Raw genomic sequence first — 72089 nt, 5'->3', positions numbered from 1 at the left:
TCAAATGAAAAACTTACAAAGAACGAAAGTCGTCTAGCTTGAAGGGGAAAACCAGATGGCACTATGGTTGGCCCGATAGATGGCGCTGCCATAGGTCAAACGGATATCGACTGCGTTTTTTTAATAGTAACCCCCCAATTTTTTATTACATGCTCGTGTAGTACGTAAAGAAATGTGAATGTTTTAGTTGGACCACTTTTTTCGCTTTGTGATAGATGGCGCTGTAATAGTCACAAACATATGGCTCACAATTTTGGTAACAGGTAGGTTTTTTAAATTAAAGTACAGAACGTTGGTACGTTTGAAAATTTTATTTCGGTTGTTCCAATGTGATATACGTACCTTTCTGAACTTACATTTCTGAGAACGCATGCTGTTACAGCGTGATTACCTGTAAATACCACATTGATGCAATAAATGCTCAAAATGATGTCAGTCAACCTCAATGCATTTGGCAATACGTGTAACGACATTCCTCTCAACAGCGAGTAGTTCGCCTTCCGTAATGGTCGCACATGCATTGGCAATGCGCTGACGCATGTTTTCAGGCGTTGTCGGTGGATCACGATAGCAAATGTCCTTCAACTCTCCCCACATCAAGAAAGCCGGGGACGTTAGATCCGGTGAAGGTGCGGGCCATGTTCGACGACCAATCCACCTGTCATGGAATATGCTATTCAATACCGCTTCAACCGCACGCGAGCTATGTGCCGGACATCCATCATGTTGGATGTACATCGCCATTCTGTCATGCACTGAAACATCTTGTAGTAACACCACTAGAATATTAAGTAGGAAATCAGCACACATTGCACCATTTACATTGTCACCGATAAAATGGGGACCAATTATCCTTCCTCCCATAATGCAGCACCATACATTAACCCGCCAAGGTTGCTTGTCGCAGCCATTTTGAATTTCCTGTGCCCAATAGTCCATATTATGCCGGTTTACGTTACCACTGTTGGTGAATGACGCTTCGTCGCTAAATAGCACACGTGCAAAAAATCTGTCATCGTCCCGTAATTTCTCTTGTGTCCAGTGGCAGAACTGTACACGACGTTCAGAGTCGTCGCCATGCAATTGCTGGTGCATAGGAATATGGTACTGGTGCAATCGATGTTGATGTAGCATTCTCAACACCGACGTTTGTGAGATTCCCGATACTCGAGCTATTTTTCTGATACTGATGTGCGGATTAGCTGCAACAGCAGCTAAACACCTACTTGGGCATCATCATTTGTTGCACGTCGTGATTGACGTTTCATATGTGGCTGGACTCTTTCTGTTTCCTTAAATAACGTAACTATCCGGCGAACGGTCCGGACACTTGGATAACGTCTTCCAGGATATCGAGCAGCATACATAGCACACGCTCGTTGGGCATTCTGATCACAATAGCCGTACACCAACACGATATCGACCTTTTCCGCAATTGGTAGACGGTCCATTTTAACAGCGGTAATGTATCTCGAAGCAAATACTGTCCGCACTGGCGGTATGTTACGTGGTACCACGTACTTATACGTTTGTGACTATTACAGCACCATCTATCACAAAGAAAAAAGAGATCCAACTAAAACATTCATATGTCTTTACGTACTACACGAATATGTAATAAAATATGAGGGTTCCTATTAAAAAAAAAAAAAAAAGAAAACGCTGTTGATATTGGTCTGACCTATGGCAGCGCCATCAATCGTGCCAACCATAGCGCCATCTGGTTTCCCCCTTCAAGTTAGACAAATTTCGTTCTTAGTAGTTTTTTCACGTTGATCGTTGTTTCCATTACTCATTTTTTTTGTTACAGAGGGATAGCAGCCCTCTGACCGAACACGCTGAGCTACCGTGCCGGCAAACCTCAGAGCCACCGAACTGAATGATACAAATGCATGCGGTTAGTATATTTCAACGTGCTTGCTTATATTCTCTCTGTCAATGCACTTGGTATTGTCAAAGCAGTTCAAGGACGTGTTCGGTAGTTAACAATTTAATACGAATTGCGTGGTTGCTGTCTATCGAGCCCAAAATTGAACATGTATGTGGGCCGGCCGTGGTGGTCTAGCGGTTCTAGGCGCTCAGTCCGGAACCGCGGGACTGCTACGGTCGCAGGTTCGAATCCTGCCTCGGGCATGGATGTGTGTGATGTCCTTAGGTTAGTTAGGTTTAAGTAGTTCGAAGTTCTAGGTGATTGATGACCACAGATGTTAAGTCCCACAGTGCTCAGAGCCATTTGAACCATTTGAACATGTATGTGTGATGTGGAATCGTTATTGGCTGGTGTCAAAATTCCCTTAAATGTTCACTGCGAATATTTGTAATTTTACTTTCTTAAGCTGCTGTTACGTGTCTATAAAATGCCTTTGAATTAGTCGCATAAACAACGAGTCGCGTCCTAAGAGTTGTTATGAGGCTGATCGTTAAGTACACACGGCACCTAGTATCCTTTAACCTAACCTTCCACATCGAAAAAAAGTATTCTGAGCATCACCGGCGTGGAAATCGGGTATTCACATATTTACTTGCCATTTTTGTGTCAATAACAACATTTTTATTATTTCAGTTGGTATCTGCGAAAAACAAAAGTGATAACTCGTATTGACACTATGCTGTAAACTGACGATTAGAGCTGAACCTAACTCTGAACCACGAATTTTCGCCAGGCAAATGTGACCTAAGACTTTACAGCGATATGATCTAGTATTAATGCTTATACAATACAGACTTCCAGGTTAAGTTTGACCTAAGATCGTTTTCTGTCTTAACCAAAGGTTAAATGCTTTATGCAATCGGTCCTAAGTGTCTCATAACTAAAGTCGCAGCACAGCTATTGCACTTATGAAAGTGACTGACGAACTAAAATAAGCGATGAACACAAAAAAAGATAACTGTTATGTACTTTTTGGATTTCAGCACTGTCGACTTTGACAGTCTGGTTCTTAAACTCAAAAGTGAGAAACTTTTCTTCAGGGTCCGTAGAACAGTTCTACTCATACCATAAATGCCGCCAACAACGTGTAATGAGCGAGACAAACAGATCACAACGGGAGAATATGGTATCTGGAATCCCACAACGATTAGCATTGGCTCAATTACTTTTCTCATTATATGTCAGTGAGGTGTCGACTATTATCTCTCATTGCAAATATCATTTATACGCTGATGAACTTCACTTATATTTAAGTGCAAGCCCAAAAAATCTAGGCACAGCCACCCAGAACGTAAACGCTAACTTACTTGATTTATTACGATTGGCACAGAACATAGGTTTGAAACGTAACCCACTCAAAACTTAAGCAATCCTAGTCTCTTACGAAAGTCACATTTCTGCTCATTGCAGAGAATCTCTTCCACTCTGAATCCTAAACAACGAAGATATCATTTTCTGTTTTTCTGAGAAGAATTTGGATATAATTTTGGACCATCACCTAAACTGGGCTGAAAATACCACCGTAATCTGTAAGAAGCTGTCAGCCTCACTTCATTCATTACAGAAATATAAAAAAGTATTTCTTCTCGATCATAGAAAGAAACCTGTAGAGTTACTAACACCCGCATACTTGATTATGGTGGTCTTATCCTCTAAGGACTTCCGTAACAAAGCTCACGCCAGATGGAACTGGCGCTAAATGTATATATTTGTGACGCACGCTATTTCGGCCATATCACTTCTGTCTATGAACAGCTATCGTGGCGATATGCCGACAAGTGCAGAGATTATCAGGCCGTGCGTTTCCTTCATCGTAGTCTCAGTCACTGCGCTCCTTCCCATATATTTTCAACCCTTCCGTTGCTATCTGAACAACACAGCAGAAATATTCACTCTCAACAAAGTAAATTCCTCTCTGCACCACTACACAACACTTTCAAACCAGTTGTGCAGCGACCGCAAACCATAAAATTACAAAATGAGCTTATTTGGTAATTTTACTTCCATGTTCTCCAAATCAGTTTCTGTAGCAGGAACACGACTGTGGAACAATCTTGCTCAAAATATTAGATAAATTAAAAGCCTTTCAAATTTCAAAAGGCAGGCACTGGCCCACATCTATCGCTACAGGTATTTCTTCTTGTAGCTCACTATCACCAAGTCTCCCTTCCCTACTATTTTACCCTCCTTTCGTTATAGAGTTTTCTATTGAAATTCTCTTCTTGTCTGGGAGCCACTGTCATTATCATTTGAACACTGTCCTCTTTCATTACCCCTTCCACTTCTAATACGAAACAAGCCCTCAGAAGTGCTAAAGTAATCAACATTATTCTTAATGCCTCCATTGTTTTATTTTAAATTCTTCTGGGCCTGCAGCGTTATATATGTCTCTTAAGGGCCGCAGGCATTCAAATAGCTACGTGCCCTCCGCCTCAACTTTGAAATATTATTAGTTTTGGCTGGTTTCATTGTCTAGGGGCTGGGATACGTAGTTGCCGCATTACAGGCCAAATATTGCTGAGTCTATAGTATACGATAAGAATACATACGTGAATGATTTCTACCACTCGGCAATTGCGAATTATGAAAGTAACATATAGATTTATAAATGAAAGATTACAATTAAATAAAATCTGCAGATACTATCTTAACGACTTTAATGACGAGTACGATAGTAGTACTTTTAAGACTGCAGTATATTTCTGCAAAACACTTATTAGTGTCGATGGTCCAGTAATTAAATAAAATATAAGTTGAATAGCACGGAAACAATAGATTCCTACAGCACGCAATTAGTTTGTTGTTGTTGTTGTCTTCAGTCCTGAGACTGGTTTGATGCAGCTCTCCATGCTACTCTATCCTGTGCAAGCTGCTTCATCTCCCAGTACCTACTGCAACCTACATCCTTCTGAATCTGCTTAGTGTACTCATCTCTCGGTCTCCCTCTACGATTTTTACCCTCCACACTGCCCTCCAATGCTAAATTTGTGATCCCTTGATGCCTCAAAACATGTCCTACCAACCGATCCCTTCTTCTAGTCAAGTTGTGCCACAAACTTCTCTTCTCCCCAATCCTAATCAATACCTTCTCATTAGTTACGTGATCTATCCACCTTATCTTCAGTATTCTTCTGTAGCACCACATTTCGAAAGCTTCTATTCTCTTCCTGTCCAAACTAGTTATCGTCCATGTTTCACTTCCATACATGGCTACACTCCAAACAAATATTTTCAGAAACGACTTCCTGATACATAAATCTATATTCGATGTTAACAAATTTCTCTTCTTCAGAAACGCTTTCCTTGCCATTGCCAGTCTACATTTTATATCCTCTCTACTTCGACCATCATCAGTTATTTTACTTCCTAAATAGCAAAACTCCTTTACTACTTTAAGTGTCTCATTTCCTAATCTAATTCCCTCAGCATCACCCGATTTAATTTGACTGCATTCCATTATCCTCGTTTTGCTTTTGTTGATGTTCATCTTATATCCTCCTTTCTAGACACTGTCCATTCCGTTCAACTGCTCTTCCAAGTCCTTTGCCGTCTCTGACAGAATTACAATGTCATCGGCGAACCTCAAAGTTTTTACTTCGTCTCCATGAATTTTAATACCTACTCCAAATTTTTCTTTTGTTTCCTTTACTGCTTGCTCAATATACAGATTGAATAACATCGGGGAGAGGCTACAACCGTGTCTCACTCCTTTCCCAACAACTGCTTCCCTTTCATCTTGTTTCTGTACAAATTGTAAATAGCCTTTCGCTCTCTGTATTTTACCCCTGCCATCTTTAGAATTTGAAAGAGAGTATTCAAGTCGACATTGTCAAAAGCTTTCTCTAAGTCTACAAATGCTAGAAACGTAGGTTTACCTTTTCTTAATCTTTCTTCTAAGATAAGTGGTAAGGTCAGTATTGCCTCACGTGTTCCAACATTTCTACGGAATCCAAACTGATCCTCCCCGAGGTCTGCATCTACCAGTTTTTCCATTCGTCTGTAAAGAATTCGCGTTAGTATTTTGCAGCTGTGACTTATTAAACTGAGAGTTCGGTAATTTTCACATCTGTCAGCACCTGCTTTCTTTAGGATTCGAATTATTATATTCTTCTTGAAGTCTGAGGGTATTTCGCCTGTCTCATACATCTTGCTCACCAGCTGGTAGAGTTTTGTCATGACTGGCTCTCCCAAGGCCGTCAGTAGTTCTAATGGAATGTTGTCTACTCCGGGGGCCTTGTTTCGACTCAGGTCTTTCAGTGCTCTGTCAAACTCTTCACGCAGTATCGTATGTCCCATTTCGTCTTCATCTACATCCTCTTCCATTTCCATAATATTGTCCTCAAGTACATCGCCCTTGTATAAACCTTCTATATACTCCTTCCACCTTTCTGCCTTCCCTTCTTTGCTTAGAACTGGGTTGTCATCTGAGCTCTTGTTATTGATACACGTGGTTCTCTTCTCTCCAAAGGTGTCTTTAATATTCCTGTAGACAGTATCTATCTTACCCCTAGTGAGATAAGTTTCTACATCCTTACATTTGTCCTCTAGCCATGCCTGCTTAGCCATTTTGCACTTCCTGCCGATCTCATTTTTGAGACGTTTGTATTCCTTTTTGCCTGCTTCATTTACTGCATTTTTATATTTTCTCCTTTCATCAATTAAATTCAATATTTCTTCTGTTACCCAAGGATTTCTAGCAGCCCTCGTCTTTTTACCTACTTTATCCTCTGCTGCCTTCACTACTTCATCCCTCAGAGCTACCCATTCTTCTTCTACTGTATTTCTTTCCCCTATTCCTGTCAATTGTTCCCTTATGCTCTCCCTGAAACTCTGTACAACCTCTGGTTCTTTCTGTTTATCCAGGTGCCATCTCCTTAATTTCCCACATTTTCGCAGTTTCTTCAGTTTTAATCTACAGGTCATAACCAATAGATTGTGGTCAGAGTCCACATCTGCCCCTGGAAATGTCTTACAACTTAAAACCTGGTTCCTAAATCTCTGTCTTACCATTATATAATCTATCTGATACCTTTTAGTATATCCAGTGTTCTTCCACGTATACAACCTTCTTTCATGATTCTTAAACCAAGTGTTAGCTATGATTAAGTTGTGCTCTGTGCAAAATTCTACTAGGCGGCTTCCTCTTTCATTTCTTAGCCCCAATCCATATTCACCTACTATGTTTCCTTCTCTCCCTTTTCCTACACTCGAATTCCAGTCACCCATTACTATTAAATTTTCGTCTCCCTTCACTATCTGAATAATTTCTTTTATTTCATCGTACATTTCTTCAATTTCTTCGTCATCTGGAGAGCTAGTTGGCATATAAACTTGTACTACTGTAGTAGGCGTGGGCTTCGTATCTATCTTGGCCACAATAATGCGTTCACTATGCTGTTTGTAGTAGCTTACCCGCATTCCTATTTTCCTATTCATTATTAAACCTACTCCTGCACTACCCCTATTTGATTTTGTGTTTATAAACCTGTAGTCACCTGACCAGAAGTCTTGTTCCTCCTGCCACCGAACTTCACTAATTTCCACTATATCTAACTTTAACCTATCCATTTCCCTTTTTAAATTTTCTAACCTACCTGCCCGATTAAGGGATCTGACATTCCACGCTCCGATCCGTAGAACGCCAGTTTTCTTTCTCCTGATAACGACATCCTCCTGAATAGTCCCCGCCCGGAGATCCGAATGGGGGACTATTTTACCTCCGGAATATTTTACCCAAGAGGATGCCATCATCATTTAATCATACAGTAAAGCTGCATGTCCTCGGGAAAAATTACGGCTGTAGTTTCCCCTTGCTTTCAGCCGTTCGCAGTACCAGCACAGCAATGCCGTTTTGGTTAATGTTGCAAGGCCAGATCAGTCAATCATCCAGACTGTTGCCCCTGCAACTACTGAAAAGGCTGCTGCCCCTCATCAGGAACCACACGTTTGTCTGGCCTCTCAACAGATACCCCTTCGTTGTGGTTGCACCTACGGTACGGCCATCTGTATCGCTGAGGCACGCAAGCCTCCCCACCAGCGGCAAGGTCCATGGTTCATGGGGGGACGCAATTAGTTATGAACAACGAAACAGCTCGCGAGATATTAACTTCTAAACGCACTCTAAGTCTTCACTGTAGAAGCCACGGAAATATCACAAGCGCACAAGTCGGCACTCCAAAGTATTTCTGTCTGCCGCGACCACGCGCAAACGACGGCACAATCTCCAAGTCTCTCTCGCGTGTGCGTCCGTCGCGCCATCGCGTCTAGCACTTGCCATGTCCAGTGCCGTACCCTTCCAAAACTGTCCTGATCCAAAACCGCCCGTCCCCTCTAGAAACAATCCTTCTCCCCCACTTCCATACAGTCCCACCATTAACGAGCACTGTGATTGGATAGAGCGCTCCCTCCATGTCTCCTACGCAGGAGCACAACCAAAAACATAATGAAACATACGAATTTGCCTTTGAATACTTGAAATTAAATAAATCTTCCTACCACTGGAGCATAAACACGCTCTAACTCATATTATTCAATAAATAAACAAGTTAAATAAACATACATATATCAAAGAAATAGAACGAAAGGTAAGCCAGGAGCCTAATGTCTCTGTACTTTGTAAAACACAGTAAATATTTAACCAATTTCTTCACGAATAGTATGTTGTTGTTGTTGTCTTCAGTCCTGAGACTGGTTTGATGCAGCTCTCCATGCTACTCTATCCTGTGCAAGCTGCTTCATCTCCCAGTACCTACTGCAACCTACATCCTTCTGAATCTGCTTAGTGTACTCATCTCTCGGTCTCCCTCTACGATTTTTACCCTCCACGCTGCCCTCCAGTGCTAAATTTGTGATCCCTTGATGCCTCAAAACATGTCCTACGAACCGATCCTTTCTTCTAGTCAAGTTGTGCCACAAACTTCTCTTCTCCCCAATCCTAATCAATACCTTCTCATTAGTTACATGATCTATCCACCTCATCTTCAGCATTCTTCTATAGCACCACATTTCGAAAACTTCTATTCTCTTCTTGTCCAAACTAGTTATCGTCCAAGTTTCCCTTCCATAGATGGCTACACTCCAAACAAATACTTTCAGAAACGAATTCCTGATACATAAATCTATATTCGATGTTAACAAATTTCTCTTCTTCAGAAACGCTTTCCTTGTCATTGCCAGTCTACATTTTATATCCTCTCTACTTCGACCATCATCAGTTATTTTACTTCCTAAATAGCAAAACTCCTTTACTACTTTAAGTGTCTCATTTCCTAATCTAATTCCCTCAGCATCGCCCGATTTAATTTGACTACATTCCATTATCCTCATTTTGCTTTTGTTGATGTTCATCTTATATCCTCCTTTCTAGACACTGTCCATTCCGTTCAACTGCTCTTCCAAGTTCTTTGCCGTCTCTGACAGAATTACAATGTCATCGGCGAACCTCAAAGTTTTTACTTCTTCTCCATGAATTTTAATACATACTCCGAATTTTTCTTTTGTTTCCTTTACTGCTTGCTCAATATACAGATTGAATAACATCGGGGAGCGGCTACAACCCTGTCTCACTCCTTTCCCAACAACTGCTTCCCTTTCATCTTGTTTCTGTACAAATTGTAAATAGCCTTTCGCTCTCTGTATTTTACCCCTGCCATCTTTAGAATTTGAAAGAGAGTATTCCAGTCAACGTTGTCAAAAGCTTTCTCTAAGTCTACAAATGCTAGAAACGTAGGTTTGCCTTTTCTTAATCTTTCTTCTAAGATAAGTCGTAGGGTCAGTATTGCCTCACGTGTTCCAACATTTCTACGGAATCCAAACGGATCTTCCCCGAGGTCGGCTTCTACTAGTTTTTCCATTCGTCTGTAAAGAATTCGCGTTAGTATTTTGCAGCTGTGACTTATTAAACTGTCAACACCTGCTTTCTTTGCGATTGGAATTATTATATTCTTCTTGAAGTCTGAGGGTATTTCGCCTGTCTCATACATCTTGCTCACCAGCTGGTAGAGGTTTGTCATGACTGGCTCTCCCGAAGGCCGTCAGTAGTTCTAATGGAATGTTGTCTACTCCGGGGGCTTTGTTTCGACTCAGGTCTTTCAGTGCTCTGTCAAACTCTTCACGCAGTATCTTATCTCCCATTTCGTCTTCATCTACATCCTCTTCCATTTCCATAATATTGTCCTCAAGTACATCGCCCTTGTATAAACCTTCTATATACTCCTTCCACCTTTCTGCCTTCCCTTCTTTGCTTAGAACTGGGTTGTCATCTGAGCTCTTGTTATTGATACACGTGGTTCTCTTCTCTCCAAAGGTGTCTTTAATATTCCTGTAGACAGTATCTATCTTACCCCTAGTGAGATAAGTTTCTACATCCTTACATTTGTCCTCTAGCCATGCCTGCTTAGCCATTTTGCACTTCCTGTCGATCTCATTTTTGAGACGTTTGTATTCCTTTTTGCCTGCTTCATTTACTGCATTTTTATATTTTCTCCTTTCATCAATTAAATTCAATATTTCTTCTGTTACCCAAGGATTTCTAGCAGCCCTCGTCTTTTTACCTACTTTATCCTCTGCCGCCTTCACTACTTCATCCCTCAGAGCTACCCATTCTTCTTCTATTGTGTTTCTTTCCCTCATTCCTTTCAATTGTTCCGTTATGCTCTCCTTGAAACTCTGTACAACCTCTGGTTCTTTCAGCTTATCCAGATCCCATGTCCTTAAATTCCCACCTTTTTGCAGTTTCTACAGTTTTAACCTACAGGTCTTAACCAATAGATTGTGGTCAGAGTCCACATCTGCCCCTGGAAATGTCCTACAATTTAAAACCTGATTCCTAAATCTCTGTCTTACCATTACATAATCTATCTGATACCTTTTAGTATCTCCAGGATTCTTCCATGTATACAACCTTCTTTTATGATTCTTGAACCAAGTGTTAGCTATGATTAAGTTATGCTCTGTGCAAAATTCTAGCATACGGCTTCCTCTTTCATTTCTTAGCCCCAATCCGTAATCACCTACTATGTTTCCTTCTCTCCCTGTATTCACCTGTAGAGAAGTCTTGTTCCTCCTGCCACCGAACTTCACTAATTCCCACTATATCAAACTTTAACCTATCCATTTCCCTTTTTAAATTTTCTAACCTACCTGCCCGTTATGGGATCTGACATTCCACGCTCAGATCCGTAGAACGCCAGTTTTCTTTCTCCTGATAACGACGTCCTCCTAAGTAGTCCCCGCCCGGAGATCCGAATGGGGAACTATTTTACCTCCGGAATATTTTACCCAAGAGGACGCCATCATCATTTGATCATACAGTAAAGATGCATGTCCTCGGGAAAAATTACGGCTGTAGTTTCCCCTTGCTTTCAGCCGTTCGCAGTACCAGCACAGCAAGGCCGTTTTGGTTAATGTTGCAAGGCCAGATCAGTCAATCATCCAGACTGTTGCCCCTGCAACTACTGAAAAGGCTGCTGTCCCTCTTCAGGAACCACACGTTTGTCTGGCCTCTCAACAGCTACCCCTCCGTTGTGGTTGCACCTAGGTTACGGCCATCTGCATCGCTCAGGCACGCAAGCCTCCCCACCAACGGCAAGTTCCATGGTTCATGGGGGGAGTACTTATGGCCTGACGTGATCGATAGTAATCGGCCACTTTGAGCTCCAATAACTCATGTACTATTTAAGTTACATACCTATAATTCATACCAATTTAGGTTTACACTAATAGCTTTCTAAAGACACAGCGATCGACAAAATGAGATGAAGCGTTTATATTTTGGAAATTCGTTGCTGGGTGTTACTTGTATAATTTGTCGTCAGATACTAAACTTTGAAGTAATAAATATATTGAAAATCTGATTACACCATCAGAATCGTCGTGCAAATAATAGTAATGTGCATGTTTCTTTTTGAGGTATCATGATTCATCTGGGTGCTATTAATTTCTACAATAACTGTAAAATTTCTGCCATTAAGGTTTCACAAAGTCCGCCATCTTTGGCACTCCCGGCATAGAAATCTCCAGACAGGAGCGCCTGCTGTGGAGTACTCAACGACGAACCTGGGTGCACGAATGGCAAAACGTCATTTTTTCGGGTGAATCCATGTTCAGTTTACAGCATCACGATGGTCGCATCAGTGTTTGAAGACATCGCGTTGAACTCACATTGGAAGCGTGTATTCGTCATCGCCATACTGGCGTATCACTGGGCGTGATTATATGGAGTGCCATTGGTTACACGTCTCGATCATCTCTTGTTCGCATTGACGGCACTTTGAACAGTGGACGTTACATTTCAGATGTGTTACGACTCGTGGCTCTACCCTTCATTCGATCCCTGAGAAACCCTTCATCTCAGCAGGATAATGCACGACCGCATGTTTCAGGTCCTGTACGGGCCTTTCTGGATACAGGAAATGTTCGACTGATGCCCTGGCTAGCATATTCTCCAGATCTCTCACCAATTGAAAACGTCTGGTGAATGGTGGCCGAGCAACCGGCTCGTCACAACACGCCAGTCACTACTCTTGATGAAATGTGGTATCACGTCGAAGCTGAATGGGCAGCTGTACCTGTACACGCCATCCAAGCTCTGTTTGACTCAATGCCCAGGCGTATTAAGGCCGTTATTACGACCAGAGGTGGTTGTTCTGGGTACTGATTTCTCAATATCTATGCATCCAAATTGCTTGAAAATTTAATCACATGTCAGTTCTAGTATAACATATTTGTCCAATGAATACCTGTTTATCATCTACATTTCTTCTTGGTGTAGCAATTTTAATGGCCAGTAGTGTAATTGTTAATTTTACTCTATTAAATATAAAAAAAAGAGATAAATGGGAATTCAGGCGTCGCCTGGACACTGTCAGGTTGAAAGAGAAACTGACTGGTTTTATGCATATCTTTTCCTTCTTCTTAGCTTTTCGATATCAACCATTTAAATTGAGTGTAGCACCTCAGCAAGGCGCACAGCTTTTGGGCTTCCCAATGCCAGTCCTCTTGCGTCACGATGCCTGACCAGATGGTGTAGACAGGGTAGTGAAGGAAATGGATCAACGTCTGCTCTACATCTGGACACATCTCGGTTATCAGAATGTCTCCATTTTAAGGTGGCAGCTTTACTTCGGGCCAATTCCAAGCGTAGAATATTAAGTGATCTCTGTGATTGTCACGACAGATTGTTTCCCAAGGATGCACCTCGTATTTCTGTCATTACGATATTAAATATCGAGTCTTGAGAAGGATAATCTGCACAAGTACCACACATGCTCTGTTTTGACAAAATCTATGTATGTACAAGATAACAGCAAATACATCTCGGGAATAGTACTGAAAATGCTTCTGCGTTTCCTGTAGAATATATACACAATAAAGATAGGAACCACATAAAATGTTTCTGTAGCATTAAATTTCCTGTCGCTGTTTGTAAAATTCGTTGCTTGCGTGATGAAAGCAGTTGTTCTGGTTAACAGGGCGTCTTCTAATGAGGTATTGTAGTGCTACGCTGATCTGACTCCCAGTTCCCTGGTGTAGAGACCGTTATAGCAAGTTGCACAAGGTCCACAACCAACTATACGTAAATAATTTTCACCATATTCTGAGCTATCCAAAGTTTTTCACTTGACTTTCGGGCTTGCGTTGCAGTCGTAACCAGGGCTTCGACGAAGCATTGTTGTCTTTACCTCCACTCACGTTCTTCCTGCGCCCGATGCCCGTCTCTCCATTGTCCTCCTTCACGTTTCCTCGGTCCTCCACTTCTGCGGTGGCCCTGAGGATTACAATTCAGGGCATGTCATTGTATGGCAGTTTTACGCAAAGTGTGTCCAACGCATTCCATATTCTTGCCTGTATCTGTGCATTCACCATAAGGACCAGTTTGTAAAAGTTGGTATTTTTCTCGGTGATTGATGTATTCGCCTTCCAGGTTTCTCACCCGTTCAGAAGCACTGATTTTACGTTACTGTTGAATATTCGAAGTGTGGTGTCACCGCCAGACACCACACTTGCTAGGTGGTAGCCTTTAAATCGGCCGCGGTCCGGTAGTATACGTCGGTCCCGCGTGTCGCCACTATCAGTGATTGCAGACCGAGCGCCGCCACACGGCAGGTCTTGAGAGACTTCCTAGCACTCGGCCCAGTTGTACAGCCGACTTTGCTAGCGATGGTTCACTGAATTCTACGCTCTCATTTGCCGAGACGATAGTTAGCATAGCCTTCAGCTACGTTATTTGCTACGACCTAGCAATGCGCCATAATCAGTTTCTATTGATATTGTAAATCATGTACCGACAAGAGCGACGTTCGTTATTAATGGATTAAAGTTAAGTATTTCACCAGATACGTCCGTTTTTCTCAATTCTAATTCCCTTGCCATGTTCCAGACCTCACGCCAGCCTGCGTGAGCTAAACGCGTGCATTTCGGCCTCCTTTACTAACACGGTTGGCTCTCCTGCCAACCACAACACGAAGTTTTCTCTGCAGAGAAATCTCATTGTTTTTCCAGATGGAACGCAGTAGTACGAAGAGTGCGTCTGCTTTCCTGATCCTGCTGCAGACGTTCTCTTCGGCTCCTACAATTGTTTTTACAATGCTTTTGAGATTTGTGAAGTCTTCAACATCCTTTACATTACTTCTATTTATTTGGAACTTCCTGTCGGCAGACGTAATTAGCCGTAGAGATTCCGTCTTTCCTACATTTATAGTTATCCTATGTCTTCCCGCCTACACTTGTATATCTTTCAGTTTGACTTTTATGGGAGAGGTGTTTTGAAAGATGAGACGAAAGTCAGCGGCAAAATCAGTGTCTGATCGGTCTGTGATTTTCCACATTATACCCATTATTCTGCGCTGAATTTATCTTTCTCAATGCGTAGTCCATTAAAATTAAAAAAATAGATGCAGAAAGATCTCATCCTTCTTTTATACCTTACTAAAAAGTAATGCCATTTTCCTTTGGTGCTTTATTTTGCAGCTGTACCCATCATACATTTCCTGCATTTTTTGCTCGCAGCCGCTCGGGGTAGCCACCAGGTCTTAAGCCCGGTCCACACGCAACGATCTGTCTGCGCAGATGTTTGTTTATGCAGAAGATCGCTGCAAATGTGGCGTGTTCAGACGACACAAACCCCAATCTACTACTCGCCCGCCAACTGTCAGTCTAGAAAAGAAATATCAGTGACAGGCGACTACGCTCCCTGTAAAAGTCAAAAATTTAATTCAGTTATTTCGAAATATAGAAATGGAGGAAGTTCAGTTGTGGTCTGTGTTTGCAACTTGTGTTGCGGGAAACAGAGAAAGCGGTCAAAATGGTGTAGACAGTGGCTGCTAAAGTGAAAGCAGTTTTCTCACGTAAATTTACTGCGAGAGTTGCAGGGCTAACCTGTTTTGTTTTACATTACCTCGTGTTCCATTTCCTCCCACACTGACACTCCAATTTCATCTTCAGTTGTACTCCTGCTTGGTCTTGGCGTTTCTTGATCACTAAGAAAGCCAAGCAGATCAAAATACCATAACGTTGGCTGGTATACTTGATCTACTCCTACACCAAATCTTCTAGATTTCCGAACTTTGGATAACTCTTTTCGGTAAATAGTTCGCTGACTGACTTAATTTACTTGACTTGCCTTCATGAACTCATCATTCAGGACAGCGTAAATAGCTTCACATGTGTTGGGTATTATTTCACTCAACGCTTGTTTCGCTATTGCATTTGAAAATTCAGAATCATTGTAGATCCTTCCTGTGGCTAGGAATCTTAATGTTAACGACAGCCGCTCATGAATAGAAATTACCGTTCTCATACAAGTATTTTTTCTCGTAATATGAGGGTTACAAGCTTTAACAGATAATTATAAGTTTCGACATCCATCCGGAAATAATTTCACCAGTTCGCAACGAATTTAATTTTTTATTACCGTTTCTCTGTTTGCCGAGGCCTCAACTGCCCGCAATTTTTCAGTTAGAGCATTGTATGCTGCTGTCTTTTTGTCTCGGTCACTATATTCTTTGCTTTTAATCTTCCACAAACATGGGTGGTTTCTATATATTTCAATGAATTCACTTACAAACTCTCGAGAACACTGATGAGTATCAGCCATTTCAATGCCCTGTGCGCACAAATACAAACACTAGACTGAGCAAGCAGCTGTTTCGCCCCAGATTTGCGGCGATCTCCTGTCCACACGCTCCAACTTGTCTGCGCAGATGTGGTTTGAACCCTCAGATTTGAGAGGTTTCGCTCAAACCTCCAACTCCAACTTCCAGGTTTGCACACACCGCAGGTTGGTGCAAATTTTCTATCCACAAGCAACGGTCTGTCTCCGCAGTTGTGATGTGCGCAGACATTTGCGCAGACAGATCGTTGCATGTGGACGGGCCTTCAGGCGTCTTTGAACGGTTCGGGCGCCCCCCACCCCCTGTCGGACGTTCGAGTCCTTCCTCAGGCATGGGTGTGTGTGTTGTCCTTAGTGTAAGTTAGTTTAAGTTAGATTAAGTAGTATTTAAGGCTAGGGACCGATGACCTCAGCAGTTTGGTCCCATTGGAACTTACCATAAATTACCAAATTAATTTATTATCTGGTAGTGTCATACACTCGGGAGACAAAAATCGTGCGTTACCTCCTAATATTGCGTTGGACCTCCTTTCGCCCGACGTAGTGCCGTACCTCGACGTGGCGTGGACCCAAAAATTCGTTGGAAGTGCCCAGAACAAATATTGAGCCAAGCTGCCTCTATAGCCATCCATAACTGCGAATGTGTAGCCACTGCAGGATTTTGTGCACCAACTAACCTTTTGATTGAGTCCCATAAATGTTCGGTGCGATTCATGTCTGGCGACCTGGGTAGCCAAATTATTCGCTCGAATTGTCCAGAATATTCTTCAAACCATACGCGAACAATTGTGGCTCAGTACATGGAGCACTGTAATGGAAACACGGTCCATAAACGGCTGCAAGTGCCCGTACATAATCATTTCCACTCAATGATCGGCCCACAACTTCATGGACCCAACACCAGCTTGCACAGTACCTTGTTGACAACTTTGGTCCATGGTTTCGTGGGGTCTGTGCCACACTAGAACCCTACCATCAGCTCTTACCAACGGAAATCAGGACTTAGCTGACCAGGCCACTGTTTTCCAGTCTCGATGCCACGAGATTAGATTAGATTAGATTAGATTAATACTTGTTCCATAGATCATGAATACGACACTTCGTAATGATGTGGAACGTGTCAGGTTAATAAAAGATGTCTATGTCTGTACAAGATATTACATTATACAAAATATTGCATGACACTAACGTGTAAGTTGTTTTTTTCCCTTAACTAAGCCATGTCTCCGCAATATCCTTTCTTTCAGGAGTGCTAGTTCAGCAAGGTTTGCAGGAGAGCTTCTGTAAAGTTTGGAAGGTAGGAGATGAGGTAGTGGCAGAAGTAAAGCTGTGAGTACCGGCCGTGAGTCGTGCTTCAGCAGCTCAGTTGGTAGAGACCTTGCCCGCGAAAGGCAAAGGTCCCGAGTTCGAGTCTGGGTCGGGCACACAGTTTGAAACGTCCCCTTAGAAAAACTATACACGACTGTGCTTAAACTGACACACAATATTTTTAGCGCGACGCAATCTGACTTCCAAAAATCCCTACGAAAGAATGGCCCTGACTAACATTAACATATGCGTTTCACAAATCACTTACCTCACAAAAATCTTCGTTACTCAAGCTACTGCAATACAGCGAGCGCCACTACTGCCAGCTAAATACAAGATTCAAACTACTGAAGGCACTAACTACTGATAGGCACAGTTAGCAAATGAAAGATTTTAATAGAGAACAAACAATGTGTTTACCTTTATAGTCATAATATATATATCAGTTCATGACATCCAGTCTTACAAATTACAAAACTCTACCATCTCTCTCCCCACATCTACCACTGCTGGCGGCTCACCTCCAACTGCCCAAAGCTATAATGGCACACAACAATGCAAACCAGATACAGAGTGCACACAGCACAGCCAGTGATTTTCATACAGTGCGCTACGTGGCGTTACCAATAAGAAAACGTAAACAGCCTACTTACATAGCCCCATGCTCCCCACAAAAAAATTTACAAATTGTTTTGGGCAGTGGCCAATACAGATTTGAAATTTTTTTTTTCATAATTATGATTACAATAGCAAAGAAATCAAATGCACACAATTATTGATACAATGTTGGTCAAAAGCTAAAATTTTCTCACAGTCCATATAGACAGTCGTGATCATTCATCACAGTAAAATAGTAGTGTTTTTCTCAAAGACTGAGCAATAAAAGAAAATGCACACGGAAGTAGTAGATTTCCATGCAGTCTTGAAGAAGTAGTGTTGTTCTTCCAACGGAAAGACAGTGCTGACTCTTGACATGCAGACACGTAATGGGCCACAACAGAGCAAACCCACAGCAGAGTCAGTCAAAGTTTTGAAGAATATTGGTAGGTAGGTCAACACAGAGTAGACCCATTGTAGTCCTGTAGAGATTACGGTATTGGTGGGCCATCAGAGGTGCAGACCCACTGCAGTCCTTGTAGAGATGGCCAGCAGCCATCTGTTTGACTGTGCAGGCGCACAATCACCATTGAAGAGTCTTGCGGATAATATAGCAAGTCCATAACCCACGACTTGTCCACTCACAAAGTTTTTCGAATTGTCCTTAGAACCAGCAATGCTTTTAACCAGTCCCTTGCTGAATTATCAACACACTTGCAAACACTATCAGTCCCTACTTCTCACATATTGTCCATATACTATGACCAACAGAAATGTGCGCAGTGAAATGTAAGTTATAGGTTACTTAATTTTGATGAACAGGTGTCAATTACAATTTTACAACATGAGAATACAATAACAAAGGTACAAAATATATCATTAAAGAACATAATAGTACAGATAACATTTGCAGTTCTTTACAAAACAATCGAAATAGCAAATACATCAGTGTTAAAAAATTTACGACATAAGTACATACATAAAAGATCATAATTACTTTTCAAATATTAACTTCACACATGAGCATTAAAATAAAACAGAATGAATAATGTCTAAGCATCTTTATAAAGTAAATAACATATTATCAGAAAAATTCTATAATGTAACTCTCATCAGATAAACACATAAAGACAGGAAGAACACAAATACACAAGAGTACACAAACACATAGCGGAATAACGGAAAGGGAAAGGACAGGGTTTGTTTTCAGTGTAACATTTCGTACTGCAGTCCAACCCAAAACGTCATTCTGTAGATCTTTCGTCTGATCTCAACATTTGTTTCCACCAAAAATATCCTATCCAAGCATGCTTTCTGTATTTTGTTCACATCCTCTTTCAAAAATAGTTTTCCTCCACTGTACACTACTTTTTGGCAAATCATTTTCTTATAGCTTCTCAATGAATTTCTTCCAATTCCTCATAGTTAGTTTCTTATATAGTCTATCCCATCTTAAGCTAACTTAAAATCTACTGAGCTCAGATGCTAAACTAAGGGGCGACGCAATGCAGCAGCACAAAATAATTAACACAAACAGCAATGACTAAAAAATGCAAGTAAGCATAGCAAGTAGCAGTAAATTTAATAACTTATACCTAAACATAACAAAGCTGAAGCAGAAAAAATATTACATTAAAAAATGTTTGATACCTATGTCACATCTTAACACTAGAGTGATGCATCACCAACACATACGCTACCAGATAAGTTACCAAATCGTTAAAAATTAACTATACATTTTCTGTAAGGGGAAATGTCTATTTGTGTTCCTCCTTTTTTCCGAAAGTACACCATAAAATTATGCTTTACTGGGTCTGTAGACAGAAAATATTTATATTAGTACATGTATTAAATTTTACTTTAACCAATGCTCCAGTGCAGCAAGAAACTAGATATTAAACAAAATGAGCAAATATAAAGCAACATATGAAACGTCATTCACTAGGCGTAAGTCATTTCATAATGCAGTAAACAATCTTCCAACTAGCAAGACAATAGACATGAAATGTTTCTCATCATTTCATTTCAGTAAATATCATAAATTAAGAACTCCAATGTGTAATCATATGTTTTCAAGTTTGAGCGTGTCGTATTTGCGCCGCTTTCTACAAAGAAATGTCAATAGCAAGGATAATGGCCCTTTTTTTTTACCTGTGCCTCTGAAAGGCACACACTAATGACTTTTTCTCAAGGCGGTTGGCACACCTGGCCGCTCGCAACGCATTACGTCACGGTCACCTACCTTTCTTACCGAAATATTTACGACAGCAGTTTCCGCTACAGTGACAGTCTCATGTAAAAATATTTTCACAGATTGAGAATTTGCGTTACAAACGTGTAGAAAATAAAATCCTATAAATTCAACAGCGTCCAAAAATTTTTCGACAGCATTGTAATACATTCACGCATGTACACACATTTCATAACTCCTAAAGTACGATTCTTGGTTTCCAATAACCTTTTTCACAAACCAGAGTCCCTAACAACTACTCATTATTCCTTACCTTATTCCACACTTCTTCAATATTTCATCATGGCAGATACGTAGCATAATCAAATAACTCATATAGCATCAGCTTAAACATACCTCAGCAGCATACTTCACATCGTCGTCGTAATAATAACATCATAACACCTCAGTCAAATCTCAAAAACGTCATAGCTTTCTGCAATAATTTCAAAACCTAAAAAAAATTCTCTGCTCATTTCAAAAGTCTCATCTACCTCAAACGTACTTTAACAATCAAGATCCCATACCAAACACATCATTCAAAGCTCTCGTAGTATCACAATGGTTCTGAAAAAATATGAACATTTCACAAAGTACAGACAAAATACAATTTCATTAGTTTGAGGTTATTCAGCTGTGTAATTACGTAAACATCTGTCACTGACGTAGTAAAAAAAAAGTTTCTCTCTTAGTTAAATGATCATTAGCTGTGTAATTTATGTGTCAGAGAAATATGGTACCGATGTGTAAAGTTGTATAAGCAAATACCATATTAGCTAGGGCTCCTTGTGCTTGCCAAACACATGATACACAAAGTAAGCGTGTACCCCCCTGAGGATTAATGTAATTATATCCTCAGGTGTTACAGATTACAGCAATGGAATGAAATGTATCACGGAAAACCTTTGTATCATTGTACTTCAAATATCTTTAAAAATAAATGTTTTAAGTACAAAACTAATCACTCAAATACGTGCACTGTAGCGCTAAACTGTGCGTCTTGTTTAAGATAATCTCTGTGGAAGTGTCGTAGTTATCGTCCTCCGAAAGCTAAGTTCTGCAGAAGTCAATGTACTTACCTCATGATAAACAAAAGTGAAATGCTTTGCGTATAGATATCGTAGTTACTACGCTTATTGCTGTGATGAAGTAAGTACTGTACTGTAACGTATTGTTGTGCTACAGAAAAAGGCTGTCTCACTGTAGCTATACCACAAAAGTTACTACTAAAACATGTTTTCCTTTCCAGAAGAATTCAGAAAAACTGTGCAGATATAAAACAGATACACCGCAAAAGCACAATGTAAATTGTGTCACACATTAGTAGCGTAGTGATATAATCGTGTAGCTATCAAAGAAACCAAATGCTACGTAATCTTTAATCTCACAGAAAGTACTTCAAATAAAGAGTGTCTTTTCAAATAGAGCGAAATGTTGCATTTAAACCTCATTAACAGTGTATGTTCTAAGTATGTAAGCCTTATAGTCGTTACGTAATCGTGCAACTAACAAGCAAGAATGTACAAATAACAACACTGTGTCGTCTGTTCACTATAACAATGCATTCGTAATTTCTGTTTAAATATGTTCCCTAGGTTCTAGACTGGATATTTAACTACAAACATTGTTGCATGTTAACAGTTTCTAAGTCTGACAAAGCGTACTAGTAATGTAAAGTGAAAAGTTTTATAGCAAGGACTAAGTTAAAAAGCAGATTATATTTCAATAAACGGTTTTACGTGTGAAATGTGGTGTAAATCTTTACTCTTCCTAGTACGCAGAGTTTCAACTTGAACGCAATTATCATGTGGTTTACGTCGGTAAGGAATACTGGAATTTTTCTCAAGATTAGCGTCTATGGTATTCTTCTCTGAGCCAGCCGGCGCACGTGGCTGCCTGCGGTGCGAGTCATTGTCTGTCTCCTTGTTGGTGCGCGCCGTTATTGGGATTAGGAGACTTAACTTCTACAAATTCACCTTGACGAGAAGGCCCTGCCCTGTTTGAAGCTCGCCAGTTCTGATGGAATTCCGGTCTGTCATTATGATTATATCGTCTGTTGTCATGTCGGTAGTTCCTGTAATTTCTTGTTTGTCGGTCATGTGGTGGAGAATTTCTTCCTGAATTATCACTGCGCGGTGGACCCTTGCGTCTGACGTTATTCTGTCTCCCGTGATAATAATAGTTCTGGTTGCCATATTGTCTGTTTCTATGATTGTCTCTGTCATGTTCATTACTACGGAAATACGATCTTTCTCTGAAACTATTACTCTGCCAACGGTTGTCATACGGGTGGTGTCTGTTTTGGTCACGATTTGTATTGTGAGAATAGCCTTGTCGTGTCCAGTTATTATTTCTTTCATCGTGCAATTGCGACGGATGTGACCTGTAATTGTTGTGTTTCTGTTTTCGCGTTCCGCGATTGTCAGTGTCAATTTCTAATTCTTGTAAGAGTCCCGAAAAGCTTCAATGTCGTCTTTGCAACGTCCTGCCAAAATAATATTCCGTAAATGTTCAGGCAATTTGATTAAGCAAATGCGGATGAGTTCTGACGGGCTGTATGGGTTTGAAAAATACTGATTCTTATGTAACATGTCTTCAAAATATTTCACAAGACTTGAAAATTCAGATTGTTCGAAATTTTTCATCATTATGATGCCATGTTTTACTTGGTCTTGTGTGGCTTGAGACCAATATGCTGAGAGGTAGGCATGGTAAAATTCTCCTTCACTGTGGCAATCGTGAATGACCGATCGCATTCTTACAGCTGGTTCATTCTCTAAATAGCCAAACATAATCCCCCCCATGAACCATGGACCTTGCCGTTGGTGGGGAGGCTTGCGTGCCTCAGCGATACAGATGGCCGTACCGTAGGTGCAACCACAACGGAGGGGTATCTGTTGAGAGGCCAGACAAACATGTGGTTCCTGAAGAGGGGCAGCAGCCTTTTCAGTAGTTGCAGGGGCAACAGTCTGGATGATTGACTGATCTGGCCTTGCAACATTAACCAAAACGGCCTTGCTGTGCTGGTACTGCGAACGGCTGAAAGCAAGGGGAAACTACAGCCGTAATTTTTCCCGAGGACATGCAGCTTTACTGTATGATTAAATGATGATGGCATCCTCTTGGGTAAAATATTCCGGAGGTAAAATAGTCCCCCATTCGGATCTCCGGGCGGGGACTACTCAGGAGGATGTCGTTATCAGGAGAAAGAAAACTGGCATTCTACGGATCGGAGCGTGGAATGTCAGATCCCTTAATCGGGCAGGTAGGTTAGAAAATTTAAAAAGGGAAATGGATAGGTTAAAGTCAGATATAGTGGGAATTAGTGAGGTTCGGTGGCAGGAGGAACAAGACTTCTGGTCAGGTGACTACAGGGTTATAAACACAAAATCAAATAGGGGTAATGCAGGAGTAGGTTTAATAATGAATAGGAAAATAGGAATGCGGGTAAGCTACTACAAACAGCATAGTGAACGCATTATTGTGGCCAAGATAGATACGAAGCCCACACCTACTACAATAGTACAAGTTTATATGCCAACTAGCTCTGCAGATGATGAAGAAATTGAAGAAATGTACGATGAAATAAAAGAAATTATTCAGATAGTGAAGGGAGACGAAAATTTAATAGTAATGGGTGACTGGAATTCGAGTGTAGGAAAACGGAGAGAAGGAAACATAGTAGGTGAATATGGATTGGGGCTAAGAAATGAAAGAGGAAGCCGCCTAGTAGAATTTTGCACAGAGCACAACTTGATCATAGCTAACACTTGGTTTAAGAATCATGAAAGAAGGTTGTATACGTGGAAGAACCCTGGAGATACTAAAAGGTATCAGATAGATTATATAATGGTAAGACAGAGATTTAGGAACCAGGTTTTAAGTTGTAAGACATTTCCAGGGGCAGATGTGGACTCTGACCACAATCTATTGGTTATGACCTGTAGATTAAAACTGAAGAAACTGCAAAAATGTGAGAAATTAAGGAGATGGGACCTGGATAAACTGAAAGAACCAGAGGTTGTACAGAGTTTCAGAGAGAGCATAAGGGAACAATTGACAGGAATAGGGGAAAGAAATACAGTAGAAGAAGAATGGGTAGCTCTGAGGGATGTAGTAGTGAAGGCAGCAGAGGATAAAGTAGGTAAAAAGACGAGGGCTGTTAGAAATCCTTGGGTAACAGAAGAAATATTGAATTTAATTGATGAAAGGAGAAAATATAAAAATGCAGTAAATGAAGCAGGCAAAAAGGAATACAAACGTCTCAAAAATGAGATCGACAGGAAGTGCAAAATGGCTAAACAGGGATGGCTAGAGGACAAATGTAAGGATGTAGAAGCTTATCTCACTAGGGGTAAGATAGATACTGCCTACAGGAAAATTAGAGAGACCTTTGGAGAGAAGAGAACCACGTGTATGAATATCAAGAGCTCAGATGACAACCCAGTTCTAAGCAAAGAAGGGAAGGCAGAAAGGTGGAAGGAGTATATAGAAGGCTTATACAAGGGCGATGTACTTGAGGACAATGTTATGGAAATAGAAGAGGATGTAGATGAAGACGAAATGGGACATACGATACTGCGTGAAGAGTTTGACAGAGCACTGAAAGACCTGAGTCGAAACAAGGCCCCCGGAGTAGACAACATTCCATTAGAACTACTGAAGGCCTTGGGAGAGCCAGTCATGACAAAACTCTACCAGCTGGTGAGCAAGATGTATGAGACAGGCGAAATACCCTCAGACTTCAAGAAGAATATAATAATTCCAATCCCAAAGAAAGCAGGTGCTGACAGATGTGAAAATTACCGAACTATCAGTTTAATAAGCCACGGCTGCAAAATACTAACGCGAATTCTTTACAGACGAATGGAAAAACTGGTAGATGCAGACCTCGGGGAGGATCAGTTTGGATTCCGTCGAAATGTTGGAACACGTGAGGCAATACTGACCTTACGACTTATCTTAGAAGAAAGATTAAGAAAAGGCAAACCTACGTTTCTAGCATTTGTAGACTTAGAGAAAGCTTTTGACAATGTTGACTGGAATACTCTTTTTCAAATTCTAAAGGTGGCAGGGGTAAAATACAGGGAGCGAAAGGCTATTTATAATTAGTACAGAAACCAGATGGCAGTAATAAGAGTCGAGGGGCATGAAAGGGAAGCAGTGGTTGGGAAAGGAGTGAGACAGGGTTGTAGCCTCTCCCCGATGTTATTCAATCTGTATATTGAGCAAGCAGTAAAGGAAACAAAAGAAAAATTTGGAGTAGGTATTAAAATTCATGGAGACGAAGTAAAAACTTTGAGGTTCGCCGATGACATTGTAATTCTGTCAGAGACAGCAAAGGACTTGGAAGAGCAGTTGAACGGAATGGACAGTGTCTTGAAAGGAGGATATAAGATGAACATTAACAAAAGCAAAACGAGGATAATGGAATGTAGTCAAATTAAATCGGGTGATGCTGAGGGAATTAGATTAGGAAATGAGACACTTAAAGTAGTAAAGGAGTTTTGCTATTTAGGAAGTAAAATAACTGATGATGGTCGAAGTAGAGAGGATATAAAATGTATACTGGCAATGGCAAGGAAAGCGTTTCTGAAGAAGAGAAATTTGTTAACATCGAATATAGATTTATGTATCAGGAAGTCGTTTCTGAAAGTATTTGTTTGGAGTGTAGCCATGTATGGAAGTGAAACATGGACGATAACTAGTTTGGACCAGAAGAGAATAGAAGCTTTCGAAATGTGGTGCTACAGAAGAATACTGAAGATAAGGTGGATAGATCACGTAACTAATGAGGAGGTATTGAATAGGATTGGGGAGAAGAGAAGTTTGTGGCACAACTTGACTAGAAGAAGGGATCGGTTGGTAGGACATGTTTTGAGGCATCAAGGGATCACAAATTTAGCATTGGAGGGCAGTGTGGAGGGTAAAAATCGTAGAGGGAGACCGAGAGATGAGTACACTAAGCAGATTCAGAAGGATGTAGGTTGCAGTAGGTACTGGGAGATGAAGCAGCTTGCACAGGATAGAGTAGCATGGAGAGCTGCATCAAACCAGTCTCAGGACTGAAGACAACAACAACAACAAATTCTAATCTGTGGTCTAATGAGCAGTTAGGGGGGAAACAATGAGAGAATTTATGAAGTCACGCTTGTGGATGAATGTCGTTGCCAGAATTCTAAAATGTTTTGAATTTACGTGTAGTAATGAACAGCTTATAGTCAAAATCATCGTGTAGGCGGGTCGCATGTCGGTCATTGTTACGTCGTTTCGGCGGCTCCATCTCAAAATTCTGTGTACTTTGCCAATTTCTTTCATAATCTCCAAAGTGCCCTGTGTTGTAATTTTGTGGCAGTTCCGTATTTTTATGTCCCTCTTCCCGTATTGGAGTGCGAGTGTCCTCTGAAATACGTAATTCTTGTATTACCTGTGTCAGCTGATCTTGTACTTCCCGGATTTCTCTTTGGTGTTGCGTATTAATTTGATTCTGATTTTGTTTGAATTTCCTAATTTGTTCGAACTCTTCTGTGTCATTAAAGACTACCGGTTTTGTGTCATTCAGATTATCATCTACCTTCGTAGATAAATTATTTAGCTGATCCGAAAGTTTAACAACTTTCTCTGATAATGAACTAATGTCCTCCATGTGTCTTTCTGAACCAATTTTCAGAGTATCTACAGTGTCCTTTAAGTTTTCCTGAGTTTTTGCAAGTTGCGTAACCGAATCAGAAGATGCAACTGAGTCCATTTTAGCTTGCAAGGTTTCATGATTTTCATGAACAATTGTTTGCAGTTCTTTTACGGCTGCTTCGTGATTCTGTAATGCATTTTCACGCCGCGAAAAAATAGGTTGTAAATGCTCACAAATTTGTGTTTTTACGTCATTACAGACTTTTTGACATTTGGATACGATGTTATGTAACTCATTAGTTAAATCTTCACGTGTTTGTTCAAGTGTGGTGTCTAACTTTTGAAGCTTTTGTTCCATTGTGTCTAACTTTTGAAGATTTTGTTCCATTGTATCTAACTGTTGCTGTGTTTGTCTCTGATTTTGTTCCATTGTGTCTAATTTTTGAAGATTTTGCCCCATTTGTTTCTGATTTTGTTCCATTTGTTGCATTAATTGCAATAATAATGTATTAGTGTCTGGAATCTGTTTTTCTATGCTTTTTGGCAGTGCATTTTCACGGGCAACATTTACTTTTTGACAGGCAGAAAATGTGTCTTGACTCATTTGAGAAAACGGTGAGGACCCATAACCTAAGTCTATAGTATTTGCAATATTGTGTTCTGTCATTTCGGATTCCTGAGGCGGGCTGTTGCCGATTGATCGATCGATAATTGTTCCCTGTTCACTATTTGTTTCATTGTCTACACCATTATTTGCCGCCCACTCCATTTCCCTATGCACAATTACAAAATTACTACTTCGAATGTCTGTTAATTCACTACACAGTGGTGCTGATAAGCGACGCTCGTCGTCACTATTATTTCTCAGTTTACTTTGGAGCCTAGTGTTACGTTTTTCACACGCCATTATTGTCACAATATTTCACACGATAACACATAAAAGCACAATTTGAAGAGCAAAAATAAGAGAACACATTAACATAGCACTGAAAATAATATCTAGTTAATTGCAAGCGAAGCTGCGAAATACTTGGTGCAAATCTACATAAATGCCACAACTGTTTTACTGTACAACAATGAAAGACTGCAACTACAAAGGAAATTCTCTCTATGATTACGCGTTAGCAATAAACAAAGGCTACACTAATTACACAAACTACAAGAAAAAAATCAGAAGATTCCAGTGAGATATCCTTGACTAAGGGTCGACATATGAAACGTCCCCTTAGAAAAATTATACACGACTGTGCTTAAACTGACACACAATATTTTTAACGCAACGCAATCTGACTTCCAAAAATCCCTACGAAAGAATGGCCCTGACTAACATTAACCTATACGCTTCACAAATCACTTACCTCACAAAAATCTTCGTTACTCAAGCTACTGCAATACAGCGAGCGCGACTATTGCCAGCTAAATACAAGATTCAAACTACTGAAGGCACTAACTACTGATAGGCACAGTTAGCAAATGAAAGATTTTAATAGAGAACAAACAATGTGTTTACCTTTATAGTCATAATATATATATCAGTTCATGACATCCAGTCTTACAAATTACAAAACTCTGCCATCTCTCTCCCCGCGTCCACCACTGCTGGCGGCTCACCTCCAACTGCGCAACGCTACGCGCTGTTAGCATCCAGCTGCCGCTGCCCAAAACTACAATGGCAGACAACAATGCAAACCAGCCACAGACTGCACACGGCACAGCCAGTGATTTTTCATACAGAGCGCTATATGGCGTTACTAATAAGAAAACGTAAACAGCCTACATACAAGTTTTAATCTGCCAGTAAGTTTCAATTCTCACTATCACTGATTTTTGTTCAGGTAGCCACGATGCTAGCAAGATGCACTTTAATCTGCCGCCTACGATACGATACTACCTATTGTAAATTACGGGAGAAAAACAGAGAATAATGTTATTCATGTTTATCTCATATCTTCTGTAAGAATATTACTAATCTTCTTCCTCTGCATTCCATCCTTGCTTCGCTGCGGAGGAACTGCAACGCCGCCATTAGCGGTAATATATTTATATGATTTTATTGCTAAGAGTTATAATTTTATTTCAGATTGAAAATGCTGAGAACAATTATTTAATGCTGATTAATGTTTTTCTCAAATTGAATTCAGTCCGTTATTTTCATGTAATCAGAACAAATCGATACTGTGATACACAGATGTTCATTTATCAGCTACCATTTCATGAAAGCTTTACGCGGCACGTTTTAATTGTAGAAAAATTGAGACCTATATATTTGCCATTGTAAAAAGAATCCACGCAAAGGTGACTTGATTGTATATCAAAATATATGCTATGAGACACTATTTTATCTTCTACCATTCTTTGCTGGTGTCGGAGCATAAAATTTTCTCAGATAAACCTCAGAAATCTTTTCAGTAAAATTCACCGATTCCACTGTTGTGTGTTTCCGTATTATAAAAGTGAAGTGATATTCAAGAGTGAACTAAGTTTGTATGAAAGTACTCAACGAACCTAATTGAATATTTTTAAACAGACACACTTCTTTATAGACAACACATGAAAGCGGTTGTCTGTTTCAGTTTAGTTCACATTCAAGTTCATGTCATATTCTAGCCGCGTAATGCACTGATTGAATGACAATTTAGAACTGTAGACATATTTAAGTATTTATGTTGGATGCTGCTAAATTTAAGCATTCACAACACGTTTGAAAGACAGCAAAGCAGCAAATGATTCGGTAATAATATAGTCGAATCTGAATAAAGCAAATTGTTTTCAGAAAAAGAAAATGTGTTCCATTACTTACTGAACGTCCCCATATATTACTGCAGCCGAAAAATCAGTGATGCGATGGAGAGATCATGGTGTCTCGGTAAGCTGACGTAGACAGAGGTTGTAGGTGGCTTATGTAGGAAAGGCTATTTTTTCTTTATAAGCAATGGTTTGAATCAAGATGCTTTGATTACAGTGGTCAAGTGCTGTGCAGCTCATGGATACACAGAAAAGCAATTGAGTGATGGCAATGCACCTTTCCACAAGTAATGTTTTAAAAATATCAGCAATTGCTACCATTGTTACTACATCAAGTTACTGAACTGAATGCAATCTTAATTACATTGTTTTTTTTCTATCGATGCCTCGAACTTTGTAACTTGTTTTTCGGTAATCATCAATACTGGTAAAAGTTTTTCCACTTTAGCACGACGCAATATTTCGCTAATTTCAACGCAAGCGAGCATATTAAATAGCAATATCTGCCTGATCGTCTTAACTACAACCAAATGTTGTGCCACCAGTTTTCTTTCTTTGAAAAAATAAAAAATATTTTCTCCACATTTAAAATTAAAACGAAAAAGAGAAAGTCACAATTTCAGAGAAACAGGCAAGAAGTGCAATATGCCTAGACGCGTAGGATGCGTAAATGTAAGATGCATTTTATTTGTAATTTTATCGATATGAGTGTAAAGAAAATTGATGAATACTTTGACACTACATATTGTTAACATTACCTGCTTTTTTACAGTGTTTGTTTAAATAATCAACGTTTCTCAGTACATTCCGCTTCCTTCCGAACCGTTTTCTCACTGGTCTAAAGAATTCGGTAAAAAAACTGAACTGTAAACAGCTATCTTGAAAAATAAACAGACATTAAAAAGTAAACGGCATTTCAATTTTTTGAACACTTTACACTTAATTCTGAGAATAAATCTAGTGCTTCCTACCAACCTGATACGCTGAAGTCCTGTCCTGTGTGATCCAGATAAAGCACGTTACAGCCAAAAAAGGGGCTTCACTAAAGAAAAGGATATTCTGCACGTATACGCAGAACACAGAACTAACTGTATAGCCATAATTTCAGACTTTGTTTTTACAAGACAGAATCTTACACCGAGAGTTGTCGCATTAGTAATGGGAACGTCGCAGGAAGTACGCTAACTGCAATGTTACATATTAACAATGTAAGTGAGAAAAGTAATAGTGTAGATTAACTAGAAGCATGTTTTAATTTCATGCAAATGTCAAGATGTATATTGTTTTACAATAACAGGTATTACTTGAAAACCGAAGCTGTATGATATTTAAGAAAACCCGCTAGCAATACCACCCGCTCGTAAGGCCAAGCACGTCTTCGATAAAAAATATCACTTCAACACGCAAAAGTCACTTTCTTTATAAAAGAATAATCACATAGCAGCTGCGTACAGTGACCTCACCGATGATTTGTTTGCATGTTTTCTCTGTGACCATAGCAAGCGGAAACGTCCAAATAACGTGTGTTTTCGGTATGACAACTGTATGTTGGGAACAGCTGTGACTCTCTCCTAGTTGCGCTTTTGCCTTTTTTATGTATCGTTCTAATGGTTCTCGCAAATGATACGTTTTCGCTTTTCCGCTGCTGCTCCAAAACTTGCTTTTCCTGTGAAGTCAACCGTTTTTCCGTTGGATGTGATTATCTGACCATTAATAAGCGCCCCTGCTCTTGGAGTTAACCTTCTGCGCTAATCAGCAGCCAGTTAGAACAAATACTTCTAGGACTGCTCATTTTCTCTTTGATATGGCTCCGTTTCGTTTCTCCTGACATAATTGCGTTCCGGGGAGACATTGTTAAATCTCCCATAATTACCGCTGTGCAACACTTCACGAGGGATTTTAACGTGGTCGGTCAGCCGCGACCTAAGCATTTCCGTGTTAACCACCTGCAAGGAAACAAGGGCAGAGCTCACGAGCGATAGAAAAATTGTTTTCTGGACGGCCATTGTTCGGTCACAGTTGAGTTACAGACAGGCTGAGTTGATGTTATAAGGTCGACAGCCCGTATTTCCGCAATATTCACTGAAAGTAAAATTCCGAAACGTTTTCCGAAAACCTACGGTGGAACAAAATCCAATACCCAGATTGTTCCCAGCAGTAGTAGGTTTCACATGCTTGACTGCAATTATTTGACACGGAATATTACTACAAAATATTAACACCTCTCCTTAGTAATAAACAGGTAAACAGAAAATTTTCAATACGACTTCGGTTCGTTTGGTATCCAGAGACACTGGACATGTATATGAAGTATTCTTTTTGCATTATTTGGCGAGCATTACCACTTACATCGCTCAATAAATGTTCTTTTATTTAGTACAATTAGAATTTCTTATCATCAGATCCTGTGACGTCTCATCGCACTAACGGACCTCCGACAAGACGGGACAGCGTCTGCGACATTCCTTAATTTAATATTGAAATTGTTTTATCCGTTTAAGCTCCTGTAATAGTCAACACATATCAGTACTGACCCGGCGTAATGACAAGATACGGCACGACGATCGAGAACGGAAGAGCAGAGAGGACTGTGAGACGAGGTCAGCCAATACTACGCTGACTAACCTCTCTCTAGGACAACACCGTGACAGGAGCAGCCTCTACAAGAAGAGACTATAAACGGCGCGCCGCCTAGCTGCGGGAGGGAGTGAAAGACGAGCTGTCATACAGGCGCTACAGCAGTGACTTATGAACTGTATTGTTTTGCTTGCAATGAAATAGTATATACCGAAGGACATTGATTATTTGCATGCCGTCGTTTCCTTGTGACATACATTTGTGAATATGCATAGTTAAGTACTGTCAATTTCCTGTAATAAATTCATCAATACGATTTGCTTGAACTGTTGGTTAGCAATAAACGATAACAGCTTCCTAGGTACCCTACATTAGAAGAGTGGGCGGAACGCAATAAGTCCATGGTTTTCCCATCTAAGAGTTCAGTTTTCGTTTAGCTAGCATAGGTAAACTTAGTTATAACTGCAAGAGTATTTTTTATAACTATAGCATAATGTCAAGACAAAATACAAAAATACACATAAAATTAAATTTTTGCATTAGTGCATAATATACAGGGTGTTACAAAAAGGTACGGCCAAACTTTCAGGAAACGTTCCTCACACACAAAGAAAGAAAATATGTTATGTGGACCAGGGTCCGGAAACGCTTACTTTCCATGTTACAGCTCATTTTATTACTTCTCTACAAATCACATTAATCATGGAATGGAAACACACAGCAACAGAACGCACCAGCGTTACTTCAAACACTTTGTTACAGGAAATGTTCAAAATGTCCTCCGTTAGTGAGGATACATGCATCCACCCTCCGTCGCATGGAATCCCAGATGCGCTGATGCAGCCCTGGAGAATGGCGGATTGTATCACAGCCGTCCACAATACGAGCACGAAGAGTCTCTACATTTGGTACCGGGGTTGCGTAGACAAGAGCTTTCAAATGCCCCCATAAACGAAAGTTAAGACGGCTGAGGACAGAAGAGCGTGGAGGACATGGAATTGGTCCGCCTCTACCAATCCATGGGTCACCGAAACTGTTGTTGAGAAGCGTACGAACACTTCGACTGAAATGTGCAGGAACTCAATCGTGCATGAACCAAATGCTGTGTCTTACTTGTAAAGGCACATGTTCTAGCAGCGCAGGTAGAGTATCCCGTATGAAATCATCATAACGTGCTCCATTGAGCGTAGGTGGAAGAACATGGGGTCCAATCAAAACATCACCAACAATGCCTGCCCAAACGTTCACAGAAAATGTGTGTTGATGACGTGATTGCACAATTTCGTACGTATTTTCGTCAGCCCACACATGTTAATTGTGAAAATTTACAATTTTATCACGTTGGACTGAAATGAGGATTGACACATTGTTGGATGAACCATTCGCAGAAGTGTACCCGTGGAGGCCAATCAGCTGCTGATAGTGCCTGCACACGCTGTACATGGTACGGAAACAACTGGTTCTCCCGTAGCACTCTCCATACAGTGGCGTGGTCAACGTTACCTTGTACAGCAGCAACGTCTCTGACGCTGACATTAGGGTTATCGTCAACTGCACGAAGAACTGCCTCGTCCATTGCAGGTGTCCTCGTCGTTCTAGATCTTCCCCAGTCGCGAGTCATAGGCTGGAGGTGAGACTGGGCGTCCAATAATCACGAGGCTAACTGAACATGAGAGATATATCCGCCTTAATCAATATAGCAAATCAGCGGTGTCAGAACATCATGAGCAGTGCAGGATGAATATCGAATTTCGAGAGGCACGAGTACTGGCGAAACAGCCGTTTAGTTTGAGGAGGAAGATTAGAGAGGCTATAGAAATAGCCAAGCGACCCGATAATATGAACAGAGAAGACGGGTACAGACTTCCAGCGTCTTGGCTGCCTGCTGTGACAGCTTTGCGGAAGGACAGCTCGCGCAAAGCAACAGGCGTGCGGTAGGCCACAGCGGAGGATGGTACACAGAGCGCTGACGCGGCCTAGTCGATACTAGGCAGTTAGTAAACAACGCTACGCTGCAGTCGCCGCTAAGTCTCCTATTCGCCGATTTCCACCAATGGCAGGCAGTAAAGGAAACTCCAATGGAAAACGCCTATTTCCGCTAATAACAAGACGCAATGCAAACGCCAATAAAATGAACTCCTAGTACCCTTCCTCCTCATCCTCACTTCCAATCACAACACTCTCCCATAGTATATATGTACCCACACTTGCGCGCATTCAGCAGTTAGCAACACACCCTGAGGAAGGCGTCTTGCAACAGACGCCGAAACGTTGGAATTTTATAAATGACAATGCGGTCTCTAACCCAGAAGAATTTTATGGACATTGACAACGGCCGCGGAAGTACTGGGAGTAATCCATCGAACTACAGACCTATATCATGGACGTCGGTTTGCAGTAGGGTTTTGGAGCATATACTGTATTCAAACATTATGAATCACCTCGAAGGGAACGATCTATTGACACGTAATCAGCATGGCTTCAGAAAACATCGCGCTTGTGCAACGCACCTAGCTCTTTATTCGCACGAAGTAATGGCCGCTATCGACAGGGGATCTCAAGTTGATTCCGTATTTCTAGATTTCCGGAAAGCTTTTGACACCGTTTCTCACAAGCGACTTCTAATCAAGCTGCGGAGCTATGGGGTATCGTCTCAGTTGTGCGACTGGATTCGTGATTTCCTGACAGGAAGGTCGCAGTTCGTAGTAATAGACGGCAAATCATCGAGTAAAACTGAAGTGATATCAGGTGTTCCCCAGGGAAGCGTCCTGGGACCTCTACTGTTCCTGATCTATATAAATGACCTGGGTGACAATCTGAGCAGTTCTCTTAGACTGTTCGCAAATGATACTGTAATTTACCGTCTAGTAAGGTCATACGAAGACCAGTATCAGTTGCAAAGCGATTTAGAAAAGATTGCTGTATGGTGTGTCGGGTGGCAGTTGACGCTAAATAACGAAAAGTGTGAGATGATCTACATGAGTTCCAAAAGAAATCCGTTGGAATTCGATTACTCGATAAATAGTACAATTCTCAAGGCTGTCAATTCAACTAAGTACCTGGGTGTTAAAATTACGAACAACTTCAGTTGGAAGGACCACATAGATAATACTGTCGGGAAGGTGAGCCAAAGGTTGCGTTTCATTGGCAGGACACTTAGAAGATGCAACAAGTCCACTAAAGAGACAGCTTACACTACACTCGTTCGTCCTCTGTTAGAATATTGCTGCGCGGTGTGGGATCCTTACCAGGTGGGATTGACGGAGGACATCGAAAGGATGCAAAAAAGGGCAGCTCGTTTTGTATTATGACGTTATAGGGGAGAGAGTGTGGCAGATATGATTCACGAGTTGGGATGGAAGTCATTACAGCATAGACGTTTTTCGTCGCGGCGAGACCTTTTTACGAAATTTCAGTCACCAACTTTCTCTTCCGAATGCGAAAATATTTTGTTGAGCCCAACCTACATAGGTAGGAATGATCATCAAAATAAAATAAGAGAAATCAGAGCTCGAACAGAAAGGTTTAGGTGTTCGTTTTTCCCTCTCACTGTTCGGGAGTGGAATAGTAGAGAGATAGTATGATTGTGGTTCGATGAACCCTCTGCGAAGCACTTAAATGTGAATTGCAGAGTAGGCATGTAGATGTAGATGTAGATGTAGATGTAGATGTAGATGTAGATGTGACCTTCGGCACTGGACATTGGCGCAGTAGCAGAGCTTTGCATGGTCTGATGAATCCCCATACCTTCTTCACCATGCAGATAAGAAGGCGCGAATCGGTCGTCTTAAAGGGAAGCAGCTCCTTGACACCTTGCTGCGAGACGGAGGCGAGCTGGCGGCAGCTCTATTATGCTCTGGTGAACATTCACGTGCTCGTCCATGGGTCCAGTGCAGCTCGTGCAAGGCACCATGATGGCCAAGGAGTATCGTACACTTGTTGGAGACCACGTACACCCCTTCATGGCAATCATGTTTCCTGGCGGTAGTGGCATTTTTCAACAAGATAATGCGCCACACCACAAGACCAATAGTGAGATGGAGTGGTTCGAGGAGCACAGAGCCGATTTCCAGTTCATGTTCTGGCCCCCATCTCGACAGATCTGAACCAGATCGAACGCGTCTGGGATGTGATTCAATGTTGGGTCAGAACTCATCGCCCCCCTCCCCGGAATTCACAGGAATGTGACGCGTGTGTGTGCACATGCGGTACCAACTCCCTCCACCGATCCATCGAGGCCCCATTGCAACCACGCCACTACGCGTCGCCGCCGTTGTCCTTGCCAAAGGCTGACACATCGGCTGTTATGCAGGTGTTCATAATGTTCTGGCTGATAAGTATATTGTACCATGAGACCAATTTTTCCATTCCGATGCTAAACTCCTCCCCTGCCAAAGATTCGAGCCAGTATGTCACTGCTTTTTTGATATCTTCATCGTTTTCGAACTGATTTTCACCAAAAAATTCCATCAGGCTTGAGAATAACTGAAAATCACTTGGTGCCAAGTCAGTGTTGTATGGAGTGTATCAGAAAATTTCCCACTTAAGACGCTAAAGTGTTGCTGTGTTAGTGATGATGTATGAGGTCGCGCATTGTCATTAATCAAAAACATCTTTACCAACAATTGCCCACGTATCCTACTTGTAAGAGGCACGACACTACACACTGTGGCACTGAGATATAGTAAGTTTTCCCTGCTATCAATAAGAATCACAGTAGTTTCCAGAAATCCACAGCATACGGCAAAAAGTGAGAGCCGAAAAGTAAGAAATGAAGCACGAATAACAATTGTGAATAAAAGCAGCAAGGTTTTCGACGAGATACGGATATCTTTTAAATTTTATGGGTTAAGCTACCACTTGCAATAAACCGAATCTATCTGGCAGAGCTCTTTAGGAATACATTTTTGTAAACAGGGAAAGACTTCACGGTCGACATGTATTACGAGGAGCGTTCAGAAAGTAATGCAACAGTTTTTCCGCCCAGTTTCGGTTGAAAAAATGCGAAATTTATTGTAGCACGTCTTTTACTATTACCGCTTCAGCCCTTATAGTTTCATGAAGTTCCGGCAGGTGGTGGCGCTGTGCGACTGGTCCCGGCGGAGGTTCGAGACCTCCCTCGGGCATGGGTGTGTGTGTGTTAGTCCTTAGGATAATTTAGGTTAAGTAATGTGTAAGCTTGGGGACTAATGACCTTAGCAGTTAAGTCCCATAAGATTTCACACACATGGTGGTGGTGGTGGAGCTGTTGATAGACTTCAGAATGGTGTCTGTAACGGAGGTGCGTACCAAGCAAACAGTCGTCATAGATTATTTAGGCGGAAAAGCAGAGCACCGCAGATATTCATTGACGCTTGCAGGATGTCTACGGAGACTTGGCAGTCAACAAAAGCACGGTGAGCAGTTGGGCGTGTGTCATCATGACAACAAAGTAGCGCGAACCTGTCCAATCTCGCTCTTGCCGGCCGGCCGCACACAGCTTTCACTCCTGCGATGTTGGAATATGTGGACACTCTTATCTTAGGCGATCGATGGATCGCAATCAAACTCGTCGCTGCTTAACTGTACGTCTCTGTTGGTACTGCTGACCTACTCGTCCAGCAGTTGGGGTACTCAAAGGTGTGTGCCCGTTGGTTTCCTCGCCTTCTAACAGAAGACCATGAAGAGCAACGAGGTTACATTTGTGCGGAGTTGCTTGCGCTTCATGTGGTTGATCATGGTAATTTTACGTCTAAAACCGTCACAGGCTATGAAACATGGGTTCATCATGTCGAACTGGAAACAAATGGCAATCCATAGATTGGCGTCAGCATCTCTCCTCCGAAGAAAAAGTTAAAAGCCTCAACTTCAGTAGGTAAAGTCATGGCGAGGTTCTTCTCGGAGTCTGAAGTGGTTATGCTGCTTGATGGCCTCCCTCATGGTGCAATGATCAAGTCTGCAGTGTTTTGTACTGCTCTGGAAACTGAACAAACGACTGTAGCGTGTTCGATGCCACAAAAATCAAAATGAACTTCACCTACTCCGTGATAACGCATTCACGTAAGTCTGTGCACCCGAGGGGAGCTCGCAAACGTCATTAGACCCTTCTTCCTCATCCACCTACAGCCGGGATCTCGCACCTTACGACTACCATCTGTTTGGTCCAATGAAGGATGCACTCTGCGGGAAGCAGTACGTGGATAATGGTGAGGTTATTGATGAAGCAAGGCTTATCTCTTACGTCGACAACTAGAGTGGTACGATGCAGACCTAGATGCCTTCCCAGTAAGATGGCGTAAGGCCATATCACTGAACAGAGATTATGTTGACGAATAGGGTTTTGTAACCAAAGGAGTGGGGAATAATACGGTGAATTGCAATCCTGAATAAATCCAATCTGCTTCTAGAAAAAAAAGAACTTATTGAAAGGCTGTAGTATTTTTGGCTGTTAGCAACTGTTCCTTTTCATAAAAAAACGGGTTTCACCTATGCTACCCTTGCTGCTATACCTTCCACCTTTATCTATTCTTTTCCCAGGTAGGCAAATTCGTACATTTCTTCAACAATGCAGCTGCAGATGATCCTTTACTTTCCACTATAGAAAAGTTTACTTAGATAATTTATTGTTCAGAAGTAACTGTTTTACTTCAGTAATACACAGAACAGTACCACCGAGCTAATTAACAAAGCAGTACTGGTACGACTCCGTAAAACGTACCGACAGAATGAAAAACAGACACAAATTGCAAAAGTCTATTTGTGAAAATAATCAAAACAAGTAAATTTGTTCTTGATGGTAACTGCAACACTGTCAAACTGTAATACAGTTCCAAAAATGTGTATTTTCCTGATGCATACCTCGTGGATTATTCAAGTGCTCACAGGTTTAAATTCAACCTTAAAGTCCACTCATACATGTTCCGTGAACCAACTTGCTTCTTTTCATTATACGTATGATAGAAATGCAATCATTAATGAAGGAAACATATTAAGAAAACAAATTATTGACCCTGCTGCGTTTATAATTAGTTACTGCCGGTTAATTCGCACAAATTTGCTGTATATTAAAGTTTTTCGATACTTCCGTCACTGGGTACAAATAAAATGAGGATAAACGGGAACACTTCTGAAAACTGCAACGTCATCACAGACTGATTTTTACTATACATTTCAGCCGTTAGTACATATATGCCGTAATAGAGATGACTTGCAAATATTTTTCAAGACAAGGAGAATTATAATGGAAAGAACCCCGTTCTATTACTTTTGATTTCTACCCTGTTTCTTCCTTATTTGCCAGTATCCGAAATACGTAATGCATAATAAAGATATGGGATATAGACAATAGTTATCAATTAATATATATGATTCTCCGATTATAGCAGGAACTAGGGCCATAACTAAGACCCGAGAAAACATGAAAGAAAACAATGTTACTTTTTGTTGATACTTCTATGAGGAAAATAACTGGCATCAGTTTCAGCTTCTGCCTGCCTTGAAAAATGTGGCTTCCAACTTTTATGTATCCTGAAGACATGTTTTGTATTAAGGTAGCTTTCAGACTTTATGTGCATTAAATAAATTTTATACATTAACAATACATAGTCCGAAGCTGGACTGTAGGTGCCGGGATATGCGGATGTTCTTACTCGTACATACGTCTAGTTGCCACACATTCCGCTTTTAGATACGACAGTTAGAGACTCAACTTTTTGTGAGTTGAGGCGCAGCGACCAACCTCGTTGATAGCCACACCCGTCACTCGATAGACGCTGCCTCTTGGTCAACTGATGTGCTTGAGGGTATGTAGGGCATCGCCTGCCGCTTTTTGTTTCAGAGGATGAGCTGTGATGTAGCTTTTAAATCGATTGAAATTAGAGTAAAACAATAAATACAACAGATTTCACTTGAAAACGGTAATGAACAGCATTTTATTCCTTGTTGAATCAGAGGCCCCAGTCAAACACCAAAAATTAACAACCTACTGCATAATTCACTGTCTATGCATGCTTCTTTTAAAGTAAACTTGAGAGGTACTGTATTCAGTCTGTTTAAAAAATACGCATAACTGTGTCTATTACTTGAATAATTACCGTGACTTGTTTCTTTATGTATGTCTTCATTTGTTCCAAGACAAGTTTTCACTCATCTACAGCTGGCATCCTCATCATTATTATGTTTACGACCAATGCATTATTAACGCGGCAGCTGCCATTTGCCAAAGAGCAATTTCTTGACCTACCATATTTTCGAAGCCTTACAGTTATGTCATATTTATAGTTAGATGCGATTACTTTTCTTATTTATTTATTGTTTATTTAGCTTAGTTAGATTATGATCTTGAGACCTTATATAGGACCAGAAGCAACACACGCCAAAAAATATTACAAAACATTCGCAATAATAACAACAAAGAAGGAAATTAGAAACAACAATAATATGATACATTACCTTAGCCTGTTATGTCCTTTTGCAACTTCTTGCTTCTCATTTATGTACATAACATACAGACACATTTATGTAGACTAGTATACTAACACAGCGTAGCATTCACTACGTAACCACACTCACAAGGGAACATTTTCAAGTCTCAATAAAAGATCTTGATAACACTTGGTGGGTGTGTAGAGGGGGCAAAACACTGTAATTTTTTTTTATCTGGCTGCTTCCATTTTTGAGGGATAAAACACATTCAAGACGGAGAAGACAATATAAAACAAAATTCAGCAGAATTGCAAAGGATCATGCGTGATCCTCTAAATATCGTGATTTGTAGCAGGCATATTTCAGTACTTTGGTACGCCTTGGCGAAGAGAACTCATTACGTAGTTGTGACTACAGCTTCACTGTATTGTTTCTCAAGTGGAGGTTGACACCACAATCATTCAACAGAGCCAGATCTGAGGATATTCTTACAATGTTCTTCCAACATCGAAAGCTGTATTTCATCCGTCCAGCCTTTTGGGATCACCAGATGAACAAGTTCCTTGTCCTCAAGTACGATGCTCTAAAAGGTTCTTTCACAACGACCACCGAAAGGATCTGACAATAATACAGATATATTTTGATCTGGTGAGACGTTTGTTTACCAGATTTCGATGCTGTCACAAGGACATTTGAGGCTTCAAAACGAGATTCTTGAATTCTCATTACTTACCATTAGCGTCTCTTAAAATTATGAAAAGGCTGGTGCTCAGAGCGAAAAAGAGAAGTTTCGTACGTCGCGCCTATGGACAAGAAACACCTTGTGATCCGAAAGACTCGACAACACTGGTACCGCCTTGGAATGTATACGGTTTTCGATGTGGAAGAACCTTGTGAGAAGCTCTTCAGATCTGGTTCTGTTATATGATTATGATATCAATTTCCACTTGAGAAACAATACAGTCAAGCTGCAGTCACAAATACGTAATCAATCCCCTCCAGTAAGGTTTACCAATCTACTGGAACATGCCTCATACAAATCACGATACGTAAAGGATCACCAGCAACAATTTGAAATCCTGCTGAATTGTGTTTTATGTATGTTACGGGAAGAAATTTCGTTCATTTTATATGAATTATGTAAAATAACGCTATGTTTAAACATTTCTTTGCAGATTAGCATTCCTGTAAATATATTCTATTATAATAATGAAACACTTATTCTCAATTAATAAGATACACAGATATGAAATGGTTAAGTAAAGAACAAAAAATCAATGAATGCAAAATAAATATAATTAATATTAATAACTAGAAAAGTAACGAAAGTTTATATATAATACCCCTTGGCCCTTACAAGCGGTAGGAATCGTCAGTCGATCAGCTAATAGATACAACGACCTTTTTGAGATTCACAAGCAATACGAAACGTTAATGTGGAATTTAATAACAGTCATAATACAGTCTGGAGCATTTCAATGGAAATTTCAGGTATTTATTTTTGATCAAAAGATTCTGTGATGAACTGTCATGTACGACAAGCTTGTACAGGACTTCCAACATTTGGTGGCCTATGCTTGCTGTAGCACCTGCTTCAATCACACGGTCAAAAGCATAGAGAAAATTTTCTCTGCTAAAAAGAACTGATTTCACTCGCAGACAATCATTGAACGACCAAATGCGAATGGCAGTATCCCAGTTCGGGAAGATCCTGTAGAAGTTTTCTTTCTATTACATTTCAAGAAATTTACAGGCGACCATCGGAATTCCCATGTTTCTACACCACGAGAGTAACGTGTCTACGTGTACGAAATTACGTATGCTGTGGCAGTAGTCGACTCCGCTTGGGATATTCTCCTTCGCAGACATACAAACAGACACACTACACACACTAGTTCAATAACAACGAGCTTAATATTACCAGCTTATAACCATTAATTTTTCCTTTTGATCCATAATATTATGCATATTTTAATCAGGTATGTTTTGAAAATACTCTGACATATTGCGTACAGTTCATTTTCCAAAAATTAAATTTCAAGATCCAGCTTCATTACACAGGGATGAATGGGGCTTAAACGCTCCTTTAATATATGTCATAAGAAAATTTTTCATTTTTCAGAATTCATTAATGGTGATGGGTTACTTTGCAAAATTTCAAATTATTGAAAAAGTTTATCATACAGTTTTCACGAACATTAGCTACATATCAACTTCTATACGGAAAACATGTTTTATGGATCATCCTTTCGAAGATATTTCCTCCAGACATAACACACCAAATTGCTTTTGAGGGAGTGTTTTACTCCTTAAAACTGTAATTGGGGACAAAGAAAAAAATATATATATTGCACTGTTTTGCTCTCTCCACACACCCGTCAAGTTTCATCAGGATTGCTTATTAACACTTGGGAATTTTCCGTTGTCAGTCCACTCATGGGAATAACTGAGAATGAAAAAAATGTATTTATCATAAAATGCAATCCTCATATGTATTTACTGTGTAAACAAACACTGAAGAACATAATTAATTTTTTTGTAGAAACTAAAAATGAAGCGTTTCACTGCTGAAAAAGGATTTCGAACTTGCGGTGCTGTCGGACTGAGCAGCTTGCATTGTTTCTCAAATCTCTAAACAGTGACGTGTACCAGGAACTTACCGCTTCCTGTAAACTGACTGCGTTTCGTAAATACTGTTACCGCTTTATATTTCTTCGTTTTGGTTCCCCTGTAATTGCACTCGCCTATGAACTCCTTCTCCTTCCACGACAGTATCTCAAAACGTTCTTTGTCTGCAAGCCGCTCAAGTTTTCAGTCGGATCTGATTACCTGACGGTTAATAAGCTGCCCCGCTCTTGCAGCTAACCTCGCACAGGTGCGTGAAACGTTAATCAACGGCCAGTCTGAACAAATGCTTACTGGTCTGCTTGTTTTCACTTTGGAATCGTTCCGTTCCGTTTCTCGTGACACAGCTTACGTTCGTGCCTGGGAGACATTGTTAAATCACCTGCAATTACGGCAATACAGCAGTTATGCAAGAATTGCATCGCAGCCAACCCTGACCTGAAGGGCTCTGTTTTGTCCTTCCGAATGTGAGATGTAATTCGGGATTAAAGAAAGGTTTAATGATACCTGAATGCCCACGATTTGGCCACTGATATGTGACACGGAACTGCCACGCTTAGTATTCGTAATGCTGGTAAAAGATGACCGCACTTACCTCTGCCAGAGTCATTTGAGACAAAATTCCAAAGTTCTGCGTCTCATTTTAGCAGGCTTCGATTTCGTGTATCCAAATGACAGCCTGCAGCGCCTTACTTCTTCTGTTACTGTGAGAGCGAAAACTAAAACTTCAATGTTTTTGTTACGTTTTTCGTTTTTCAGCAAGTAAATATCCTCCCTGAATTGCATTTCTCTTAAACGTTTTTCGATTTCTGACTTGTTGATGCTACCTTTCAGGCATTCTTTTCCCGAGTCAACTTCTTCACTAAATGATTTATTCTGCATATTCTAATCTTAATCCTTCCCTGCAATCTTTGTACTCAACAATTGCCACTAGCACCATGAAGGCTATTTCCTAATGTAGAAACGCATTTCCTATCACCCTACCCCCAACTATGATCAATATTTACTTTAGATTTACTTAATATTTACTTTATATACATTATATTTATTTTATATTTCTCTCCTCTCCTCTCCAAATCTTAAGCGCTTCTAACCTCTTCTCATCCGTATGATGTGAATATATCGACATGGTATCTGTTCTTTCGGACATGTCCCAAAGAAAAGATACCATCTTCTTATAGATAAGACTAACCGGCGAATGATCTTCTTCAATGCGGATGCACTCACATTGCCCGAAATCGTAAAGGAATTGGTAGACTGAATGCCGCGAGTGACGAGTATAGTGGGCAAGGGCATGACAAATGTAGTGCGTAGACAGTAAGTTGGGAATGTGGGTCTCATGGGGAGCGTGCCAGAGATAAGTCCCTCAAGTCGCACTATCCTCTGTGTCCTCGGTGGCTCAGAATGATCCTAGCACGATAGCTCAGCGTGTTCGGTCAGAGGGTTTGCTACCCTCTGTACCAAAAAACTGAGTGAATGGATCAACGAAAAACCTAAACGGGTGTCATCTGACGTCCGCCCCGAACAAATTCAACGAACAATGTAGAATAAAACGAGAGAAACAAAATAAAAAAGAAAAGAAAAAGAAGGAGGATAGAGCATCTGATATGTAAGCAGAACATCCCGGGTTCGAATTCCGGTCGGGACACACATTTTCAACTGTCCTCATTGAAATTTATCAACGCCTGTAAGCAGCTAAAGGTCTGGATTTCACTGTAATTTCGTTCTTCTTATCCGATTTTCCCAGAGTCCCAAAGCGCTCCCATATAATTTTATGTGCTTCAGACGTTCATTGTCAGAAACTTCTTTCTGAAGTTAAAGCTTATGTTTGGTACTGGCAAATTTCTTTTAGTGTAATGCTCTCTTTGTCGGTGCTGGTGGCATGTTACATGACTGTAATTCCTGTTTCATTAATGACACACTATTTATGAAGCCTCGAGAACCTGCTCATGTATATCCTTTGTGAAAGATATTGTACCGCATTTTAGAGAAACAGCATGTTTATCCTTGCTGTCCCACATGTATGTGAGAGAAATCCTCTCTGATGACACACTTGTCAAGTACGAATGGGAATTTTTAAAGTGTGTGACACAATGGTGTTTTATTCAACCCCTCCTGTACTAGTCTGTTTCCCGTGGTTTAAGAGGCAACGATTCCCTAAGAATGTACTAACAAGGATGGTCATCAATGAAGAGGGATAATAAAGGAAATTTTTGCCTGCTGCAGCTTAAGACAGCAGATCTGTCCCTCCGGAGTCACTTAGATACTCCTCAAGGCATAGTGCGGTGCGTGGCGGAGGGTACCCTGTACCACCAGTAGTTATTTCCATGTCTGTTTCATTCGCAGATAGAGAGAGGGAAAAATGACTATATGCCTCCATATGAGACCTTATTTCTCGTATCTTATCTTCGTGATCCTTACGCTCAATGTATGTTGGCAGCAGTAGAATTGTTTGGCAGTCAGCTTCAAATGCCGGTTCTCTAAATTTTCTCAGTAGTGTTTCTCGAAAAGAACGTCGCCTTCTCTCCAGGGATTCTCATTTGAGTTCCCGAAGTATTTCCGTAACACTTACGTGTTGTTCGAACCCACCGGTAACAAATCTAGCAGCCCGCCTCTGAACTGTTTCGATGTCTTTCTTCAGTCCGACTTGGTACGGACCTCAAACACTCGAGCATTAATCAAGTATAGGTCGCACCAGAGTCTTATATGCCGTCTTCTCTACAGGTGTACCAATCCTTCCTAAAATTCTCCCGATAAACCGAAGTCGACCATTCGGCTTCTCTACCGCAATTCTCACATGCTCGCTCCATTTCATACCGCTTTGCAGCGTTACGCCCAGATAATGAAAGGACTTGACAGTGTCAAGCAGGACATAAGTAATACTGTATCCGAACATTACAGGTTTATTCTTCCTACTCATCCACATTAATTAACATTTTTCTACATTTAGAGCTAGATGCCATTGATCACACCAAGTGGAATTCTTGTCTGAGTCGTCTTACACCGTCCCACAATTGTGCTGTCAGCGGTCCTGTCACACTTCCCTGCGGCACTCCTTGTGTGTTATGGACATTCTCTTACTTAAGTAGTTTTTGAGCCACTCACATATCTGCGAACTTGTTCTATCTGCTCGTATCTTCATTAATAGCCTGCAGCGAGGCACCGTGTGAAATGGTTACCGGAAATATAGAAATATAGACTCTGCCTTTTGCCCTTCATCCATAGTTCGAAGTGTATCATGTGGAAAAAGCGCAAGATCAGTTTCCTAACTCCATGCCGATTCGTGGACATAAGCTGCTCAGTCTCAAGGAAGTTTATTATATTCGAACTGAGAATATGTTCAAGGATTCTGTAGCAAACCAAAGTTAGGGATATTGATCTGTAATTTTGCAGGTCCGTTTTTTTTTTTGCACCTCTCATATACTGTTGTAACCTGCGCTTTTTTTCTGTCTCTCGGCACCTTGTTCTGGACGATTCACGATAAATGCAGGCTAGGTGACAGGCAAATCCCGTAGAATACTGTTTGTAAAATCGAATTGGGATTCCATCTGGACATGTTGATTTATTTGCTACACGAGAGATTCTTATTACTGTTGTCTGTGCGACGGTCAAAGGACGGTATATTACTACGATTCTCCTGTGTGAACGATTTATTGAAGGTAAAATTTTAAATTTCGGCTTTCGTGTTGCTTTCTTCAACTGCCACACCAGACAACAAGGGACTGAATGAAAGCCTTAGACCCGCTTAGCGATTTTTCACAAGACCAGTATTTTCTGGGGTCCTCTGCTAGATATTTCGCTAAGGTGTGGCCGCGGTAGTTGTTGTATGATCCGCCCATAGATCTTTTCACAGACGCACGAATCTGTACTAACCTTCGCTTGTCGTCATTTGTGCGTTTCTTTCTGAACCGAGAGTCCAACAGCCTCAGCTTCTTCAGCATTTTCTGAATTTCGTTATTAAACCATGGTGGGTCTTTCCATCCTTTATCCACTTATTGGCCCGTAACTCTACAGACCACGATTTACAGTCTGCTTAAACATTGCCCATAATTCCTCTGTATCCATCTCACTGGAACGAAATGATGTTAGTTCACTGTCCAACTGAGATGCTAACAATTTCTTATCCCCTCTGTCTTGCAGAAACTGTCCCGTAGCGTTCTTGACTGGTTTATTAATTTTGTAATCATAGTCGCTAAAATGTCATCATGATCGCTAACCCGAGCTTCTATCTTGGCATTGTCGATTTGTAGCTGCAGGATCTAAGATGTTTCCATTGTGTGTGGGCTCCCGAACTAGCTTCTGAAGACAATTTTCAGAAAACGAGTTTAAACGTTTTCCGCGTAACTGTCTATCTGTAGCCCCCACAATGAATCCATGGACATACCAATTTACATTTGCAGGTTAAAGTTGCCTCCAACTAGTGCTGCATGATCTGGGTATTTATGCGCTATTGACCGTAGACTTTCTTTTAATGACTTTAGAACCATTACAGCGAAATCTGGTGGTCGTAAAAACCAAACAGTAAACTTGGTTTTACGAGGGTAATCACAGAAGTAAGGTCTCCTGTTTTTTATAAGTACGTAGACCTGTTTATTTCTACAATGGTTTACATCAGTTTACAGCTTGAAATTTAAATATTTTTTGACATAATCACCATTTCAATAGATGCATTTTTGTAGACGCTGTGGCAGTTTTTGTATGCCCATGTCATACCAGCAAGCCGACATGCTGTTCAGAAAGTTGCGAACCTCTTCTTTCACCTCGTCGTCGGTGCTGAATCGCTTTCCGGCCAAATGTTCTTTTAACCTAGGCAACAGGTGATAGTCGCTGGTGCCAAGTCAGGACTACAGGGTGCGTGGGTCATTATGTTCCACTGAAAATGTTGCAGGAGAGCAACGGTTTGCCGAGCGATGTGTGGGGGATCGTTGTCATGGAGAACGTGTACGCCCTAGCTCAAAATTGCTCTTCTCCGGTTCTGAATTGCCCGTTTGAGTTTTTTCAGAGTCTCGCTGTACCTGTCAGCGTTAATTGTGGTCCCAGCGATTCAGCTCCGACAACGAAGTGAAAGAAGAGGTTCATAACTTTCCGAACAGCATGGTGGCGAGCTGGTATGACATGGGCATACAAAACTGCCACAGCGCTTACAAAAATGCATCGACAGAAATTGTGATAATATCGAAAAATAGCTAAAGATTCAAGCTGTAAACTGACGTAAACCATTGTAGAAATAAATAGGTCTTTGTACTTATAAAAAAATAGGAGACCTTACTTTTGGGATGACACCTGTCATACGAGACCAGATAACGTGACTTTCGCATTCAACTTCGACCTCAATAGAGACAGAATTTTTGTTAACTGATGTCCGCAGCTCGTGGTCTTGCGGTAGCGTTCTCGCTTCCCGCGCACGGGGTCCCGGTTTCGATTCCCGGCGGGGTCAGGGATTTTCTCTGCCTCCTGATGATTGGGTGTTGTGTGTTCTTCATCATCATTTCATCATCATTGACTTGCAAGTTGCCGATGTGGCGTCAACTAAAAAGGACTTGCAATACGGCGGCCGAACTTCCCCGCATGGGGTCTCCCGACCTACGATGCCATACGATCATCATCATAATCTGTCAATTGATATAAGGTCCCCCCCCCCCTTTATGGTCTCTAATCTGTCTTTCCGATATACGTTCCACGACTCTCTAAATATCTCATAGCTTTCCATTTCAGGTTTCAACCAGCTGTCAGCAAATAATATGAACGCGAGAACTTTCCTGGATTGCAGTAAATTCGGGAACTTTGTTACGAATGCTTTGACAGTTGACTGATAAAATTATGACAGTCGGAGAGTCTTAATTCTGAACGCCGTTCGGCTCACTTTGCTGCCTATCGACTGGCTAGTGTTCATCAGAGGATCTGAAACTGCCACTTAACCTAAAAAAAACTCTTGTGTGCCACTCAGCAAAACCTCTGCACCCGATTCGAAGCTTGCTTTGTGTAGTGCCCCCTGAAATATCATGGGGAGTACTACAAATCCTCAAACGATAACGCAGGCCTAGAAATCTGCATCCACAACAGTCAAAGAGTCGACGAAGCTTTTGGTTGAGACCCTCCACTCGGCTCCAACACAAAGGACTCCAGCTCTGGGAACAGTACTGCAGATTGCGAGCTCTGATTGCACCCCACACGCCACGCGAGGCCAGCAGCCTTCACAACTTCCGCGAGCCGCCTTACGAACCGAGGATAGCCTCAGAACTCGTGCGACAGCCGACCCAGGCGACGTGAGCCACGACTTGCAGACGACTGCACCCCCCACGCTCGACAGCCGCAGGAAAGGCCGCCTCCACGTCTCTAATGAAGCCCCCGGGCAGACATACCGAGTGCACATTGATTTTCTTTCCAGCCGTGAGCGCTATCTGCTAAAGGGGCTCCACAACGTGCCTTTCTTTTTTAAAAAAAAAAAGGTGTGAGCCCCTCCAAAAGAATGGTGACCAACTAAAAAGGTCTACTGTCACCTCTGCATTGTTAGCGTTTAGAATCGAGGAGATCGCAGGAGCGAGGAACTGCGATGTTATCCGTACGTCTGGGTAGGGTTACCCACTAATACGGCCACATCTGGGTGATAGAAGTGGTCGAAAAAGCTGGACAGAGTCAAGCTTGAAAGAAGAGCGGTTTTTAAGGCCGAGGGAAAAAAGTTCCAAGGCAAGTGCCAAGGGGGAAAAAACCTCTGTGACAGTGTCAGGTTGGGTAATAAGGGCAGTAGCGGTTTCTTGCTATCTGCGACAGATCGTGCAAGGTAGGGTTATGTCAGCGGTTGGGTATCGTGCATCAGTACCACAGAAGTAATGCCAGATTGTCATGGAACGATCAGTCCTTTCGAGGAGGTGAGCGCTGCTACTGCTGGTCCGACGATGTCTCCTGGGCCAGTTGCTGCTGCTGCTGCTCCTGTAACATAGCCGTGTCGTTTTAGGTTTGTCAGTTCGATGGTCCTCAAAGGAACTAGCAGTGTGATATGTGTTGGGAGTTTGTTTGTGTGTCGTGTGTGACTTCCCTGCGATTGACAGTTCTCATGGCAGAGGGTCAGCTAGCAAGCTGGTCAGTGGCTGAAGTGCGGGGGCTCGCCTCATTGTGTCGTTTGCATGGTTACGAAGCTACCATAGATGGCTAGTCTTTGGGGGCTTGTGTTTACATCTATGGTTGTGATCGTAGTTGCCCAAGTATAGGATGTGAGGATTTCTCGAGTGATTTGATTTCTTGTACAGTCGTGTGGCGAGCTTTTTTAATACCTCCTGGAGAGTCTCCAGTCGGTATTCTCGGTGAACGTCCGCTGTCCGTGTATCGGGGAGCATAGCTTATGATACGTAATACCTTGTTCTGTATTTTCTGGAGGCGGTCTAGGTGTGTGGACGCTGGTATCCCCAGACAGGATCTGCGTATGTCATCAGCGGTCTAATCAGTGGCATGTATAATGTCCTAGACACCCTCCTATTCAGTGTACTGTACCTGTTGAGCATAGGATAGAGTTGTTTGAGCCTCGCGTTTGCCCTGTTGGTCATGTATTGTATGTGGTCCCCCCCATGTGAGCTTCCGGTCTAGCCAAACATCGAGGTATCTGACTGTCGCAGCGAAGCGTATTGGGCTTACGTGTAGTGTTATTGGACTGCAATTTTGGTGTTTGCACAGTAATTTCGGCCTGCGAGTGAACAGAACTGCCTCGCACTTGTCGACGTTTACTTTAATACGCAACTTCTCCAACCAAGGCTCGACAGATCTGAGTGCTGTCTGTAGTCTGTTATTAATATTTGACGGTTTCCAGTCTTGCGCAAGGATGGCCGTGTCATCCGCGTAGATGGCAACCGTCGTGTTTTGTGTCGTTGCAATATCATTACTGTAGAGACAACATGCCTAACACTGCAGCTCCTAAGAACTAGTAAACATCTCACGCCGTGTGCCTGCCCTGACTCTGCTGAAGGAGCGGCCACCTGTCCAATCACAAGATGAATGGGTGTAGCCAGGTGGCCAGTGTTCACATTGGCTCTAGCCTCGGGCGGCGCGAACGCGTTACCACTAGCTGCTCACCCTGCTGTGAGGGCGGATCCAGCGCGTCAGGTGCACTAGGAGATACCCCGGAAGCAGCTCGTGGCTCATTGCCCCGTCCATCAGCGCTTACGCGAGACGTGCAGCACATCTACATCTACATCTACATCTACATCTACGTGATTACTCTGCTATTCTCAATAAAGTGCCTGGCAGAGGGTTCAGTGAACCACCTTCATGCTGTCTTTCTACCGTTCCACTCTAGAACGGCACGCAGGAAAAACCAGCACTTAAATTTTTCCGTGTGAGCCCTGATTTCTCCTATTTTATCGTGATGATCATTTCTCCCTATGTAGGTGGGTGCTAACAGAATGTTTTCGCAATCTGAGGAGAAAACTGGTGATTGAAATTTCGTGAGAAGATCCCGTAGCAACGAAAAACGCCTTTGTTTTAATGATTGCCACTCCAATTCACGTATCATGTCTGTGACACTATCTACCCTATTTTGCGATAATACAAAACGAGCTGCCCTTCTTTGTACTTTTTCGATGTCATCCGTCAGTCCCACCTGATGCGGATGCCACACGGCACAACAGTACTCCAGAATAGGGCGGACAAGCGTAGTGTAAGCAGTCTCTTTGGTAGACCTCTTGTACCTTCTAAGTGTTTGCCAATGAATCGCAGTCTTTGGTTTGCTCTACCCACAACATTATCTATGTGATCGTTCCAATTTAGGTTATTTGTAATTGTAATCCCTAAGTATTTCGTTGAATTTACAGCCCTCAGATTTGTGTGACTTATCGCGTAATCGAAATTTAGCTGATTTGTTTTAGTACTCGTGTGAATAACTTCGCACTTTTCTTTATTCCGGGCCAATTGACACTTTTCGCACCATACAGGTATCTTATCTAAATCATTTTGCAAGTCGTTTTGATCATCTGATGACTTTACAAAACGGTAAATGACAGCATCATCTGCAAACAATCTAAGACGGCTACTCAGATTGTCTCCTATGTCGTTAATATAGGTCAGGAACAATAGATGCCCCATAACACTTCCTTGGGGAACGCCGGATATTACTTATGTTTTACTTGATGACTTTCCGTCTATTACCACGAACTGTGACCTTTCTGACAGGAAATCACGAATCCAGTCACACAGCTGAGGCGATACTCCGTAGGCAAGCAGTTTGGTTAGAAGACGCTTGTGAGGAACGGTGCCGAAAGCCTTCTGGAAATCTAAAAATGTGGAATCAATTTGACATTCCCTGTCGATAGCACTTATTAGTTTATGGGTATAAAGAGCTAGTTGCGTTTCACAAGAACGATATTTTCTGAATCCGTGCTGACTATATGTCAATAAATAATTTTCTTCGAGGTACCTCTTAATGTTCGAATACAGTATACGTCCTAAAACCCTACTGCAAATCGACGTTAGTGATATAGGCCTGTAATTCAGCGGATTACTCCTACTTCCCTTTTTGAGTATTGGTGTGACTTGAGCAATTTTCCAGTCTTTAGGTAGGTATCTTTGTGGGAGCGACTGGTTGTATATAATTGCATAGTCTGACGTATGATCATTCCCTTCCGTTAGCCTTAAGCATCAGGTACCGAGATATTTAGTCTAGATTATATTCTATTGTAACCATTTCAGGATTATGTTTTACTATTTCGTTGTTCCGCTACACTTGGTCAAACGTATCTTCATATTTCGATACTTATCAGCAGATATCGTGTTTCGTTACAATTTTTTTTCATCTAATGATTCGTTTCCCCACACTTGTCAGTAATCCGTACCAGATCGGCTTGACGGAGGAGATAGAGAAGATCCAAAGAAGAGCGGCGCGTTTCGTCACAGGGTTATTTGGTAACCGTGATAGCGTTACGGAGATGTTTAGCAAACTCAAGTGGCAGACTCTGCAAGAGAGGCGCTCTGCATCGCGGTGTAGCTTGCTCTCCAGGTTTCGAGAGGGTGTGTTTCTGGATGAGGTATCGAATATATTGCTTCCCCCTACTTATACCTCCCGAGGAGATCACGAATGTAAAATTAGAGAGATTCGAGCGCGCACGGAGGCTTTCAGACAGTCGTTCTTCCCGTGAACCATACGCGACTGGAACAGAAAAGGGAGGTAATGACAGTGGCACGTAAAGTGCCCTCCGCCACACACCGTTCGGTGGCTTGCGCAGTATAAATGTAGATGTAGATGTAGAATCTTACATACCAAACAGGATTCTTCAAGTTTAGTTCACTAACAGTTGTATAGTTGGTTAAAGAAGTCTGTTCTTTCGTTTATCTCTATTTCTGTGAATTTCTACCTCAAATAAGATATCCTCTCTGTAATGATTAGGCATCTACCTCCAGTCTAAATGCTTCATATGCAAGTAGGGTACGTTACTCTCGTTCACTTGCACCATTGCTATCCGGAGCCCCTTCTTATGTGTCCAGTGATATTTGCGAGACTGAGTTTGCTGTGGAATACAGCTTCGAAACCAGCAGTCCACGTGTGCAAGCACATGCTCTTTGCTTGCCGAATATAAAGTAAACATTAATTTAGCGTGTTTCATAATATTTCCCGTTTAATCAAGACCTATACGTATTATACATCCTCTCTATCAATTTGTTAGAATTATCCTATTTTTAAGGCTATTTTTCTTTCGCGCTATTTTTGCTTTAATTCTTCCACAGGCGTACTGATTTCCTACACCATAAGCATCTCTCACGATAGGGCCTTTCCTCTGAGTCGTCACGTTGATGAACATCTTCTGACTTTTCCCATAGTCTGACTGTAGGTCGCACTGTGCAGCCGCCGTGTACGAATCTCGTCTCCTCTAAATGTAGTGGCCTGTGACCGTGTGTTCACTCTTCCATTCTTTCAGGTTAGCTCTGTTGTATAAACTGTATTCTTTGTCTCCAGATTACGACAACAGCTGCCAAATTTTGTGCAATAGAGAGTAAGTGCTTGTCATATCTACGAGAGGACCACCATGTGCCAAACTCCCAATACACAGGGTGTATCAAACCGAATCGTCCGATTTGGCACGTCTACATTTCTAAGACTGATAAACATATACAATGAATTTTGTTTTTTGTTGAACGGGAAACTCAAAAAGTTTTTTTTCATACCTTTGCATAGGTGTTCAATATGCCCCCTCTTGAGATGCACGGCATATGCCAATGCGGTATGCAAATTGTCCCCACACTGCAGAGAGCATGTCTTGAGTTACAGATTTCACAGCTGCTGTTATGCGATGTCTCTGTTCATTCATTGTTGTTGGTAATGGAGGCTCACAAACAGAGTCCTTTATAAACCCCACACGTAATAATCACGTACAATAAGGTCCGGTGACCTTGGAGGCCAGTAATGTAGGGCTGAATCATTTGGTCCAGTGCCACCGATCCATTGTTCACTAATCCTTTGATTTAAAAATTCCCGCACTTCCAGATGCCAGTGTGGCGGTGCCCTATCCTGTTGGTAAATGAAATTTCAAATCTGTCTCCAACTGTGGGAAAAGAAAGTTCTCAAGCATATCAAGATATGTGCTTCCTGTAACAGTGTTTTCGGCAAAGAAAAATGGACCATACACCTTTCCCCGTGAAACTGCACAAAACAAATTAAATTTTGGAGCTGCTGCTACCTGGCGGGAACCATGTAAAACTCGAGAGTTTTCTCTTTCCAATTATACACTCCTGGAAACTGAAATAAGAACACCGTGAATTCATTGTCCCAGGAAGGGGAAACTTTATTGACACATTCCTGGGGTCAGATACATCACATGATCACACTGACAGAACCACAGGCACATAGACACAGGCAACAGAGCATGCACAATGTCGGCACTAGTACAGTGTATATCCACCTTCCGCAGCAATGCAGGCTGCTATTCTCCCATGGAGACGATCGTAGAGATGCTGGATGTAGTCCTGTGGAACGGCTTGCCAAGCCATTTCCACCTGGCGCCTCAGTTGGAGCAGCGTTCGTGCTGGACGTGCAGACCGCGTGAGACGACGCTTCATCCAGTCCCAAACATGCTCAATGGGGGACAGATCCGGAGATCTTGCTGGCCAGGGTAGTTGACTTACACCTTCTAGAATACGTTGGGTGGCACGGGATACATGCGGACGTGCATTGTCCTGTTGGAACAGCAAGTTCCCATGCCGGTCTAGGAATGGTAGAACGATGGGTTCGATGACGGTTTGGATGTACCGTGCACTATTCAGTGTCCCCTCGACGATCACCAGAGGTGTACGGCCAGTGTAGGAGATCGCTCCCCACACCATGATGCCGGTTGTTGGCCCTGTGTGCCTCGGTCGCATGCAGTCCCGATTGTGGCGCTCACCTGCACGGCGCCAAACACGCATACGACCATCATTGGCACCAAGGCAGAAGCGACTCTCATCGCTGAAGACGACACGTCTCCATTCGTCCCTCCATTCACGCCTGTCGCGACACCGCTGGAGGCGGGCTGCACGATGTTGGGGCGTGAGCGGAAGACGGCATAACGGTGTGCGGGACCGTAGCCCTGCTTCATGGAGACGGTTGCGAATGGTCCTCGCCGATACCCCAGGAGCAACAGTGTTCCTAATTTGCTGGGAAGTGGCGGTGCGGTCCCCTACGGCACTGCGTAGGATCCTACGGTCTTGGCGTGCATCCGTGCGTCGCTGCGGTCCGGTCCTAGGTCGACGGGCACGTGCACCTTCCGCCGACCACTGGCGACAACATCGATGTACTGTGGAGACCTCACGCCCCGCGTGTTGAGCAATTCGGCGGTACGTCCACCCGGCCTCCCGCATGCCCACTATACGCCCTCGCTCAAAGTCCGTCAACTGCACATACGGTTCACGTCCACGCTGTCGCGGCATGCTACCAGTGTTAAAGACTGCGATGGAGCTCTGTATGCCACGGCAAACTGGCTGACACTGACGGCGGCGGTGCACAAATGCTGCGCAGCTAGCGCCATTCGACGGCCAACACCGCGATTCCTGGTGTGTCCGCTGTGCCGTGCGTGTGATCATTGCTTGTACAGCCCTCTCGCAGTGTCCGGAGCAAGTATGGTGGGTCTGACACACCGGTGTCAATGTGTTCTTTTTTCCATTTCCAGGAGTGTAGGTTGTTCACGCACATATCTCAAGTAACATTATAGTTACGAGTTTTTTTTTTTTTTTAATCGGATGATTATTTCTGATACATCCTGTATGTCTCACTGAGGTTACAATTAATTGTATCATAGTTATCTTAGGTGCTTACGGTGTAATAAAATTACGTTATAGATGTTTTAGTCGATGAACGTTACTTCAAGTCACTATCAAATCCATGTCCCACAATTTTTTATTTTTTATTATATGACAGGAAAATAAATTTCAAGGAATTCTTATTTATTCTTCAGGCTCATCTGCACACATTTTAAATACATGCAATGTTTCGGTCACTCTGGATCATCTACAGATCTAAATAGTTTCGTCAGCAACATTCATCCGTTTGTCAGGACCTGCCATCAGAGTACCTCATATTAATACAGTTGCTGAACCTCTCGGGACGGGTATGTTGGCTAAAGTGAAAATAAAATTAATTCAATTCTCTGGTCTGAATTTCATCCGTTATGGGACCGTTTCTCAAACTTCCGGGCGTAATAAAGTTATGCTATTGCCCAGAAAGGGCAGCAGACCTGTTTTCTCATTTAAACTATATTTTTTTTAAAGAAAAGTAAAACAAAGCAGCATTTTGTGATCCGTCGTTGGTTCTTATCAATTAACTCTTTTATCGACCTTATCATAATATGTTACTGAAGGAAAACCTAAGACTTACCGACTGAAAGAAACAGTTGTGGAGAGGAGTGATCTGGTATCTTCACGGTTGTGTTACAGTGCGGATAGCTCAGAAATACTCTCGAAGATAATATTAAGTGATCCATTGATTGCACCATTTAGCCATCTACTGGCAAAAATCTTTTTAAAATTTCCAACCTAACTACATAGCTTACGAACAGAAGCAAATTATGCCGATGACTGTTTTAAGCAGCCTGTGTGTGTTCAAAATTTAGAACTAGATCGAAGGTCTTAATAATGATTACTGTTGCTAGTACGGTTTCGTGAACTCACAAACCTTACGAAGCTAATATAAGAGTTAAATCTACATCTACCTAAATACTGTTCAATTCACAATTAAGTACCTAGTAGAGGAGTCATCGAACCACCTGTAAGCTACTTCTCCACCGTTCCATTCCCGAACAGCGAGCGGGGAAAATGATCACTTAAATTTTTCCATGCGAGCTCTGATTTCTCTTGTTTTATTATGATTATCATTTGTCGCTATGTGGATGAGAGCCAACAAAATATTTTCACACTCTGAGGAGAAACATGGTAATTGAAATTTCATGAGACGATCCTGCTGCTGCGAAAAACGCCATTGTTTTAATGGTTGTCACCCCAATTCGTGCATCAGACCCATGACACTCTCTCCCTTATTTCGCGATAATACAAAACGAGCTTTCCTTCTTTGAACTTTTTCGATATCTTCCGTCATTCCTATCTATTGCGGATCCCACATCGCGCAGAAATACTCCAGTAGAGGACAGGCAGGCGTATTGTAGGCAGTCTCTTTAGTAGACTAGTTGCATTTCCTAAGTATTCTGTCAATAAATCGCAGTCATTGATTTGCTTTCCCTACAACATTATGTATGCGAGCGTTTCAATTTAAGTTATTCGTACTTGTATTTTAGTACAGTTCACTGCCTTTAGATTCGTGTGATTTATGGTTTTGTAATTGAAATTTAGCAGATTCCCTTTAGTGCTCATGTGGATGATTTCATGCTTTTCATAATTTAGAGTCAGTTGCCACTTTTTGCACCATACATATATCTTGTATACATCATTTTGCAGTTCGTTTGATCACGGTAAATGACAGCATCATCTACAAACTATCGAAGAGTGTTGCTCAGATTGTCTCCTAAGTCGTTTTGTAGATCAGGAACAACAGATGGCCTATAACACTTTATTAACGTTATCCATTACGGATATTTTAGAACCCGTGACTGTTAATTGAATGCAAATACATAAAACTCCAACCAGTCTCTTTTTCGAATAGTTATTTATTATTCCATGAGTCGGTTTTCGAACCTTTTCAGGTTCATCTTCAGATGGTTTTTCTGGAAGTTACATATCTATTTCTGGCGTAATGCTGCGTGCTGGCAGATGGAACGTGCTTTCATGTATCGCCATGAATACTGTTTATCTGTCGATGTCGTTTTTGTTGTGGTCTTCAGTCCAGAGATTGGTTTGATGCAGCTCTCCATGCTACTCTATTCAGTGTAAACTTCTTCACCTCCCAGTAACTACTGCAACCTACATCTTTCTGAATCTGCTTAGTGTATTCATCTCTTAGTCTCCCTCTATGATTTTTACTCTCCACGGTGCCCTCCAATATTAAATTTGTGTTACCTTGATGCCTCAGAACACGTCCTACCAATCTATCCCTTCATCTAGTCAAGTTGTGCCACAAAATCCTCCTCCTCCCATTTCTGTTAGTACGTCCTCACTAGTTACGTGATCTACACATCTAATCTTCAAGTTTATTCTGTAGCACTAATTCCGAAAGCTTCTGTTCTCTTCTTGTCTAAACTATCTATCGTCCATTTTTCACTTCCATACATGGCTACGCCCCATACAAGTTATTTCACAAAAGACTTCCTGGCTAGCCTTTCCTTAATCTTCTAAGATAGTCGTAAGGTCAGTATTGCCTCACATTTTCCAACATTTCTACGGAATTCAAACTGATCTTCCCCGAGGTCGGCTTTACCAGTTTTTTCATTCGTCTGTAAAGAATTTGTGTTGGTATTTTGTAGCCGTGAATTACTGAACTGATAGTTCAGTAATTTTCACACCTGTCAACACCTTTCTTTGGGATTGGAATTATTATATTCTTAATGAAGTCTGGGGGTATTTCGCCTGTCCCATACATCTTGCTCACCATGTAGTAGAGTTTTGACAGGACTGGCTCTCCCAAGGGTACCTGTCGATATGAATGCAAAAATTTTAGTTTTGTACTTACTGCAACAGTATGGACGGCTTTTGCCGGTATCCAGGTGCTGGCAAGGTTTCACGAATCCAGTCACACAACATAGCTCTTATTCTACAGACACTTGACATTGCAACATCCAGGATCAGCAAGTCATATCTTACCGAGAAATCTCCACGTAAAGGTATGTAGTCGTGTGACTTTCAGCATTCCTCCGGATAATGAAGTTGCAGAAAAGGCTACGGGAGGCCAGTCTATAAGTAATCCCGCTGCAATATTTTACAAGCAGCCCGTACCACACTACTGTACTTGTGAAAAATTGACGCGCCAAGCCCGCCTGAGCCCACATACCTCAGTGGACCGTCTCCTGCTCTCTTTGCCACTGCCGCTCAGCGATGAAAAACTAGTCCGGCAGGAGTATCAGATCTGCGGGACTCAGCGTGACAGCTTCTGGACTGGCATGTTAATGACTGGAGGCGCGCAATTCGTCTCGCCCGTGTGTGCCATTCCAGGGCCGCCGGAGTAATTGCGAGCGGCTAACGGCAGACGTAGACAGATTCTGCCCCCATCTGCAGTCGCCGTTCTCAGGTACAAGCAACGTCTAACGAAGCATTCAGTGTTTATGTATGATATTTACTCACTTCATTTAGTATATCAACTTCCTCAGAATCAAATGAGTGCCGACATTTGGGTTTGATTCACATTATTTTTATTATTCACCTGCAGCTCATGGTTTAATGGTTAGACCGAGTAAGGTGGCGCAGTGGTTGGCACACTGGACTCGCATTCGGGAAGACGACGGTTCATATCCGCTTCCAGCCATCCTGATTTAGGTTTTCCGTGATTTCCCTCAATCACTTCAGACAAATGCCGAGATGGTACCTTTGCAAGAACACGTCCGACTTCCTTCCCCATCCTTCCCCAACCCGATGGGACCGATGATCTCTCTCTTTGTCTACCGCTCGTGGTCTTGCAGTAGCGTTCTCGCTTCCAGCGCACGGTGTCCCGGGTTCGATTCCCTGCGCGTACAGGGAATTTCTCTGCCTCGTGATGACTGGGTGTTGTGTTATCATCATCATTTCATCATCATTGACTCGCAAGTCACCGACGTGGCGTCAACTAAAAAGTACTTGCAATACGGCGGCCGAACTTCCCCGCATGGGGCCTCCTGGCCAACAATGTCATACGAACATTTCATTTCATCTCTCTCTTTGGTCCCCTTCCACAAAATCAACCAACCAACCAATCTGGCGGTCAGCTCTCTGCCTCTGGATCGTCGGGTCTTGGGTTTCATTCCCGGTCGGTTAGGAGAGTTTCTTCGCTCGCAGACTAGATATATCTGCTGTCTTAATCATTTAATTTAATCCTCCTCACAAAGATACGCAAATCGCTGAAGTGGTGACAAACAGAAATACTTGCACCAGGCGATACACTGTTTGATGCAGTTGTCCACATTAGTCTATTCTGTGAAAGTATCTTACTCTCTGAAGAACTATTGCAAGCTACATCGGAATCAGCTAATGGGTAACACTTCAGGTTTTCTCTACGTTTATACAGCTCTTACGCTGAAGCTATGATGTGATGCTCAGAGATGTAATAAATAATATATGACAACGTAGAAATTTGCTTTAGCTTTGGAATATTAATTTTATAAGTATGTTGCAAAACGGGCATAAATTAGACTATAAGACAAATTTTAAGGTAGTTAGATAATTAGACATATTATTTGATAATGTCGTTCCGAAATATTTGCACGTCAGGGAACCACCAACAATGTGGTTAATTAGAGCAAAAGAACTCTGGTTACTCTGGATGTGCTCTTTTGAGTTAGCTGGCACCAGAACTCACTAGAGGTAAGAAGTGTAATAAGTAACTAGAAATAAGGTGCAGACTTAATTTAATCTCACGTAAAGGCCAGGTAGATCAGTGGTATATTACGCTACAATTTGTATAACACTGTTCTAAAATTATCTCTTTTCTGTAGTCATTAGCACAGCTTTCCGCAGCCATTGGTCGGTGCACAACAATCAGATGGCACACAAAAAGTAAGGAAATGGAGAAAGAAGGTAGGAAGCCAGATAATGTCACTTAACTAAGTAAATAATAGGGGGTATGTTGACATTATGGCTGAAAATATACGTAGAACGGTGATGTGGTGATAAAATTACTGTCCAGACTCTCGTCTATAGCACATGAATTGAAGTTGATGGCCGTCGTGCTGATTTTCTGAGTAAGATAAGGAACTACCGCCCAAGTTTTCTTCTCACAATACTGCACGGACAAGTAAGATACATACTAGTGGCAGTGGCACTGAACAATAGTAGAACCACTAAAATTAAACAAGGCTCCCGTTCCCGATGGAATTCTACGGAGAATTTGGAGCTGAGTTAGTTCCCATTATAGTCATACTACACCGTACATCCATTAAACAAGATACTGTACCCAGTGATTGGAAGACAGTTGAGCTCAAACTGGTTTACAAGTAGGGTAGAAGAACAATCGACAAAACTGAGCCAGAGGATGTGATTGGGGAGTGGAACGCTGAGTTTTGACCGAGGAGAGCATTGGGCTAAAACGATCTTTTTATTCAATCTTTCATTTCAAATTTCATCAAGTAGTTTTATGTTTCCAGGATGTGAAGCGAATTTGGAACTCCCTACGTCTTCAGAGTAGGCGCCAGACGTTAGAACTCGTTCGAGATCGGTCAGCAACGACTGTATGAATTTCGAAATTGGTGAGGGTGGACGACAAATGGAAGACACAAGTGATCTTGTTCTGAAACAGAGACCTGAATAACCAAGTGATTTTTTGCATGTTTTAAGTTCCTTCTCTCTCTACCCAACAGCAGGTCTCGACTGGCTATCGAAATTCATTATTAAAATAAAATACAACACAGTTAATCTACTATTTAAATATCTAATCAAAATGCAGTTACTAATCAGATTAAATTAACGACTTAAAAAAAGTAAGACTGTCATCAATGAATATTAAATGTCGAGGCAACAACGCATTCCATTCATTATCATACACTTGGTAATACCTAAAATGCTCTCAATCGGTGTATGTCACTTCACACAGACACCATCACATAATGGTACTGAGTAGCACACAACCTAAACGATCACCACATATCTTATTAGAAACCTCGGATATTGCCGCGTACGCGATTAATACCGATGGTTGCTATCAATAAGTGATAACACAAGTGGCTGCTCGCCGTGCTACAGACGAGCTACTCATGTCCTGGAATGTTCATCTGATGTCCATTACCTCAAAGACAGTAGCCTCACTTACAAGTACAGTAGCAGACGTTTGTCGTAGTATATGAGAACTTTTGGGCAACGATCCTCTTATCCTAAGATGGCGGAAGCTGTAGCTTCTCATGTCCTCAGCATATAACAGAGAAGTAATCCCTGTATGATAACTCAAGCTTAGGCCTATGGAATACTAAGAATTGAGTAGAAAGATACGGCGACAGCGTTTCTAGCAATCAGCGCAGTAGTGCTGGTTTATCACTGGTATAGCAGGACCCCTCTCTGCGAGTAGGCTTTTGCGATAAACAGCTCAAGTTGCCCACCGAGCAAGCGGGTGAACTATGACAACGAAAATACTCGTACGTTGTTCCTTACAACCAAGACAAGGGAATCACTCGTAATTTAGTTATATACACGACGTGCTTTCAATAAACACAGCCAACAAGAAAAAAAAACACGACAAAATGCACAAAACAGACACTGATCAACACAAGGCAACAACCTAAATTAGACACGCCCTTATGCGTGCAATACACATACAGCCAACCAGATAAGGTAAATTTTATAACATTCAGTCCAAAATATACTGTTCGCTCGGACACAGATTTCATGAGCCACCCCTCCTCAGCCACTGCAAACATACACACCGCACTGAGCTGCAATTTAATCAAACTGGTACAGCCGGTCTCAAGCTATGCTTCAGTGACGGTTGCTTAAGACAGTAAACGGTACCACACCCACACTGACTAATCGTTTCATCCCAACTCACTTATAAAACTCATTCTCCATCAACAAACTCACTAACAAAAACAAATTGCTCTGAGCACTATGGGACTCAACTTCTGTGGTCATTACTCCCCACTCACTAACAGAATCACGCAGTTACTGATACAGGTAATCAGTGCAATATTTCTGTGGGATCGCACAAACTCAAAGGTCTGAATACACCGTTAATAGCACAAAACATCAGAGAGACAAACTATCAGGAATTAGTCCTCCACTTGGTTTGATTGCGAGGTAAAAAAAAAAACATGTAAACGCGCCGAATCACCAACCACGCGTCAAAGCGGAAACCTCGAAAGTAAGCCAAAACCATTTTGCATCGCGGGAACCTCTTGAGCGGGATTGAACCAGTTTTCCAAGACGTCATACACGATTGATCGCGAACACTGTAAGCAGGCTGTTTAGGTTTTTATGTTGGTAACGTCACCTAGCAGCGCTCTGTATGATAATCACTGGCTGTGCTGTGTACAGACTGTGGCTGGTTGGCATTGTTGGAATATTCGCCGTTGTGGTGTTGGGCAGTTGGATGTGCACAGCGCGTAGTGTTACTCAGTTGGAGGTGAGCCGCCAGCAGTGGTAGATGTGAGGAGAGAGATGGAAGAGTTTTGAGAGCGGGTGATCTAGACGTTTGTCCATCAGAGAGAGTAAATTTGTAAGACTGGATGTCATGAACTGATATGTATATATTTGACTTTTGAACACTATTAAGGTAAATACAATGTTTGTTCTCTATCAAAATCTCTCATTTGCTAATTATGCCTATCAGTAGTCAATGCCTTCAGTAGTTTTGAATCTTTTATTCAGCTGGCAGTATTGGTGCTGGCTGTATTGCAGTAGTTCGAGTAACGAAGATTTTTGTGAGGTAAGTGATTCATGAAAGGTATAGGTTATTGTTAGTCAGGGCCATTCTTTTGTAGGGATTTTTGAAAGTCAGATTGCGTTGCGCTAAAAATATTGTGTGTCAGTTTAGTGTTGGTCAGAATAAGCAAAGAGAGAAATGTCTGAGTACGTTCAGTTCTGCTCAGCTGTCTGAAAATCAAATACCATAAGAGGTTTATCAGCACAGTAATTCATATATTTTTCTAAGGGGACGTTTCAACACGTAGGCTCCCCGAATTCACCTTAAAACTACTAAGAGATCAACTCGTCGGTGCTTGCTACAGGAAGTAAACACTAAGCTACAGCTGCTAGCACATGTCTGGCACTAGCCGTTACTTGTATAATTCGTGAGTTATCAAGCCATCTAAGAGAAAGAAGTCAGAAACACATCCGCTTCCAGGAGCTTACTGCATAAAATCCAGCTCCACTCTCTTACGAGTGCCGGCCGCTGTGGTCGAGGCGCTTCAGTCTGGAACCGCGCGACCGCTACAGTCGCAGGTTCGAATCCTGTCCCGGGCATGGATGTGTGTCATGTCCTTAGGTTAGTTAGGTTTAAGTAGTTCTAAGTTCTAGGGGACTGATGACCTCAGATGTTAAGTCCCATAGTGCTCAGAGCCATTTGAACCTATTTGAGTATGCGGGACGACCAGATTCGTACGTGTCACATTAGCATCTAGCTACGCCACTTCTTGCCTCAACGATTCATGGAGGAAAACACATTTCAACACAACCACTAGAGCAGGCCTATACTGCTGGCTAGTTCCGCTCTATTGCAGGTCACTAGAGGAAAGACCACCTCTCTGGTCACCGAAAGTCTCAGACCGCGAAAACTGCCTCAAGGCAGCGCTACCTCAAAAGGGAATGTTGCGCTCAGTAGGCTGGATTTTAAAATCCTCACACCTGGCTCAGCTGCCGAAGCTCATTGACGTCCGTCTGTAGTAGAGTCTCAGAACACTCTCCGAGCTCACACATAGCGAGACAGCTTCAACAGGATCACTTTCACTGTGTGTACTAACAAGGATTCTGGAAACATCTAGCGAAATTCAACTTCAGGTTCTTTTTCCCCTCACAAGGCATCATGATGAAAACCAAGGCAATAAGTTGGATGAAGTATTTCTATACTTCCAACTGCGTTTGACTCTGTACCACACCTACCGTTATTATCAAAATTACGTTAGTAGCGGATATGAAACAAAATTTGTGGCTGAATTTGAGTTTCTTGGTCTCGGTAGCGATGAGGCAGAGTGTTATGTTGGACGGAGAGTGGTCGACATAAGTGGAATTAACTTCAGACATGCCCAGACAACAATTCGCGACACTAATTGTTCATATTGGACAGTAATGACCTGACAGGCGGCAAAGTAATTTAGGTGCGAGATTTCAGCAACTTTTTAAGTTTACTTGGATTATCGGTTTCGACCCGTGCCACTTTATATGATGTTTCGCCCTGATGATGAAGTGTGATTCGCCGTAGTTAAATTTGGGGGTGAAGGTAACCAGTGGCAAGGAGTTTAAGCCACTAACCCGAATAAACATAAAAAGCAATCGAGACAAGGTCTGTCTTTCGTCATTATATCGGTTGTAGACACAGTGCCCTCGGACGTCAAGTCTGATATTGTGAGATGCGAAGTTAATAAATGCGACGACCGTGTAAGCAGGTAGATACGAACCATCCCAAATGGCAGTCATAATGTTTTAATTAGCACATTGAAACACGTCGGCTATCTGCTTCGACATATTTCATATGCTCACAAATGTGCCACTTGACGGTCCGCTGGTTTCTTTCGCTATGCCCTGGGACTTTGCCTTGCGACGGACATTCAGAGGCCTTAGCGTGAACTGCAGAAACCACACTTGGTCGTTGGACTCATTTTATTTGCGAAGCTGGGCTGCCGTTCTTCGTGAAGGTGCTGAACACTTTTCGGTGAGATGGCACGGAACCGCTACGAGATAGGCATTTACAGATTGACGGCACGCTGTGGAAAATGCAGACTTCTAAGACCAACGTCCACACCATGTCATCCATCGATGGGAAAACTGCATAGAACTGGAAGGTGATTATGCAGAGAGACACTATCTCCACAGGAAAAATTTGTGGTGACAGATTCATTTTCTTCCAGGAGATAATTAAAACCTTATGACTACCTCTTGCATCCTTGAAATACTCCCTGCGACCCGCCTCTTTTTCACTTCATTTACTCGATCAAACTGATAATTACATGCTCTACGGTCAGTGCTACTATTAGAGAGGGTTGACGGCCGTTGTAACGCTGAATTCAGTAGTAGGTAGATACATGAAGTTATTTGAGGTGAAAGACACAATATTTTAATTTCGATGTCTGAATGTACAGTTAAAATTACTTCTTTTCAAAACATTTAAAATTACAAATTACTTGCACACTTAAAATTTCTATTGTTAATTACGCAATTCCATGCTTTTTACTATGTTTATTTCTGGATTCATTTATGAAACAATAATAGAAATTAATAATGTAACGTAAACTAGTAAGAATTCATTTGTTAAGAAAAACTGTAAACCTCTTGGAATATTGTTATTTCCGCAAGAGTGTGAGAGTAATAAGCTTGCCTCTGATGTGATCGGGCATATTTTCTATAATAGGTGCGAACAACGAAACTTCCGCTTTGTTAATGTGAAAAATCAAAGTAATTGTGTGATGTACTAATATGTGAGAAAATCAGTGGAAAATATATGTACGTAAAAAATTCTGCAACAATAATCTTCCCATTTATTTAGTTTAAACCATCCGAGAGAACCTGATGTGAGATTTTTCAGCTTCAAGAATCAGACCGCTAGACAAGAGCAACTGGAGCCAACTTGAAAGTTTATTGTAATCTCCGCTTCTCTCAATTTTTCACTAAAGACTTTGCTTACTAATTATTTGGACTGGGCATTGTTTAATGTGGACAATATTTGGAAAAAGGAAGGAGGGGGGAGATCACAAGTGCACTCTGGCATTTCGGCAGGAGCCCCCATATTTTTTCTTTGGGTGTTTCCTTCAAGGTCAGTATCAGCTAGGTCGGCGAAAACATTTCGTGAAAACAGTGCTGGTGTCCATACAGTGGGTGGCTGAGAATGCTATGGCACCGTTTATTTAAGTCACATAGATGCAGAGGACCACGCAGTTTCCCGTGCATGTAAAATAACAGTGTGTTGATTGCAACACGGTCCGTAACATCAGAAACCGTCACAGCGGTGCATGTTCGATGCCTTAAGGTGTGATGGGTTTCGAGCGATAGTTTTCCCGGTAATTTGGAGAGAGGTTGTACAGTACGCAAAGTGATACGCAATTGGTATGCAACTGCATTCCAAGTTCTCAATTGGTGATTTTATATTTTCGGCACAAACTCAACAAAGCTTTCCACAGACTTGCGTTTAGCGTGAGGAGGAGAAATGTGGCCACATGCCACAGGACTGCAGCTAAATTTCGGTCGTGAGTCGAAGAGGAGTTTTGGTTTTGGACTTCAAGTCTCAGCATGACTGTGGATCCGAAGAGGGTTATGAGATCGAGTTCTGCTATCCGACCCGATGTCGAGGCGCGCTGAGTACTGTATCTAGAGTTTTCTACATACTTATTGAGAGCATTTCACAGCATTAGCACTAGGAATCTTTAGAGAAATTTTCCGTGACTTCACCGGGTAGCCGCTGCAGCAGCAGTTGTAGGATTTAAGACATATCATGGTAATTTGCTTCAGGATTTAGTTAACAATCATTGTCACTTGTATTAAATGCTGTAAGGTTGCATATCCATTACTAAGTCAAAATTAAAGTTAAATCAGTACCCGTACTTCAACATTGGTAACTGTCTATGTACGTAAGGGAATTAAATTAGGAAATGAGACACTTAAAATAGTAGAAGAGTTTTGCTATTTGGGAGCAAAATAACTCATAGAGGATATAAAATGTAGATTGGATGACAAGGAAAGCGTTTCTGAAGAAGAGAAATTTGTTAACGTCGAATATAGATTTAAGTGTCAGGAAGTCATTTCTGAAAGTACTTGTATGGATCGTAGCCGTGTATGGAAGTGAAACATGGACGATAAATAGTTTGGACAAGAAGAGAATAGAAGTTTTGGAAATATGGTGCTACAGAAGAATGCTGAAGATTAGATGGGTAGATCACGTAACTAATGAGGAGGTACGGAACAGAATTGGGGAGAAGAGGAATTTGTGGCACAACCTGACTAGAAGAAGGGATCGGTTGGTGGGACACGTTCTGAGGCATCAAGGAATCGCAAATTTAGTATTGGAGGGAAGCGCGGAGGGAGAACAAGGCATGAAACACTAAACAGATTCAGAAGGATGTAGGTTGCAGTTGTTACTCGCAGGTGAAGAAGCTTTCACAGGATAGAATAGCATGGAGAGCTGCATAAAACCAGTCTCTGCACTGAAGACCACAACAACAACAACATTATGTTATGATCACCAATTTCATTTAACACACGGTTCTTTCCTATTTTTTTAATAAAACAATTGCGATATTAATTGAAGTAGAGAAGATTCCTTGATAACCTATAAGAACTTTACTTACTTATGTAGGAAATAACAGAAATAGCCTTGGGCTAAGAAAGTCGCCTTGAGTTTCACTACACAGGGCCACATTTCATGGTCATTTGCGTTTAAATCTGTTGCGTGTGATTTTCACAGTACTTTCATTGCAGTGATGATTCTGAGTGTTACAGACACTGAAAAGCGGAAGTTCGCAAGAGCTACCCACGTGTGTACCCACTAGAGAGATGTGTTGCATCGTTTATCTTCTTAAAAATCCTTTCCCCGTATAACAAATCAAGATTTATATCACTTATCGTGTCAACCAAAGTTTGCATGCCCACTTCATTTTCAGTAAGGTTTATTCCGATTTTCGGCAACAAAGTAAGAGATTCATTTTACTCACATAATTACGGAATACACTTCTGCATTTACTAAATTTTAAACCATTCCTATTTGTTCGTAACGTAATAACATTTTTGTACGCTATTTGTGAAAAGGTATTAGTTATGCGGCAGATTTCACTCCACAACAACCTAATTTTAAAATACTGTAGGTACCTATGCAAAATGTTATTTGGTTTTAATTTTTTTGTATCACTCAAAAATAATGCCACGTAGACATATTTATTCTCCAAATTTGATTTATATAATGATGAATAAAAGTTTACTATCCATTAGATTAAGTGCTGTGGCGCACTTGCCGCCTAGCGCAGGTGACCGAATGTCTTCCAGCGACACAATTCAAGCGGCCACGACTCCACTGGAACAGCCGAATCGCGGCAGGGGCAAGAAGTCAGCGAGTAGCCCGTCAGAGGGCGACTCCAGCGTCCTTGCGCTGGGCGCAGCCAGTATCGGCGTGTGCCAATCAAGAACACATCTGCTTCCGGGGCGAGCCAGAGAATTCAAGTTCGCACCGCGGCAGCACAATTCAGTTACATCGCCACTCCGGAACCGATAGACTTCGCTAGAGCCACCGCTCGCAACCGCGATGCCGTGCCCCAGGGGACTAGAATCTATTAGTTCGGCGCATTTCAGCGACTGTAGCTAGGAGTATTAACTTTTTCAGTACCCGTGCTCGGCATCGAATTAGCGTTCGCAAATGAGTGTGCTCTATAATGGCTTGCCGGAACTTTAACTTTTTCTCTACCAGTTACATCGTCCACCAAAGGACTCGATTATTTGTTTCCAGTTACTGACGTTTTGAAAGACTGTGATGTTTATTACAGTGTTCAAATTTTCTGTAGAAGTATTGAATTAGTCTGGTGTTAACTGATTAATTTTGGAAACACTTAAAGAAACGATTTCTTGTGTTTAATATTTTTTGTGTTAGCAGAAGAGCCAACACCGTGTTACGAGTGGAGGCCGCAATGTACGCGTTTTAGCTCACGCAGGCTGGCGTGAAGAGAGAAGAAATATACTGACGTGAGGTCTGGAACATGACAAGGAATGAGAATTCAGAAAGCGGACATAATTAGTTTGATACTTAAATTTAATCCATTAATGAAGAACGTCGCTCTTGATGGTACATGATTCACAATATTATCTGTTCAGAATACATTCTTGAAGTTACTATAGTAACTGAATATGGCGCCTTGCTAGGTCGTAGCAAATGACGTAGCTGAAGGCTATGCTAAACTGTCGTCTCTGCAAACGTGATCGTATGTAGACAGTGAACAATCGCTAGCAAATTCGGCTCTACAACTGGGGCGAGTGCTAGGGAGTCTCTCTAGACTAGACCTGCCATGTGGCGGCGCTCGGCCTGCAATCACTGATAGTGGAAAACACGCGGGCCCGACGTATACTGGCCGATTTTAAGGCTACCACCTAGCAAGTGTGGTGTCTGGCGGTGACACCAAAATATTTAGCTAAATGCTCGTAACCTTCCGCATCCAACGTAATTGTGTTAACAAATTTTTTTTTCAATTTAGGTTATATGTATCAAATATGTTCGACATAATACTAAGAGACGTATTGATACAATCCTGGAAATTGAAATAAGAACACCGTGAATTCATTGTCCCAGGAAGGGGAAACTTTATTGACACATTCCTGGGGTCAGATACATCACATGATCACACTGACAGAACCACAGGCACATAGACACAGGCAACAGAGCATGCACAATGTCGGCACTAGTACAGTGTATATCCACCTTTCGCAGCAATGCAGGCTGCTATTCTCCCATGGAGGCGATCGTAGAGATGCTGGATGTAGTCCTGTGGAACGGCTTGCCATGCCATTTCCACCTGGCGCCTCAGTTGGACCAGCGTTCGTGCTGGACGTGCAGACCGCGTGAGACGATGCTTCATCCAGTCCCAAACATGCTCAATGGGGGACAGATCTGGAGATCTTGCTGGCCAGGGTAGTTGACTTACACCTTCTAGAGCACGTTGGGTGGCACGGGATACATGCGGACGTGCATCGTCCTGTTGGAACAGCAAGTTCCCTTGCCGGTCTAGGAATGGTAGAACGATGGGTTCGATGACGGTTTGGATGTACCGTGCACTATTCAGTGTCCCCTCGACGATCACCAGAGGTGTACGGCCAGTGTAGGAGATCGCTCCCCACACCATGATGCCGGGTGTTGGCCCTGTGTGCCTCGGTCGTATGCAGTCCTGATTGTGGCGCTCACCTGCACGGCGCCAAACACGCATACGACCATCATTGGCACCAAGGCAGAAGCGACTCTCATCGCTGAAGACGACACGTCTCCATTCGTCCCTCCATTCACGCCTGTCGCGACACCACTGGAGGCGGGCTGCACGATGTTGGGGCGTGAGCGGAAGACGGCCTAACGGTGTGCGGGACCGTAGCCCAGATTCATGGAGACGGTTGCGAATGGTCCTCGCCGATACCCCAGGAGCAACAGTGTTCCTAATTTGCTGGGAAGTGGCTGTGCGGTCCCCTACGGCACTGCGTAAGATTCTACGGTCTTGGCGTGCATCTGTGCGTCGCTGCGGTCCGGTCCCAGGTCGACGGGCACGTGCAGCTTCCGCCGACCACTGGCGACAACATTGATGTACTGTGGAGACCTCACGCCCCACGTGTTGAGCAATTCGGCGGTACGTCCACCCGGCCTCCCGCATGCCCACTATACGCCCTCGCTCAAAGTCCGTCAACTGCACATACGGTTCACGTCCGTGCGTGTGATCACTGCTTGTACAGCCCTCTCGCAGTGTCCGGAGCAAGTATGGTGGGTCTGACACACTGGTGTCAATGTGTTCTTTTTTCCATTTCCAGGAGTGTATTTCAGAAACACACTGAACGTACTCAGAAATATAAAAAACTTTCTGATGTGGCATTTTTTTAAGATAATTGAATTTACTTTCATTTGTATACAACTACGTCAGTAGCTTTTGCTTCTGTTATATTTCTGAGAATTTTCCAGTCTTATACGTAAATTGAAAAAGGTGAAGGGGGCAGAAAGCAAAGGGAAGAGATTACTGATTAGTTGCATCGGAACATTGCACGGAATC

Source organism: Schistocerca gregaria, chromosome 7, assembly GCF_023897955.1.
Source record: "Schistocerca gregaria isolate iqSchGreg1 chromosome 7, iqSchGreg1.2, whole genome shotgun sequence".
NCBI lineage: Eukaryota > Metazoa > Arthropoda > Insecta > Orthoptera > Acrididae > Schistocerca > Schistocerca gregaria.
The sequence above is the reverse complement of the archived record's forward strand: the minus strand, read 5'-3'. Positions refer to the sequence as shown.